The sequence below is a fragment of the Vicia villosa genome, linkage group LG2 (assembly GCF_029867415.1).
Source record: "Vicia villosa cultivar HV-30 ecotype Madison, WI linkage group LG2, Vvil1.0, whole genome shotgun sequence".
In the NCBI taxonomy this organism is placed as follows: Eukaryota; Viridiplantae; Streptophyta; class Magnoliopsida; order Fabales; family Fabaceae; genus Vicia; species Vicia villosa.
In genome coordinates, this window is record NC_081181.1 from 176,822,758 (window position 1) to 176,894,437 (window position 71,680).

The 71,680-nt window shown below is 34.8% G+C and overlaps 8 protein-coding genes across 10 annotated transcripts in view; 5 read left to right on the forward strand and 3 right to left on the reverse strand.

The window, feature by feature from the left end:
• The first annotated feature begins 11,334 nt into the window (after positions 1-11,334).
• On the forward strand, positions 11,335-17,248 carry LOC131653063 (uncharacterized). Its single transcript, XM_058923100.1, has 7 exons — positions 11,335-11,466; positions 11,613-11,689; positions 13,017-13,149; positions 13,276-13,379; positions 15,152-15,323; positions 15,435-15,575; positions 15,685-17,248. The coding sequence occupies exons 2-7, from the start codon at positions 11,640-11,642 to the stop codon at positions 16,849-16,851; spliced, it is 1,767 nt and encodes a 588-aa protein (XP_058779083.1). The 5' UTR covers positions 11,335-11,466; positions 11,613-11,639; the 3' UTR covers positions 16,852-17,248.
• Positions 17,249-19,460: 2,212 nt separating this feature from the next.
• LOC131650724 (uncharacterized) lies at positions 19,461-21,985 on the forward strand. The gene is made up of 2 exons (XM_058920423.1): positions 19,461-19,713; positions 19,764-21,985. Exons 1-2 carry the CDS (start codon positions 19,461-19,463, stop codon positions 21,983-21,985), a joined length of 2,475 nt encoding a protein of 824 aa, XP_058776406.1.
• Positions 21,986-23,691: 1,706 nt separating this feature from the next.
• Positions 23,692-24,447, reverse strand: LOC131650725 (secreted RxLR effector protein 161-like). Its single transcript, XM_058920424.1, has one exon. The coding sequence runs from the start codon at positions 24,445-24,447 to the stop codon at positions 23,692-23,694; it is 756 nt and encodes a 251-aa protein (XP_058776407.1).
• Positions 24,448-28,452: 4,005 nt separating this feature from the next.
• On the reverse strand, positions 28,453-29,220 carry LOC131647508 (uncharacterized). Its single transcript, XM_058917404.1, has 2 exons — positions 28,828-29,220; positions 28,453-28,723 (listed from the first exon to the last, which is right to left on the reverse strand). Exons 1-2 carry the CDS (start codon positions 29,116-29,118, stop codon positions 28,643-28,645), a joined length of 372 nt encoding a protein of 123 aa, XP_058773387.1. The 5' UTR covers positions 29,119-29,220; the 3' UTR covers positions 28,453-28,642.
• An 8,998-nt stretch (positions 29,221-38,218) lies between these two features.
• On the forward strand, positions 38,219-44,841 carry LOC131653064 (mogroside IE synthase-like). Its single transcript, XM_058923101.1, has 2 exons — positions 38,219-39,030; positions 40,447-44,841. The coding sequence occupies exons 1-2, from the start codon at positions 38,377-38,379 to the stop codon at positions 41,173-41,175; spliced, it is 1,383 nt and encodes a 460-aa protein (XP_058779084.1). The 5' UTR covers positions 38,219-38,376; the 3' UTR covers positions 41,176-44,841.
• Positions 44,842-51,164: 6,323 nt separating this feature from the next.
• LOC131653065 (UDP-glycosyltransferase 74G1-like) lies at positions 51,165-54,915 on the forward strand. The gene is made up of 2 exons (XM_058923102.1): positions 51,165-51,858; positions 54,042-54,915. Exons 1-2 carry the CDS (start codon positions 51,208-51,210, stop codon positions 54,759-54,761), a joined length of 1,371 nt encoding a protein of 456 aa, XP_058779085.1. The 5' UTR covers positions 51,165-51,207; the 3' UTR covers positions 54,762-54,915.
• An 8,773-nt stretch (positions 54,916-63,688) lies between these two features.
• LOC131653066 (UDP-glycosyltransferase 74G1-like) lies at positions 63,689-70,058 on the forward strand. Of its 2 annotated transcripts, XM_058923105.1 has the most exons (3): positions 63,689-64,415; positions 64,510-65,250; positions 69,898-70,058. In XM_058923105.1, exons 1-2 carry the CDS (start codon positions 63,762-63,764, stop codon positions 65,230-65,232), a joined length of 1,377 nt encoding a protein of 458 aa, XP_058779088.1. In that variant the 5' UTR covers positions 63,689-63,761; the 3' UTR covers positions 65,233-65,250; positions 69,898-70,058. The 2 variants fall into 2 exon arrangements, with proteins under 2 accessions (XP_058779088.1, XP_058779087.1); XM_058923104.1 differs by lacking the exon at positions 69,898-70,058 and having other exon boundaries at positions 64,510-65,604.
• The window catches only part of LOC131653067 (uncharacterized), an 8,667-nt gene continuing 3,051 nt past the window's right edge, over positions 66,065-71,680 (reverse strand). The window contains exons 2-7 of one of the 2 annotated variants that reach the window (XM_058923107.1): positions 67,191-67,327; positions 66,896-67,087; positions 66,699-66,809; positions 66,518-66,599; positions 66,330-66,425; positions 66,065-66,244 (exon numbers count right to left, since the gene is read on the reverse strand). In XM_058923107.1, the coding sequence (XP_058779090.1) occupies positions 66,140-66,244; positions 66,330-66,425; positions 66,518-66,599; positions 66,699-66,809; positions 66,896-67,087; positions 67,191-67,303 (699 nt within the window). In that variant the 5' untranslated portion in view covers positions 67,304-67,327 and the 3' untranslated portion in view covers positions 66,065-66,139. Of the gene's footprint in view, positions 66,245-66,329; positions 66,426-66,517; positions 66,600-66,698; positions 66,810-66,895; positions 67,088-67,190; positions 67,462-71,680 lie in introns of those variants that run through there. The other variant, XM_058923106.1, reaches the window with a different exon arrangement.

The following is a 71,680-nucleotide window of genomic DNA, read 5'->3' on the forward strand; positions in this document are numbered from 1 at the left end:
CATACTGATGTTCTTCAGAATGAACTTAAACCTATCTTCAGCCAGGGGTTTTGTAAAGATATCAGCTCATTGATGGTCTGTATCCACAAAGTTTAAAGATATAACACCCTTCTGAACATAGTCCCTTATGAAATGATGTTTAATCTCAATATGTTTAGCCTTTGAATGAAGAATAGGATTCTTAGATAAACATATAGCAGAAGTATTATCACAGAATATAGGAATGTTACTCTCATATATCTGATAATCTTCTAACTGACTCTTCATCCAGAGCATCTGTGTACTGCAACCAGCAGCAGCGACATATTCTGCTTCTGTTGTTGATAGAGCAATAGTTGCTTGCTTCTTGCTATACCAGGAGATCAAATGACTTCCAAGAAATTGGCAACTTCCTGAAGTACTCTTTCTTTCAATTCTGTCTCCAGCATAGTCAGCATCGCAGAATCCTACTAAGTTGTATTCTTTAGATTTTCTGTAAACTAAGCCAACATTAGTAGTACCTTTCAGATACCTTAGAATTCTCTTAACAGCAGTTAAATGAGATTCTCTAGGATCTGATTGGAATCTAGCACACAAACAAACACTGAACAGAATGTCAGGTCTAGAAGCAATCAAATATAGAAGAGATCCAATCATGCCTCTGTATAACTTCTGATCTACCTTCTTACTTACCTCATCCTTACCTAGGATGCATGTTGGATGCATAGGAGTTTTGGCTTCTTTGCAGTCTAGAAGATTAAACTTTTTCAGAAGTTCCTTCACATACTTGGTTTGGTGAACATACGTTCCTTCTGATGTTTGATTTATTTGTATTCCAAGGAAATACTTGAGTTCTCCCATCATGCTCATTTCAAACTCAGCCTGCATAGACTTAGCAAACTCCTCTCCAAGTATAGCATTAGATGTTCCAAAAATAATATCATCTACATATATTTGACAAATTAAAATATCTCTTTTAAAGGTTTTACAAAAGAGAGTAGTGTCCACTTTTCCTCTAGTGAAACCATTATCCAGAAGGAAAGAACTTAAGCGTTCATACCAAGCTCTGGGAGCTTGTTTCAATCCATACAACGATTTCTTTAGTTTAAAAACATGATTAGGAGACATAGAGTCTTCAAAACCAGGAGGTTGATGGACATAAACTTCTTCATCTATATAACCATTTAAGAAGGCACTCTTAACATCCATCTGATAGAGAGTGATGTTATGTTGAGTGGCAAATGAAATTAATAGACGAATAGATTCTAACCTGGCCACTGGTGCAAAGGTTTCTGTATAGTCAATCCCTTCTTGCTGACTATAACCCTGAGCCACCAGTCTGGCTTTGTTCCTTACCACTTCACCTTTCTCACTGAGCTTGTTTCTGAAGACCCATTTTGTACCGATTATATTGAATCCATCTGGTTTAGGAACAAGATCCCAAACATCATTCCTTGTAAACTGATTCAGTTCTTCTTGCATAGCAATTATCCAGTCTGGATCTTCTAGAGCATGATCAACAGAAGTTGGCTCGATCAAAGATACAAGACCTAATTGACAGTCTGCATTGTTCTTAAGGAATGCTCTTGTTCTGATTGGATCATCCTTCTTTCCAAGAATGACATCTTCTGAATGACCAGAGATGAGTCTGGATGATCTTCTGACAGATGGTTCTTCAGAAATGCTTAGATTCTCCAGAGAAGCTGATACTTGATCTTCAGATTCTTTGCTTCTGAGAAGCTCTGCTTCTGATGCGTTGCTTCTTGGCTCAACAACTTCTGATATATCAATATCACAATCTGCAAAATTATCAAACTGCTTTGGTTTTTCAGAACCAAGCTTATCATCAAACCTGATATTGATTGATTCTTCCACAATCAAAGTTTCAGTGTTGTATACTCTGTAGCCTTTTGAGCGTTCAGAATATCCAAGAAGGAAACATTTTTGTGCTTTGGAATCAAACTTACCAAGATGATCTTTAGTGTTCAGAATAAAGCATACACATCCAAAAGGATGGAAATATGAAATGTTGGGCTTTTTATTCTTCCACAATTCATAAGGAGTCTTATTTAGAATAGGTCTGATAGAGATTCTATTCTGAATATAGCATGCAGTGTTTATTGCTTCTGCCCAGAAATGCTTAGCCATATTGGTTTCATTGATCATGGTTCTGGCCATTTCTTGCAGAGTCCTATTCTTTCGTTCTACAACTCCATTTTGCTGTGGAGTTCTAGGACAAGAGAAATCATGGGCAATACCATTTTCTTTGAAGAATTCTTCAAAGGATCTGTTCTCAAATTCACCACCATGATCACTTCTGACCTTTATGATTTTACACTCTTTTTCAGATTGAATCTGAATGCAGAAATCAAAGAACACTGAATGAGACTCATCCTTGTGTTTCAAGAATTTTACCCACGTCCAGCGGCTATAATCATCTACGATGACTAATCCATATTTCTTCCCTCTGACAGATGCTGTTTTGACTGGGCCAAACAGATCAATGTGCAAGAGTTCTAATGGCCTTGAGGTAGAAACAACATTCTTGGACTTGAATGCAGGTTTGGAGAACTTGCCCTTCTGACATGCTTCACAAAGAGCATCTGATTTGAATTTCAGATTAGGGAGTCCTCTGACAAGATCCAGTTTGTTAATCTGAGAAATCTTTCTCAAACTAGCATGACCTAATCTTCTGTGCCAGACCCACTGCTCTTCAGAAACAGACATAAGACAAGTCACCTTCTGACTCATAAGATCTTGCAGATCTGTCTTATAAATGTTGTTCTTCCTCTTGCCTGTAAATAGGATTGAGCCATCCTTCTGATTTACAGCCATGCAAGACTTTTGATTAAAGATTATATCATAACCATTGTCACTCAATTGACTGATAGATAAGAGGTTATGTGTTAATCCTTCTACAAGAAGTACATTAGAAATGGAAGGAGAGTTACCAGACTTTATAGTTCCATAGCCAATTATCTTGCCCTTCTGATCTCCTCCAAACTTGACTTCTCCTCCAGAATTAAGCACCATGTCTTGGAACATAGACCTTCTTCCTGTCATGTGTCGTGAGCATCCAGAGTCCAGGTACCACGACATGTTGTGCTTTGTCCTTTTTGCAGCCAAGGATATCTGCAATAGGAATAATCTTATCCTTAGGTACCCACATCTTCTTGGGTCCTTTCTTGTTAGATTTTCTCAAGTTCTGATTGAACTTGGGTTTAACATTGTAAGCAATAGGAGGAACAGCATGATAATTTTTAATGTGAGTTTCATGATATTTCCTAGGTTGTGTCACATGATTTTTGGTGTGTGTTATGTGAAAACTTTGAGCATGTGAAGTGTGCCTAATATCATGGGAGTGGCCATACTTGAACTGATCATACAATGGCTTGTATGTGAATTTCATTTCATCAACAGGTTCAAGTTTGTATGGGGTTTCACCCTCAAAACCAATGCCGACTCTTTTGTTTCCAGACACAGCATATATCATAGAAGCTAGCTGACTTCTGCCAATACTTCTAGATAAGAACTTCCTGAAACTTAAATCATATTCTTTCAGAATATGGTTTAGACTAGGAGTGGATTTTTCTGAATCAGAAGGAGATCCAACATTATTGGATAATTTTAAAAGTTTTTCTTTTAATTCAGAATTCTCCAACTCAAGCTTCTTTGTTTCAAATTCAAATAGCTTTTTCAGCTCTTTGTATTTGAGACTAATCTGAGACTTGAATTCCAGAAGTTCAGTTAGACCGGAAACTAACTCATCTCTAGTAAGTTCAGAAAATACCTCTTCAGAATCTGATTCTGATGTAGATTCTGATCCGTCATCTTCTGTCGCCATCAGCGCACAGTTAGCTTGCTCATCTTCAGAGTCTGAATCATTTTCTGACTCATCCCAGGTTGCCATAAGACCTTTCTTCTTATGAAACTTCTTCTTGGGATTTTCCTTCTGAAGTTTTGGACATTCATTCTTGAAGTGTCCAGGCTCATTGCATTCATAGCACATGACCTTCTTCTTGTCAAATCTTCTGTCATCAGAAGATTCTCCACGTTCAAATTTCTTTGAACTTCTGACGCCTCTGAACTTCCTTTGCTTGTTCTTCCAGAGTTGATTTAGCCTTCTGGAGATCAAGGACAGTTCATCTTCTTCTTCAGATTCTGATTCTTCAGGATCTTCTTCTCTAGCCTGAAAAGCGTTAGTGCATTTCTTGATATTGGATTTTAATGCAATAGACTTACCTTTCTTTTGAGGCTCATTTGCGTCCAGCTCTATTTCATGGCTTCTCAAGGCACTGATAAGCTCTTCCAGAGAAACTTCATTCAGATTCTTTGCAATCTTGAATGCAGTCACCATAGGACCTCATCTTCTGGGTAAGCTTCTGATGATCTTCTTTACGTGATCAGCCTTGGTGTATCCCTTGTCAAGAACTCTTAATCCAGCAGTAAGAGTTTGAAATCTTGAAAACATCTTTTCAATGTCTTCATCATCCTCCATCTTGAAGGCTTCATACTTCTGGATTAAAGCGAGAGCTTTAGTCTCCTTGACTTGAGCATTTCCTTCATGAGTCATTTTCAAGGACTCATATATGTCATAGGCCGTTTCCCTGTTAGATATCTTCTCATACTCAGCATGAGAGATAGCATTCAGCAAAACAGTTCTGCATTTATGATGATTCCTGAAAAGCTTCTTCTGATCATCATTCATTTCTTGCCTTGTCAGCTTTACGCCACTGGCATTTACTGGATGTTTGTAACCATCCATCAGAAGATCCCATAGATCACCATCTAGACCAAGAAAGTAACTTTCCAGTTTATCTTTCCAGTATTCAAAGTTTTCACCATCAAATACCGGCGGTCTAATATAACCATTGTTACCGTTGTGTTGCTCAGCAGAGCCAGATGTAGATGCAGGTGTAGACTTTGCAGTTTCATCAGCCATCTTTTACTGAAGCGTTTTTCTCTTCCTGAATCTTTTCTAAACACGGTTAAGTGCTTGCACCTTAGAACCGGCGCTCTGATGCCAATTGAAGGATAGAAAAACACTTAGAAAGGGGGGGTTTGAATAAGTGTAGCTTTAAAAACTTGACAGATAAAAATAAATTGCACAGTTATTTTTATCCTGGTTCGTTGTTAACTAAACTACTCCAGTCCACCCCCGCAGAGATGATTTACCTCAACTGAGGATTTAATCCACTAATCGCACGGATTACAATGGTTCTCCACTTAGTCAGCAACTAAGTCTTCCAGAGTCTTCTGATCACACACTGATCACTCCAGGAACAACTGCTTAGATACCCTCTAAGACTTTCTAGAGTATACTGATCCACACGATCACTCTAGTTACAACCTGCTTAGATAACCTCTAAGACTTCCTAGAGTATTCTGATCCACACGATCACTCTAGTTCCTTACAACTTAATGTAATCGATTCTAAGAGTATTACAATTGCTTCTTAAAAGCTATAATCACAAACTGTGATATTTCTCTTAACGTTTAAGCTTAATCTCACTAATATATTACAACAGCAATGTAGTGAGCTTTGATGAAGATGAAGATTCTGAGCTTTGAGTAGAACAGAGTTTCAGCAAGTTAATATGAGTTGTTTTGTTCAGGATCGTTAACCTTGCTTCTCATCAGAACTTCATATTTATAGGCGTTAGAGAAGATGACCGTTGAGTGCATTTAATGCTTTGCGTGTTCCGTACAACATCGCATTTAATGTTATATGCTTTTGTCAACTACCTCGAGCCTTGTTCACGCTGTGTCTACTGACGTTGCCTATAATAGCTTTTAACGTTCCTTTTGTCAGTCAGCGTAGCTTGCCACTTGTACTTCCTTCTGATCTGATGTTTGTTAATACAACGTTTGAATATCATCAGAGTCAATCAGCTTGGTGCAAAGCATCTTCTGATCTTCTGACCTTGAAGTGCTTCTGTGCGTGATACTATCAGAACTTCAGTGCTTCTGATCTCATGTTCTTCTGATGCTTCCATAGACCCATGTTCTGATTCTGCTTCGACCATCTTCTGATGTCTTGCCAGACCATGTTCTGATGTTGCATGCTGAACCCTTGAGACAAAGCTTCTGAGCGCTGAATTATGCATACTCTTTATATATTTCCTGAAAAGGAAATTGCATTGGATTAGAGTACCATATTATCTTAAGCAAAATTCATATTATTGTTATCATCAAAACTAAGATAATTGATCCGAACAAATCTTGTTCTAACAGGAATTATCCTAAAAGACACAAACCAATCTCTCTTTTTCTTCTTTCTAAGGGCATCGTTATTTCCGCTCGAATGCATCGTAGGTCGATCCCTTATGCAAGAGCGCGAACGTTAACTCCGCCCAATTAAAAAACACAAAAACAAACAGAAAAACGTGAGCCGAGCTACGGTAACTCTGATTCCTGAAAAGGATACGTAGGCAGCGGGGTAGGGCCCGTGCGAGTACAATTCTTTATTTTCCCTACATTTTGCATTCTTTCGCATATAGACATAGACATAGACATAGTACACACCCTTTAGATAGAAACAAACATAGGTGGATACCATCGAGTACGATGGGCGCGAGGGGTGCTAATACCTTCCCCTCGCGTAACCGACTCCCGTACCTTGATTCTCTGGTCGCAAGACCCTGTTCCTTCCTTTGTTAGGTTATCTGATATTCCTTTCCCTTATGGGATAAATATATTGGTGGCGACTCTGTTCATTTTTCGCGAGCGTGCGACACCATCATATTGAGAAATTGAATTGAGAGTGAGAATTGCATATTGATCTATCAAATTAACAATTGATCTTAGTTGAAAAGTTAGTTTATTTTGCAATTGATGAGATCCATTGTGTTTTTCATTAGGTGTTTGTATATAAACTATCTTTAGTCTTGATTTCGAAGCAATGAGAGAGTTTCGATGTACCAGAATAGTCCCTCCTTAGTCGAGACTAAGGGGCTAAAGGATTCTAATCTCTAGCATATGTATTTGACCCTTTATTCTAGTGTCAATATTCCAACCAACCTCAAGTCCGTACATTGTATAACTTTTGGTGTACAAGAACAATAACCCCTTAGTCAAGGTTAAGAGGGTAAAGGTTTCGAGCCTTAAGCATGTGAATTCAGACCCTCTCTAGCGCCAATGTTCAAACCTATCTCAAGTGAGTGTAGCCTTGTTTTGCAGGTAATATATCTTTACCCAAGGCATTGTCTGTTGATGATGAAAACAATGATGACAACTATGATGACAATTATAAATACAATTATAAAAGCATCTATAAAGGTCAACAATAAAATCAACCATAATGATGACTGATGTTAAAGTAAAGCATATATAAGTCAAGCATAATACCTAAATGGTTAAGGATACAAACTCAAGGAATATGGTTGTGATGAATTTAAGATGGCAAACAAAGTGCTCTATCTAAAGCCTCATGAGATCTCAAGCAGTGTAAACACAAAAGATAGTATCTGGCAAATGACTTGTAGTAGGAGTTAATCTCTTAAGCTAGTAAGTGAGTGATCTTTTGTAAAAGCAAATGACTTTTTCGTAAAAGTATATGGCTATAAGCGCACATACACTCAAACCTTTTTTCATATACATTAACAAGAGAAAATATTTTTAAAAATATCTTTAAGTTATGCCAGATGACTTAGGAGCATTGAAAATAACTAAAGGGGAATATTTGATCAATCTAATCGATTATGCTTTTATGCTAATTGATTAGATCAATTCAAACTTAAGTCTCAAGCTATTTAGACAGTGCCTCAATGATGTGCAACGACTAGCAAGATCTCTTTTCCTTTTTGAATGACCAACAACGACTATTTTTATTATCTAATCGATTAGGCCAAAAAGCTAATCGATTAGACAACGGTCAAAATAATTAATGAGAATTCTGTTTTGCGCATTCCTCTTTCCTATAAATAGAGACCTCATTTCTTATTTCAAATCACTTAGAAACGTGTTTTGATACTCTCCTTTCTCACACTCTCTCTAAAGTTTTATTTAACTTTCTCTCACTAGATGTTATATCCATATCCTTTTGTGAGAAAAGTTCTTTGTAAGTGAGGGTATCAATGTAATTTTGGAAGGGTAGAATTGTAAAATTCTTCAAGGAAATATTGTTATATACCTTGGTTGGATACAATCCATTTAGGGATAAAATATGTGGTTCAAAGCTAAGTCCGATAAAAGTTTTGGTTGAGGATTGTATGATCAATTTCTATATTGGTTGAAGATTATCTAGTTTTTGATAATCTTTCCTTGGTTCTTGATTAGCCGGTAAAACCAATATTGGTTGAAGATTAGCCGATAGTAAAGATATTCCTAGGTTTGAGATCAGCCCGGTTAAAATCTCAAAGGTTATTTGGTTATCCTGTTAAACCAATATTGAGCTCAGATATTTGGAATTTGAAGACTAACTGCTACAAGGTCCGTGCTCGTGGGAATGAGACTGACCGCTTCAATTCTCAGTTGGGAAGGGAGAATGGCCACTTCACTCTCACCGATTTATTGGAGAAAATACGCAAAAGCTCGTATCCATCGTTTTGTAATATTTTGTTGAAGTTCAACCACCATTTCCTTGTATAAGGGGGTTCGTAAGTATTTCCTATCAAAAGCTCTCAATATTTTTGAAAACTCTCACGACCAAGTCTTGGGAAGAGGAGTATCCTTTAGTTTTGAGCGAACCTCTATAAATTCTCTGTATCCTTCTCATTCCCTTATCTTTTACTTTATGCTATTTATCTTCCACTACTTAATGTTTGAAAATGATTTTAAAACTCTGATTTAAGTTAATTTACCAAAAAGGTTTCAAAACCAAGTTTTTCCAAACCACACAATTCACCCTATCTTATGTGTGAAGTCTTAAGTCCAACAAAGTGTGTTGTCAATAAGGCACTGGTCTTGTTTTTTTTTTGGGTGTAAAAATCGTCACCTTTCTCCTTTGAAAAATATATCTCGTTGAATGGACAAGTGCGAGTGCTTGTATACAAACTGCATTTAATTTTGATTCCCAAATAATATCATAATATCAGACTACCCTTAGTCTCAATTTCAAAGCAATGTGATACTTTCAGTGCACCAGAAAAATTCCCCCATTCGAGACTAAGAGGCTAAAAGCTTTGAAGCTCGAGCATATGGGTTTGACCCTTTATTCTAGTGTCAATATTCTAATCAACCTCAAGTCCGCATAATGTGGAACTTTTGGCGTAAAGAATAGTTGTCCCATAATCGAGGCTAAGGTGCTAAAGAGTCTGAACCTCAAATACTTGGATCAAGCATTCTGTAGCGCAAATATTATGGCAAACCTCAAATCTGTTGTCTATAAAGTATTGTTGTGTCTATTTTAGTGTATAAATTATCACAAATTTGTCTTTTAATAATATTTCTTGTTGGACGGAGGAGTGTGAGGGATCGAATATAAATTACACTTAATTTCAATTATTTTGATGCCTGAGAATATATTTTTCATTTGATATTTGTTCGTTGAACAATCTTCTAATCTTCTACTAATGTACCAATTGAAAATGTTCTATTAGTTGGACTATAATTTGCCTGTAGTCACATAGTCATGCATTTTTAACCGTCTAATCAAGATCAGACAGTTGTGATTCAAAGGAGACAATTTTTAAATTCTTACATAAGATTTAAATATGTTTGTTTTACACTGTCTGATTAAGATCTAACAAGGATGAACATCATGACTACGTGATTGGGTGGAAAGTCTGACGGCAGAGAAACCATTTTCCTATTTGCCTACATTTTTCACTTATCAAAAGCTTAGATTATTAACCGTTGTAAAAAATGCTTAAAAAGAGAAGAGAAACTACAAGACACCACTAAATAATTTTATGAAGTGATATGTCGGCATGCCTCAATATATCCATGTCATGTGGATAAGTGTTTAACAAGTCATAATTTTGTAACCTATGCCATTGCCAAACATCATGAAAAGTAATTGTCTCTATTTATAACTTTGTAAAAAGGGAATCCAAATAATAACTTTATAGAAACAAAATGCAAAAACCATGTATTTACATAAAATATGATTTTTATAAACTAATTATCAAAATATTTAAACAGTTAAAAATAAAAGTAAACTAAAAAAATCCCAAAAATTGGGATTTTGACAAATTCGGAGATGCATCTCCGAAACAACAAAAAAAAATCTAAAAAAATCCCAAAAATTAATTTTATGATATTAATTAATTCATATATCATAAATTTGATATAATTTATGAGTAATAAATAATAATAATTATATATTTTGATATAATTTATGAGTTATGAATAATAATAATTATATATTTCTATTCTGATTCATATTTTAAAATTTAAAATAATTTTAATTAAAAAAATTAAAATAATTTCACTTACAAAATGAGTTATAATTTTTTATTTATATATTTATAATAATTATTATATATTTACAAAAAAATTAAAAAAATGAGTGTTTTAATTTATATATTTATATATTTATATAATAATTATAATAATTATTATATATTTATAAAAATTATTATATATTTATATAATAATTATTATATATTAATTATAAATATATTTATATATTTATATAATAATTAAAAAATTAAAAAAATAGTGTTGTTATTTATAATAATTATTATATTATTATATAATAATTATTATATATTTATATATTTCACTTATAAAATTAATAATTATTATTATATATTTATATATTTCTATTCTGATTCATAATTAAAAATGAGTTATAAATTTTTATTTAGTTTAAAAAAATTAAAAAAAGATTTTGTCTTAATTTTATTTAAAGAATAAATTTTATATTTAATTCTAAATAATCAAAATTTAATTATGAAATTAAAATGTTTTTGATTTATATAAGTTAGTAAAATAATTTTTAACTTTAAAATTGTTTAGGAAATTTTGATTCACCTTGATTTTATTGATTCACCTTCATTTTACTGATTCACCTTGATTTTATACCTATTAATTGTATTGATTCACTTTGATTTTAATTTTTTAATAATCATTGAATTCTTTCGGAAGTGTATATCCGAAACATTCCAAGACCAATTTGGTCTTGGAATATTTCGGATATGCATCTCCGAACACACCCCCTTTCCCAAAAGGGGATTTTTTGGAAATGCATCCGAAAACTCAAAAAAGGAGTGTTTTCGGAAATGCATCTCCGAAAACACTTTTTCGTGTTTTCGGAAGTGTACTTCCGAAATCATCCTTTTTTTTCAGAAAAAAATGATTTTGGAGATGCATTTTCGAAATATAGGGACATTCTGACCAAGAAGGTTAGGAGGTCTGTTAAGAAATTTCCTAAAAAAATAATATCTGACGCGGTGTAGAGTAAAGTGTATTAAGAAAACTAATAAATTAAAAATAAATAAAAAAACGAAAAACAGGTTGGAGCTGTGTGTTTCACAGATCCTTCAATACAAAAAAAAAAAAATCAGAATCCTTGCTCGTTAAGGAAGAAGAAGGAAAATAAAGGTTACACTCACCAATCCCTTTACCTTATTCAATTTCTTCTATTTTTTTCTCTCATTGAAATTACTATTACTCTTTCTTCGATACCCTAAACTCGCCGCAATTTTGATTTCTGTGTTTTATTTTATCAATTTCTCTTTGTTGTTTAGGAACTGATTCTGATCGAAACCCTAACCATGTCGATGCTCAATTCCTTGTTCGCTCAGGGTTTTAAGGCTTCCAAGTGGTACTGTTTATATTTGTTTAATCTCTTGTTGGTTTTTTTACTTTTTTGTTGCTGCTGTGGAATTTGTTTGTAATTTTTTCAGATTTTTTGTCAGGATGTTTACATTAAATATATGTTTGTAATTTTTGTGCAAAAAATTAGGAAATAGAGCGGCCCCCGCTATATGCTATATCTCACTTTTGGGGTCGGCCGCTATGCTCAGCTATCCAGGAATGACTACTCTGATTTTACCTCAGAGTATCATGTCCTGTATTAGAGTTGATCATAAAAAGAATCTAGTGTCTTAGATTATGGTAAAATCTATGACACTAGGTTCTTTTCATTTTGGGGCTAATTCAAACACTCAAAACTACCTTGTTAGGCGAGGATTGTCCATAACTCTTGTGTTTTTCCTTATTTATCTCCTTACATTCATAGCTATTAAGCCTGATGTGTGGATATTAAGGTGGCCCAGAAACTGATCCAGGATAGCCTCTATTGCCATCTTTTATCATGGTTTAATCCAAAGCTTTATAAACTCGATTTAGGCCATATCTGCAACCAATGCTGGACTTGAGAAAAAAAAGGACCAATTTTTGGAGGAACCGATGCATCGTTTTAGACAATAGTTTCTGAATAGAGTTGGAGGTGGATCAAATTGCAAATATAATGCTAAGAGAAGTTAGGCAAAGGTTAATGACCTAAGATATACATCTTTCTGTAACTCGTAGTGATTGATTGTAGAAACTAATGAGTCGTTGGTTAAGCAAGTAATCAAGTCCAAACACAGATTTACAATTATTTGGGATTTTAGTGCACGGAACTCACCCTGAATGCTATAAAATTGTTCGCCCAAAGATTTTCTACCAGGCTATAAAAATTTTAGGGATCTTGCTTATTTTGGCAAGAATGGAAGTAGCTGAGGTACAACTTTTTCAGAGCAAGGGACAAAATACTCAAAATGAATGAAAAGCTTGATTACCCACTAAAAGTTGCAAAACAAGTGTTATTCCTCTGAATATTAGGGGGAATCAATTTGTTTTTTTTAAATTAGGGTCTACGCATGTGGGCTATTTACGCAAACTTAAGGGGAAACGAGGACAATTTTCAATATTTTGTTTTCTTAATTGATCAATTGATTTTCTAATTCGGGGTTGATTTATTCTTTATGGGCACATGTTACTTAGAACAATCAAATTTAACTGTATATATGTGAGTTACTAGTATTGTATTTTACTTTAATTTAAGTAATTATTGTCATCTGTACAAGAGTTCTGTTTTATTGTCATTTTCCTTTGGACTTAGTGATTAAAATTTAAGTACTAATTTAGAAGTTTCAAACTTGCAGCAAAACTCTGCTTAAACTGTCAATTCCTCGGATAAAGTTACTCAGAAACAGAAGAGAAATTCAATTGAAGAATATGCGACGCGAGATTGCGAAGTTACTTGAGACTGGTCAAGAAGCCACGGCTCGTATTAGGGTATAACCAATTTGCATGTTGCGTATTTATTTAGTTTCAAAATTTGAAAGCAATGGGGTTTCAGAGAAAATCTTCCGTCATTTTTTCATTTATGGTGCTGTTATTGATATATGATCATCTATGCAGGTAGAACATATTATTAGAGAGGAGAACATGATGGCTGCTCAAGAGATCCTTGAGCTCTTTTGTGAACTTGTTTCTGTCCGCCTTCCAATTATTGAATCTCAAAGGTATTTTAAAGATCAATTGAATATCTGGATGATTAGCTTAGCCTTTTGTTGATAGTAAATGTGATTTATGTTCAAGCTAGCCGTTTGTTAAAAATGATGCCTTACAAAACTGACCAAATAGTAACTAGCGTATGATGTATTTGTTTTATAACAAAACAATACAAAATGCACTTTGTTTATGACGGTGTTTGGTTGGTAACTAGTAGGCTAAGAAGTGGCGATGAATATATTCACAATTCTTAAGGCATTCGAGGGGCCTTTCTCTCTCACACTGAGTTAAAAACCAAACTGTTTTCTCCTACAAGCTAACTCCTATTTAATTTCTCCTATTGTAACTTACTTCTGTTGCTGCCGTATTAAAAGTTGTTCAAATACTAATTCTCCTTAACTAATGAACGGACTAACTGTACTCCCGCCCAATTGAGTCACTTTGTCCTCAAGGGGGAAAGAGGGAAAGGAACACTGAACAGAGTCCATAGTTCCCTCAACATGTAATGATGCCTCTTCATGACTACAAACACGACCTCCTATAGCTCTCTTTCACAGACAGATTTTTTTCTGTGCTCTTTCAGACAACCCTTGCCTGAAAATGCAAGTGGTTTACCTTCCTGTAGTAATACAGCCACAGCCTCTTTACTAGATGCATCTGTTTTCAAGGTGAATCCTATGTAAAAGATTGGTACTGCAAGAGTTGGCCAATTCAGCCACTGCTTGTTGCAATCTATTGAAGACTGCAATCTATTGAAGACAATTGTGACTACTGGTGGGACTTCAACATTGCTTCCCTGTTGTTGTATGATGTTACACTCAATTAGAAAGCCTACTTCCTCATTGTCAATAGCTTTCATAATTGATTTGAAAGATGCAGATGACCTTGCCATGGTTGGTTCTCCTTTTAATACAGTAATCTTCCCTTCTACTTTTAGAGACATAGTTTAGTCCCTGAAATTTTTTCTATATTCTTCCAGTCCTGCAAGCCATTTGACTCCTAGCACCACATCTGTCCCTCCTAGCTCAAACAAGAAGTCTTGTTGAATCCCAAGACTTTGTAACTGCATTTCTAGCATTCTACAGACACCTTGGCAGCTGATTTTATTTCGAACTATGCGCAGCTACCCAAACTGTCCAACTATCACAATCATTAGCTATCTGTACCACTTTTGCAATTGACAAACTTATTTACAACAATATTTGCTCCAAATTTTTAAACTAGTGTTGAACTACCGTTGATGGTTTTCAAACGCTATATGAGTTGCGACCACCATTTCCAATTTTTCATAAGATTTTAGTTGAATTGTATTTCATCTTTCATGAGAAGAAATCAAAGAAAGAGAAAAATCAATTTCCAATATCTATTATTTGTTTTTTCCCCCTGTAGCAACATGGTTGTTACTTGTCTCGCCATACTTTATGTTCTTATATTGTTTTCTTTTTTACTTTTTTCATTTGTCCTTACTTATTTTTAAAAATCTATTATACGTTCTTCATTATGAAAATGATACATTTGATTCCATCTCCCATGTTCACCAAATGAAGTGATATGAGTGTCAAACATGGAAAAAATACATACACTGCAAAGAAACATACATATATTTTACTTTGATTGACTTTTTCAATGTTGTTACCCGACTAATAGAATAATTGGAAAAACTAGAAATCTTCTTTTCCGCAAGTGCATGTTATGATTAAGACCTACTCATTGTTGTAGTTGAAGCTCAAAAAGTGAATCTTTATTCTTTTTATTATGCATCTAAACTTTCAATGTGGTTCAGGGAATGTCCCCTAGACTTGAAGGAAGCTATATCTAGCATATGTTTTGCTGCACCTAGGTGTGCGGATCTGCCCGAGTTGTTGCAAGTTCAGTTGCAATTTGCGGCCAAATATGGGAAGGAATTTATTTCTGCTGCTACTGAACTCAGGCCAGATTGCGGTGTCAATCGACAGGTTCCATGAATTTTCATACTATACAGACACTTAATTTTCTCTGTGGATAAATCAACTTATGCAGGAGTTTATTTTCTTGTATGATATTCTTAATGTGAATTACAATCGCAGTTAATAGAGCTGCTGTCAATTCGTGCTCCTTCACCTGAAAAGAAACTCAATCTTCTAAAAGACATTGCAACTGAACATGAGCTAGAGTGGGATCCAGCTACTTCTGAAACCGAAATGTTTAAAAAACATGAAGATTTACTGGTAAGTATGTTTCTGTAATCAGTAACTAGAAGTGGGAATAATGGTTATGTTATGCTCAATTTGTTCTTTCACACATCATTATCTTACAATACATTCCTCTCCTTATCAGAATGGCCCGGCTGAGTTTTTTAATGGGTCAAAATTGCCCCTTCCTGAAGAAAAACACGATGAGGAGTTGTATTCCACTCATGATACACCCAAAAAAGAGCAATTTGATTCTGATTCGGACTCTGACATGTTGGACTTTCCTGAAGTTCCAAAGGTATCTGTCCAGCCAAATGCAAACTTTGCCACAGCTCCTGACATGGTTATACCTCCAGCAGCTATGCCACACCCTAAAGTTGATATTCATTCATCAAGCCATTCTGGAGAATTTCCAGATATGAAGCAGGAACACGTTGAGTCAACAGTTCACAGAGATGAACCACATACTTCATTTGATAAAGTGGAAAGTAAACAATTTTTGCCATTCATCTCCCCTCCATCAGAATCATATTATGCAAGGCATATTGACTCACCACCCTTCGTGTCAACTGCAAAATCTATTTCCCCTCCATCAGAATCTCCTGCCTCATATGGTGTAAGGCATAGTGACTTGCCTCCCTTGTCAACTGCAAAATCTATCTCGCCTCCACCAGAACCATCTGCGTCATTTACTGCAACAAGGCATAGCGACTCAGCTCTCTCTTTATCAACTGCAAAATATGAAGATAAAGACTTCTCTTTATCAACTGCAAAATCTGAAGCTAATTTGGACTTGCAAGATGTTGTAGCTGCCGCACATGCTGCTGCTGAAACTGCTGAACGTGCAGCAGCGGCAGCTCGTTCAGCAGCCAGCCTTGCTCAACTCCGTATTAGCGAGCTTACAAAGATGAGAAGTAATGAACATATACCTGAAGATAGCTCTGAGAATCCATTTTATGCTGGAGGCAACAATGAATCTACAACAGAAAGGGATCATTTCATTGAGCAAAATGCTGCAGGTAACCCTGATGGCAATGTTTTTAAGGATCATGATATTCACCATAATCATTATGATTCCGAACGCTCTCATTCATCAAGTTTTCCTTCATTTTACACAATCAAGGAAGATTTTGATTCTTCCCTACCCACTGATCACGTTTCGGATGACAAATCCATTAATCACCAGCCTAAGAGATTACCTTCAATGGAAGACGACCCATATGACTCATATCCCAACTTATTTACCTCTCAAAACTCAAATGTTGGATCTCACACTCATTCAGATAATAGCCGCACCACTTACGATATGTGATGGGGAATTATCATTCAATCACACATTTCCTTCAGTCCGAACTCTGAAATCTTGCTTGTGTGTTTTATGCTCTTGAACAATCCTGCCGTATTTTTCTTTTTCTTTTAAAAGAGCATGCAATTCCTGTCTATACTAATATCTTTTTAGTTACATACTATGGCTGGCTTTGCATAATGAACAATACGGAAAATATTTATTTGCTTCTGTTCAAAAGCCTCTGTTTGTGCTTTGTGGGGCTGATTTAATGTGCAAATCCGAGCGTTTCAGAATAAAATCATTCAGCTTCAATTTTCTTTACTTACATTATAGGAGGATACAGGACATGTAATACAACTTCATTTGTAATTATTGTAATATTGTTGCATATTGCAGTGTGAATGTTATCGCTTTTCTTGCATTTGATTTTATCAAATCTTTAGGTTTCTCGTTCAGTAAACACTCAGTAAACACTCGATCTGTGCTTTTTTCCAATAGATATCTTACATTTACTGGTTTTTCGGGCAGCTATTAAAAGAACAACACTTGTTTTCTGTATAAACAAACCCTTTACAAATGAAGACTGCCTCTACCATGATCTCCTCGGCCACAACCATGTCCACCATGACCTTCAAAACTTGAAACAAAATTCAAATAAGCATCATCATTGAATTTCTACTTCCTTAAAAATAACCAACTCTGTTGTTGTTCTGAGATACATTTGAACTTGTACTCATCCTTGACAGTACTTCAAAGATAGCAAGAACCAAGACCAGATGGGAACAATACATATATTGTGCAAACAACAAAACAAAAAAGATAAGGTAGAATGTGAAATACTATTTAGTAGAAAATATTGTCAAATAGAAGTTATACGATGCTATAGAAATATTGCCTTGTGGAACTTGTATAACTACTATTTGATATTATTTTTGGTTGGCAACACTTACTGTTAATTGTTATTTTTTCTGTTTGTTTGATTGTTTGTTTTAGTATCTGAACATTCTATTGTTATTGTTTCTGTTTGTTTGATTGTTTTGTTTTAGTATCTGAACATTCGTGCTTTTCAACAAAGAGATACATCTTGTCGGGCAATGAATCTATTAGAAAAAAAAATAAAAGCCTTTTTTCTGTAATGATGAATAAATTGACTATTATTTGTCATGCATATGATGTCTTGTGATGATTTGTATACTTTATCAACCAAACTTTTGACTGCATAACAACAGATTGCATGTGCCGGAAATATTTACATCATAGTTAAGGTGCTATATATGATGTCGGTACAATTTGGAAAATGGAAAAAAAAAACAGTTAAAGGTAGAATCAATGTATCATCAGATATGTTTGTATCACAGTTATCAATCCTGGGGGAGAGCGGCGTGGAGTGATGGCCAGCCGCAATGATGTTACTCGTGTTTCGGAGTGGGACTGTCATAGTAGAGGTGCGGGCAGCATGCCCATCTCGCAAAAGCCTGCAAGAAAATTGGACGGGACTGTCATAATAGAGGTTGCGGGTCTAAAACTTTGGTCTGTTCCGCAAAAAAGTGAGGACGGAGCGGACTGTCTGCGTGCACTGCATTTTTTAAACTTAAAAATATAAAATTTATGTTAATTTCGGTGTCTGCAAAAGGCCGCATAAAAAACGAGGTGGTCACATGAGAGTGAGAATTTAAAATCTTAGTCTTCTCTATACAAAAATACGGACAAAACAGACTTGTGCAATAGACCTGATTCATTTTATCAACCCGTAACTTTTTGGTTTGAAGTGGATTGCCGAGGCAAAAACATTGCTCTTCCGTAACGGGTTTAGACTCTATCATATTTATTCTTTAAAAAATAAAATGCAAAAAATCATATTTATTATAAAAAAACGAATTTTTTTTTTTTAAATAACCATGTATTAAAAAAAATTTACGCAAATAACCACGTTTCGGGAAAAATTACGCAAATAACCAGGTTTCAGAATACGTTAACACCAAGGCGCCATATGAGATGGCGCCACCATTGTACCAGATGAAGGGAGGCGCCATATGAAATGGCTCCTACTAAGGGAGGCGCCATATGAGTTGGCTCCTCTGTGCAGCTTTTCTGCAACAAGCCATCTCATATGGCGCCTTGGTGCTTTATGTTTTTTTTTTGTTTTCTTAAGTATTTGAAAATAGACACTTGAATAAAGACGACAAAGATTTCCATTAAGATAAAACGATTACATAATATAATAGGAATAGAATTACATAAAATTTAATTATCGTTCAGATTTTGAAAACGACTATTGCGAGATCGCCTAGTTCGTTGTTGCACTCTAGGACCTTCATGTTGTGGTTGGGTTGAGGGCCCCGTGAAATCAATGCGTTCAGGGTCCATGTAATCCGTCAGATCAAAATCTTCCGAAGTCCCGCTTGCAAATAATCGTTGACCCATATTGTCAAAATTTTGTCGCATCGGTGGGGGGGTGGGATCAACGCGAACACGATAACATTGCTCATCCGAAAAAGTTGGGTAACTTGGAATTGGATTTTGTGGAGTTTGGTACATATAAGTTTGTTGGCTAGTATGGTGTGATGGTTGGCTGTAGGTGGGGTCGGTTGGGGAATATTGTTCATGCATGCCCATGTCTGGGCTAGGGTATGATGAAGGGCCCGCACCGTCGCTTTGAAAGTATTGTCTTTGTTCTTGGTATTGTGGTTGTGTGTGGGGCATGTCGGTGTATTGGGGTTGGGTGCTTGTGGATCTACGTCGCCGTTGTGTTTGATGGGAGGTTTGGTGTTGGTATTGTTGTTGGGTGGTGTGTGTTGGTTGGTATTGTTGTTGTTGATTTGATGTCGATGCCCAACGTGTGCGTGGGTCGACCAAATACCTCGGCTCAGCCACAAACATCTCAGGGTTAGTAACCATTCTGTACCATGACATATATTGACGTGTGTGTTGCATAGGATGCTCATCGGGGAAAATAGGAAACAACAACACATGTCGGGCACGTCTCCTCCACATCCTACAAAATTTCGGTGCAAAATTTTATCAGGTGGAGGTTAAGGATGATGAAGATTTACAAAACATGTTTTGTAATCATGAATTTTCTGGATACGACTCGATTGAGTTGTATGTTCTGCTCCAACAACCAAACGAGAGCCAGGTCGTTGATCCCATCGAAGTAGAACAAGCTGAGGTCGATGCAATTGATGAAGACGAAGAAGATCCAGAGTTAGCATTTGATGACATGGTGAACGATGATTCTGAAGACGATGTTGAAGGTGTAATACCTCCAATTTCAATATACACACCGCCGTCTCACATGTCGAACGTTGACATGGCCGATGATGAACCCTCATCAGACATATTCCACAATGTCTGCATGCAGTCAGATGCAACCTTAAAAGAGAAAGATAGTTTTCGTTCCAAGGATGAGTGCATGCGAGCAATAAAAAAGTTCCACATGTTACACTCTGTGGATTTTAAAGTGGACCGAACAAATGCAGAACGGTACAAAATCAAATGTACCAATACCGAGTGTTTGTTCAAGCTCACTGCTTCATACAGGTTGAGAAGTGATTCATGGGTGATAGGCAAAATTTCCCAACCTCACACTTGCATCAACTCTTCTCGCTCGCAAGATCATCGTAAGTTAAGTTACGATCTGATATGTCAAGAAATCTTGCCTCTCATCAACAATGATCCATCGTTGAAGGTGAGAACAATAATTTCTCACATCACTAAAGTATACAACTATACGCCCTCGTACAGGAAAGCATGGTTAGCAAAAACCAAGGCGATTGAACAAGTATATGGTAATTGGGAGGAATCATACAAAGAGTTACCCCGCTACTTAAATGCACTCTGCACTTATGCTCCTGGTACTATTTATGAGATGGAAACATTGCCCGCGTATGCCCCAAATGGTACTCTTGTCAGCGGAAATGGAATATTTCATCGTCTATTCTGGGCCTTCCAACCTTGCATCAGAGGGTTTTCATTCTGCAAACCTATTATTCAAATAGATGGAACGTGGTTGTACGGAAAATACAAAGGCACCCTACTGATGGCAGTCGCACAAGACGGAAACAGCAACGTCTTCCCAATTGCATTCACTCTAGTCGAGGGAGAGACCGGTGGAGGTTGGAGTTTTTTTCTCAAACATCTTAGAACACACGTGGCTCCGCAAGAAGGTCTCTGTTTGATCTCTGATAGACATGCTTCTATTGTTAGTGCATACAATAACCCGGCTAATGGTTGGCATGACCCCCCTTCTACGCATGTCTTCTGCATTAGACATATCGTACAAAATTTCACGCGAGAAATTAAAGACAGGGCCCTTCGAAAATTGGTTATGAACGCAGGGTATGCATTAACTCAACCATCTTTCAAACATTATCGTAGAGAGATCAGACTGTCAAATCCAGATGCAGGTACTTGGATTGATAATATTCCAGTGGAGAAGTGGACAAGGTCATACGACAATGGACATCGATGGGGACACATGACAACAAATCTTGTTGAATCAATGAACGGTGTCTTCAAAGGCATACGACACCTCCCTGTGACCGCTTTGGTAAAATCAACATATTTTAGGATGACTTCATTGTTTGCACAAAGGGGTGAAAGGTGGGACGCTGTGTTACGAGCTGGACAATTGTGGAGTGAATGTTGCACAAGATTTATCAAGGCAGAAGGTGCGAAGGCCAACACACATACGGTTACAAGGTTTGACCGACATAACCATAATTTCATGGTCAGAGAGACAATCGACCACGGCGAAGGGCTACCAAGACAAGAGTATAGGGTTCTACTAGAAGAACGTTGGTGCGATTGCGGCAAGTTTCAGGCATTTCGTATGCCTTGCTCCCATGTCATTGCAGCATGTGCTCATTCTCACTTAGATGCATTAGCACTCCTGTCTCCCATTTACAAGTCTGAGACCTTGCTCCACGTATACAACAATGGCTTTGCAGTGGTAGCAAAAGAGGATTATTGGCCTGCGTACGAGGGGGAAATTGTTTGGCACAACGACCAAATGCGGAGAAATAAAAAGGGTCGTCCCAAAAGCAAGCGTATCACGACTGAAATGGACGAGCTCGATAAGCTAGAAAGAAAGTGTGGTTTATGTCGCCAAGTCGGACACAATAAAAAAAATTGTCCTAATCGTGCAAGTGGTTCTTAGAATTGAATTTTGTATGCACATTTCTTTTAAGATCTAAACATGTCTTCTTTTGATTAAGAAACATTTGTTACAACATGATCATTGTTAGAAATTAAATGACATAATGACTTAAAAACAACACATACAACGGATACAAAAAAACGCCAACAACACGACAAGTTATCTAAGATATAACAAGCACCAAAACAATGTCATCAGAACCGTGCATCATCATCATTACGTCTCTGTCTCTTTCAACTTCCTCTAACCAAGTACGAGACGTTCCAGTCGCAAGTGATATGGCAGTTCTTCTTCTCTAGATTCTTCTAATTTCTTCGCCTGTTGGGATGTCGTCATCTAGCCAGCGTTTCAACTCTCTCTTTAGACGCTCCATGGAATGGATGTTCCAAAATTTCATTTTAATCGGCGGTTTAACGACCGAGAAAAATACATACCCATCTCTTGTGAAAATCTCAGAAGCCATAACGATAAAATTTGGGAGAAATGAGAAGATTTAGTGAGAAAGTGTGAAGAATGGTGGAGAAATGAGGTATTATTTATAGATGAGACAGATACAAGGAGGAGCCATATGAGATGGCTCCTCCTCCTAAAAAATGAATGGAGGCGCCATATGACATGGCTTGTTGTACTTAGTGTGCCATCTCATATGGCGCCTAGGTGTAAAAAAAAGGGGTCACGCCATTTGAGATGGCGCCTTCATGTATGCATTTTCTGAAACCTGGTTATTTGCGTAATTTTTCCCGAAACGTGGTTATTTGCGTAAATTTTTTTTAATACATGGTTATTTAAAAAAAAAATTCTAAAAAAACATTGGAGTTTTTCTAGAATTTCACCCAATTTGTCCTGCTAAAAAAAATTCAGTATCCTCACTTCAATTCTCATTGTTTCCACGCTAATTTGGAAAACTCTTTCGTTTTCTTACTCGGCTAATTCACCCCCCTCTTAACACTTGCATTTGTTTAGCGTTGCCGCGGTCTGCATTCCTATGTTCTCATGTTGGTTTTAAGTTTTTTTTAAGGGATAATAGCTATTTTGTTTCTGGCATATAGATGAGTTTTGTTTTTTTGTCATATAGATGGGTTTTAAAAAATTCTGTAAAACAATTTGAATTTACTCCCTAACACAAGAAGAATAGATTCTTCTGTTTTACTTCAAAAAATTCAATCATCAAAATTATTGACGTGATAACTTTTTTAAAAAAAATATTTTTAATGACTGGTTGATTTAGTTGACATTTTTATTAATTTTAATTTTATGTAATATTCTTTATTATTATTTTATTATTTGATTGTTAAAATGTTAAATATGAAAGCTAATTTTATGTAATATTTTGAAAAACGATTTTGAAAAATTTATTTTAAAAAATATAAAAAAAATCAATTTTTTTAAAGCTGAAACAAACGGGTCCCTCTGATATTGATTGATGGAACAACAATGAAGATTTAAGGAATTCTAAGAAAAACAGAGTTGATTATTCAGAAAGGGGATTTAGGGTTTTAACTATTTTGAGAGAAAGAGATAACAATACAAAAGCAAAGTGATGAGAATTCGTTGGTCAATTTTATTGAATGAAGTGAGTGTAATATATACCACTCAGTACAAAAAACATAGAGCTACAATTTTATCTTTTATATACTTCTAAAACTGTAAAGTAAACTAATTCTAACTAAAATGAATTACCAAACCAATACACATCCTTAATTCATTTAGTTAGATGCCTCAACCATTCCCAGCTTCATCTTCAAATACTCAAAGCTACTTGACTTCAAAGGTTTTGTAAGTAGATCTGCTATCTGCTCTTCTGTCCTGCAATGCTCCACTTCTAACTTGCCATTGTTCACCTGATCTCTTAAGAAATGGAACTTGGTTTCAATGTGTTTACTTCTACCATGTGCTACTGGATGCTTTGCCAAGTCTATAGCTGATTTGCTGTCAATTATGAGCTCCATCCTTTCATTCTTTATTAGTTTCAATTCCATCAGTAGCATATTAATCCATTGAGCTTGACATGCTGCCATGGAAGCTGCAATGTATTCAGCCTCGCAGGAAGATAATGCAACCACTGACTCCTTCTTGGAACTCCATGAAAAATCTGCATTTCCAATCATAAACACATATGCTGCAGTGCTTTTCCTGTCATCTTTGTCACCACTCCAATCTGAATCTGAGTAGCCAACTAAGTCACCATCTTGACCTTTACAGTATTGAATGCCATAGCTTCTTGTGCCCTTGACATATCTTAAAATTCTTTTAGCTGCAACCAGATGTGAGGTGGTAGGTTTCACCATGTACCTGCTGATCAGACCTACACCATAAGCAATATCAGGTCTTGTATGGCACAAGTACCTCAAAGAGCCCACAATTTGTTTGAATAAGGTTGATTTTACTTCTTTTTCTTCATTTGCTAAAGACAGTTTTACTCCTGTGTCAACAGGTGTTGAAACAGGTTTGCTATTCAACATGTTAAATCTCTTCAAAATATCTTGTGCATATTTCCTTTGATGTATCACAACTCCTTGTTAATTCATTTCAAACTCAATTCCTAGGAAATATGTAAGATTTCCTAAGTCAGACATCTTAAACATCTTCATCATACTCCTTTTGAAATCCTTCATTTCATCTTCATTACTTCCAGTCACCAGCATATCATCCACATATAAGCACACAATGAGCTTATTAGTGGTATTTCTGCAGTATATTCCATGTTCATTTACACATTTCACAAAACCTTGCTGAACAAGGAAACTATCTATCTTTTTATTCCAGGCCCTTGGGGCTTGCTTTAGGCCATACAAAGCTTTGTCAAGCTTGTATACATACTCTTCCTTTCCTTTTATCTCAAATCCTGGTGGCTGGTTCACATATACTTCTTCTTCTAACTCACCATTGAGAAAGGCAGATTTTACATCTAACTGGTACATAGACCAATTATTCTTGACTGCTATAGCAACAATCATTCTGATTGTTTCCATTCTTGCTACTGGAGCATACACTTCATAGTAATCATATCCATACTTCTGCAAAAAACCTCTTGCAACCAATCTGGCCTTATACTTTACCACCTGACCATTTGGCTTCAGTTTTGTTTTAAATACCCACTTGACATCAATGCACTTCTTGTCAGAGGGTAACTGAACTAACCTCCATGTTCCATTCTTCTCTATGGAATCCAGCTCTTCAATCATTGCTTCCTTCCAATGTTTTTGTTTAAGAGCCTCTTCAAAAGACACTGGTTCAGTTTCAGCCAACATTACTAGTTGCACTATGCCACCTTCATTTGTGACTGCTTGATCAGGGAACCTCTCATACTCTCTCAACCTGGCTGGTGGTTGAGTATTTCTTCTTGGCCTGTTAGTAACTTCTGTATCTTCAACAATTTCTACTTGTTCCTCTGCCTCAAATTCCTCTGCCTCAACTTCCTCTGCCTCTGAACTAGATAGGTAGAAGTGACTGTCAAGCTTATTTGATGCCTTGTCTTTCCAATTCCAGCATTTTGATTCATCAAACTTCACATCTTTGCTGAACATTATTTTCCTACTATTTGGATCATATAATTTGTAGGCACCAGCTGAATGATAATCAACCATAATCATCACCTGAGATTTATCATCCAATTTTCTTCTTAGTTGATCAGGTATATGTTTGAACACAATGAGCTTAAAATCTTCAAATGTTGAACACTTGGTTTTACTCCACACCATGCTTCTTCTGGTGTCTTGTCCTGCAGCTTCTTTGTAGGACTTCTATTTATGACATATGCTGCAGTAGCAGCTGCTTCACCCCACAAGTAATGAGGCATTTGTTTTTGCTTCAGCATACTCCTTATCATATTTACCAAGGTTCTGTTCTTCCTCTATGAGATCCCATTGTGTTGAGGTGTGTAAGGTGTTGTAACTTCATGATTTATACCATTTGATGAGCAAAAATCATTAAACTCAGTGGAAGTATACTTACCTCCTCCATCTGTTCTTAATCTGCTAATTACTTCACCACTCTCATTCTGAACTAGTAGTCTAAATTTCTTAAACACACCAAACACTTCACTTTTCTTAGCTAGTAAGTAAATCCATAATTTCCTGGTAAATTCATCTATGAATGTTACAAAATATCTATTTCCTCCTATTGATTTCACTTCAAAAGGCCCACAGACATCAAAATGAATTACCTCAAGTTTCCTGGTTTCATTGAATGGTACTTCTGCATTGTAAGAACTTCTGGCTTGCTTTCCTGTACAACACATATCACATACTTCATTAGGAAACTTTATCTTTGGTAACCCTTGCACCATTTTCTTCTCATGAAGCATTTTCAGATTCCTGAAATTGATATGCCCATATCTTTGATGCCACAACCAGTTTTCACTCTTTGTTTCTGATAGCAAGCACTGATCTGCAATCACCCTGATGTTGATTTTGAAAGTTCTTTGGTTTGACAATGGAGCTTTCAAAATCAATATGCCTTTGCTATCAAACACCTTCATAGCTTGTGCTTCCATCTTCATAGTATACCCCTTTTGTAGTAGTTGCCCAATACTGATGAGGTTACTCTTCATACTTGGTACATACAATACATCTGTGATGCATGATTTCTTACCATCTTTCCTATGAATTAACACTTTCCCAATGCCAGCTGCACAAACTATGCTATTGTCTGCAAATCTAATCTTTCTATTGAATGAATCATCTAATTCAAATAGCCAAGATTTCTTGCCTGTCATATGATTTGAACACCCCGTGTCCAAATACCATTCATCACTGCTTTCTTATTCCTCCTTGACTGTTGCCATCAAGAGTATTTCTTCAGAATTTGAATCTTCATTCTGAGCAAACTTAGCTTCATCTCTGCTTCTTGGAACCTTCTTTGATATGCAATCAGCTGTATAATGTCCCCACTTCTGACAATTATAGCACTGAATATCTTTCAAATTCTTCTTCTTCTTCTGATCATACTTTGCATCTTCTTTCTTAGTACTTTCTTGACTCTTACTAGAACCTTCACCACTCTTGTGGGAGTAATCAATCCAGGGGTTCCTCCCCTTCTTGAATCTTCCTTTCTTCTCATACTGGGCCTGCAAAGCTTGATCAGAGGATACACTTTTACCTCTTTCTTTAACCCTATCTGTCAATCTCAATTCATGTGCTTCAAGACTCGCTTGCAGTTCTTCTATCTTCATAGAATCCAGATCCTTGGATTCCTCCAAAGCAACCACGATGTGATCAAACTTTGGTGTCAAAGTTCTGAGAACTATCTCAACCTTCATCACATCAGTAAGAACTTCGCCATTCCTTGTCATCTGATTTGTGAGATTGATCACCTTATCAAAGTATTGACTGATGGTTTCTTCTTCTTCTTCCATCGTCAGCACTTCATACTGTCTTCTTAATGCTTGAAGCCTCACCTTCTTCAATTTACAATCCCCAGAATACAATTTCTCCATTGCATCCCATGTCTCCTTCGCACTTTCATAATGCATAATCTTCTCAAAGATATCATTACTTACACTCTGATGAATCAAGAACATTGCTTTCCCATCTTTCTTCTTCAAATCTTTGTGTGTTGTTCGTTGTGCATCAGTTGCATCGGCCGCTAGTGCTGGTACTCTTTCATTTACGACTTCAAGGACATCTTGAAACCTGAAGATCACCTTCATCTTCATGATCCATTGATCAAAATTCTTGCCTTCGAACACCGGTAGATGCGCAGGAATGTTGTTGTGAGTTGCCATTCTTCAAGAATTCTCAAACAACAGTAATCGAACCGGGCTCTGCTATACCAATTTGATGGAACAACAATGGAAATTTAAGGAATTCTAAGAAAAACAGAGTTGATTATTCAGAAAGGGGATTTAGGGTTTTAACTATTTTGAGAGAAAGAGATAACAATACATAAGCAAAGTGATGAGAATTCGCTGGTCAATTTTATTGAATGAAGTGAGTGTAATATATATCACTCAGTACAAAAAACATAGAGCTACAATTTTATCTTTTATATACTTCTAAAACTGTAAAGTAAACTAATTCTAACTAAAATGAATTACTAAACCAATATTGATAACTCTGATTTGTATCCTCCATCTCATAGAGTAGATTGTTCATATCATGCTCATAGTCTAAAGAGTAATTGCATAGAGCTTAGCATAACAATATTATTAACTATATAATTATCCTTTGATAAACTAAATAAACCGATTCCATTAAACCCATTTTTAATGACTCAAGTGTTTGGATGTGAGTTTGAAACCAGGTAGACAAGGATATGATAGAAGCTTGGATTTTTAGCTTCTCAAATCAAAGTCAAAAACATTGAAATGGGGATTTAGAGTTGATTTGATTTTCTAATATTTTCATATAAGCACTCCTAATTGAATCAAACAACATATTTAAATATTTAGATAATGACTTTTTGATTCAAAATCGATCCAACACTCTACTTAGTAGGGTTATGCATAAAAAGTTAATTTGCACACATATACAAACACTTAAGTTGTTACATACATAGAACACCCTACATAGAGAAGGATAGTGTGATTGAAAGAAAACTGTTGAAATATTACATCATTTAAATCTATGGATCAACATTTCTGCTTATACTAATAAACTACATGTTCATGATAATTACTAGCTAGCTTTGAAATATATGTGAGCAAGTATTAATTGATTAATTAATCCCAGGACCTGAACCTTTACTAAGATCTGATCTTCTTGGTCCACCACGCCTAACTATCAAAGTTCTCATAAACTGCAGTAACAAAAAGATAATACATAGTTATAACTTATAATTGATTATGTAGAAAGAAATAAAAAAAATATAGAAAATTTGTTTTAAAAGAGAGAAAAACTTACAAAACTTTGAGTGGTACTTGTTGAACATTCATTTTGGGAACTTTCATGTTCATTTCTTGTTTTGTTTTCCTCAGTTTCAAGATCCTCTTCTGTATGATCTGAATGAGATTTTAGCTCATGTTCTTTTTTGTTGGTTTCAATTTCAAAGCCTAAACATTTGAAGAAAGTTCCAAGGAATTTTTGGAGTAGAGAACATGGATGATAATGATAAAAAGTGGTAGCCCTCTCACTTGTAACCTCTGCCTCTTCATTCTTTTCCATTGTTCTTCTTGACTCTTGTTTGTGTCTCATTCTAGTGCTTTAATTGCTACTATTCAATGTTTCTGTATATTTCAGGAGGGTTGGTACCATTATTAATAACTTGCCACATCAAATTTCTCATCAATAGTGCCTTCTGTTTATTCTACTATTAGAAATATTATTTTCTTATTTTATATATTTTTTTGATATTCTTGATATAAATTGGGGTAGTATTCTGTACTAATTTACAATGTAACCAAGTTTGGTGTTGCAATTTTCATTATGTTTGTTCCCAATGGGCTCCCACTGTGTTTTTTTTTTCTTATAAAGGTTTGAGTTGGTTTTGCAAAACATTAGATATTCATGGCAAGAAATAGTTGTCAATGACTAATATTCAAAGAAACATTTAATTTTAGATATACTTTGACTCAAATTAATTCTGGTATGTGGAAAGAATTCAAGAGTTATAAAAGCAATGCTACCTACCCCTAAGGCCCAATCTAAAAGAGTTAGATGCATTAACTCACACATTGATTTTTTTTCTTTTTCTTTTTTATTAGACCAAACATAAGAGCAGTAAAATTGTGTGGGATTGAAAATTCATTTTTAAAATAAAATTTTGTGTACTCAATGTGCCCGAATCTAAGAAGAGTATTTTTGAGGAAGATCATAGAAGTGGTATGAGTATTTATCTCAGCGTTACTAAGATGTATTAAGAATTGAAGAATATATTTTGGTGGCCAGGAATAAAGAAGAAAGTATCGAAGTTTGTTTTGCTTGACTTGTCAGAAGTAGAAGATTGGACATCAGAAGTCGTTGGGTCCGATGCAACCGTTGAGGCATCTCCTTTGTGAGTAGAGGATCGCGGAGTGAGGCACTTGAGGGCCAACTAAGAGAGTCGTGTCCGACTCTGTTTGCTAAGAAAATTTTTGAGGGCGGAAATTATTTAAGTGAGAGAGAGTTGTAACACCCTAGTTTTTATTAAATTATTTTAATTTAATCATATGTGAATTCTTTGTGATTTATATGTATTTATTTAATTATTGTGTGTGAATAATTAGATAAATAAGAGGGTAGGGTGTATGCCCTATAGATAGAGGTGTAGAGAATAAGTTGTGACTTGTTGGAGTTGATCCAAATTATTTAGAATAGAGAGTATTTCAATAGAATTATTTAAATAAGTGTGATGAGGTGTGTGACCTTGAGAGGAGAATGTGGAGAGTAATTAGGAGTTGATTTTATTTAGAATTATTTTGTTAAATAAAATAATGCTCTAGTTTTATTATTTAAATAAAAATAATAAGATAAAGGGAAAATATGAGTTTGTAGAGATATTGAGGACAATGTGAAAATTAGAGAAAAATGTGAGGGTAGGGTAGGAATATCCTAATGAGGGAATTATGTTTTTAGTTTAAAAAGAGAGTTAGGAAGAAAGAGTTTTATCGGACGTAGAAAAAAAATGAAAAGAGACAAGAAGAGAGAAAGAACTAGGATAAAGAAAAGAACAAGAGGATGACTAGAGCTTTGGGAGAGGAGACCATAGAGATTGCTTGCATTTGCTGGAATCACAAGGTAAGGGGGGAGAATAACCTTAATAAAAGATATATGCATGAAGGGTAGGGTACATGAGTCCTTAACCTCCAATAGGGTTTGTTTATTCATTGATTCTTCATGATTATTTATGAATTTATGATGATAAATATGCTTTTATATGCATTGATTTGATTTGCAATGGTGTGGTGTTGTTGTGATTATGTTCTTGAGTTTTGATGTTAATTTGGATGCTTTAGGGTATGAACATATTTGAATAATTGATGATGTTTGGTTGGTTAGTTTAGGTGTTTGTTGATGAAATTAGGATGAACTTACAGTTAATAATTTGTCTATAACGTTAGAATTCGAAATAAGCTGTTTTGTATTGTCAAGGGATGTTTGGGTGAAGTTAAAAGAAATAAGTGATTTTACTGTACGTGAAATTGGGATTTTTGGAAAAACACCTAAGACTAATCGATTGTTCTGGGGGACAATCGATTTAGAAGGAAATGCAAAATAATGGCTTAGATCAATCGATTGATCCTAGAGACAATCGATTGGATTTTTGGAAAAATTGGCAAATTTTGTTATAGAAGCTCAGACATGTCGATTAACACAAGGAGACCAATCAATTGATTCTCTTTCCTTTTTGAAAAATTACGTAATAATAGTTTGAAACAATAGATTGGTCCGCAGGAACAATAAATTGGTTCGCCGGTTGTTTTGGTCATAACTTTTAACCCGTAAATCCAAATGAGTTGTCGTTCAAAGTGTTAGAAAGCTACTGCGCAGAGCTACCTCGTGGTAGTACTTGGTAAAATACTTGAGTAGTAATTATGTGCTTACTGTAGGAATGTTTGTGATGATGTGTATGATCGATTAAAGAATTAATATGTTTATCTGATGATGTGTTGATGTTATAATGAATAAAATGATTGAATGCTTGTGAATATGTACTTGTTGAGTGGATAATGTTGGTGTTGTTTATAGATTGTCGTAGCATTGATTAATGTTTGGACATTATGGTATGATGTCGATGATGATTATGATGTTACTGTGTTATGATGGTGAGAATAATATTTACATTGTTATTGTGATTGGTAGTTTGAGTAGGGAGGACTATTGTTGTTGGGTCAATGGATGTTTTGTTTATTATCGGGAGGGGACTTTCAACATTATGTTGTCGCATTGACTTATTTGACACACATTCATGACGTCGTTGTTGTTGATGAAAGAGGCAAGTTACAATCCAAGCAGGGTGGATCCCTGACTTGTCCCAAATTCGAGCAGGGTGAATTCAGGGTTTGAGTAAGGTACACCCAGTTTGCTAAGGAAACTTTTGATGAGTTGGTACCACATGCATAGGCATCGAGTTGCATAGTCGAGTTTCATTACATAAATGAATTGTATGCATAATGTTAATTTGTGTGTGATTGTTGATATTTGGCGTGCAAATGTGTTCGTGAGATGTTGTGATTCACTTGTTGTAGAATATGCATATGTGTTGATACTCTATCTTGCAGTATGTACCACTTACTTTATTAATGTGATTTCTCACCCCTTTGTTGTTGTGGTCTGGGCTCCTCTTCAAAGTGCAGACAAGTAGGTAACAAAATAAGTGCTTACAGCGGGAGGATGGCCCGAAGCTATTCTTCTTTTCCTTTTATTTTGCGTTTTAGAATACATGCTCTGATCAGTAACATTGGACGAACGAACATTATTATTGAGTTGTTTATGTTTTATTAATGAGAGAGAGATGATATACTCTTGACAATTTGATGTTGTTAAATGTGAAGGTCTTGCCTAATTGTTTTTCGTTTCAATAAAGTTTTTCATGAAATTTATTTTTTATTATGAAGCATGCTTAGTTATTGAAATTCCGCTGCGATGATACCCTAAGTGAAGGTGAGCATGCGTTGACAGATGTTGAATGTTTTGTTTTAAATTTCCATGTGTTGCATAGTAGATGGGTTTGATGTCGAGTAACATCCTAAGTGTATACATGTGTTCTTTGCATGCTTTATTTTACTATAACAAGCACGAAGAATTAGGGTGTTGCACACAAACTTAAATTCGACCCTGCTATCTTCTTAAAATCTATCTAAAAATCTTTTAACTTATGTCAAATTTCAAAAACTTTTTCATATTACAATTCACTCTCTCTTGTGTTTCAAGTCATTACGTGAACACAAATTTGTGTGAAGATACACGATGATTGTAACACTTGAGGCCAAATAGGGGCAAGAGTGTTCTCCACATTAGAATGAGAGGGATCTCGAGGCTATGCAGGGAATGGATTGCATAGTTGAAGGAATGAATATAAGGATTAATATGTAGTACCTATACCAACAAGATGCATCTTTTTTTTTCCCGATAGTACGTTCCATAAGAACTCCACAGTTAAGCGTGCTTGACTTGGAGCAATTTTGGGATGAGTGACCTTCTGGGAAGTTTCATGGAAAATGTGTGATTGAGGATAAATCATGCTGAAAAAACCTGTGTTGGTTTGTGGGGTCATTCGATAATCGTGAAAGTAGTCTAGGGCGTTACAAATGGTATCAGAGACAGACCTCTCCCAGTAGGATATGGTTCGATGACGAACTATGCAGAAGCTGGTGGGCATGTAACACCCGAGGCCGAAGAAGGGCGAGGAGTGGTTGCACCACATGTAACACATGAGGACGAAGGGGGCAAGGGTGGTCGCCACATCAAAATGAGAGGGATCCCGAGGCTATGCAGGGAAGAGTCTGCATAGATGAAGGAATGCATATAAGGATTGATAGGTACTACCTATACCAACAAGATGCATCTTATTTTCGGTAGTCCGTTCCATAAGAACTCCACAGTTAAGCGTGCTTGACTTGGAGTAATTTTGGGATGAGTGACCTTCTGGGAAGTTTCCTGGAAAGCGTGTGAGTGAGGACAAATCATGCTGAAAAGACTGATAGTGGAAATGGATTGAACATTTACTTGAACCCCAGGGTACAGGGTTCGATTCCCACGAAAGTAAAAAACTCTACTTGAAAGGGGGATAGAGAAGATTGTGAAGTGGCCGTGCCAGAATTGTATTGCGAGGGGCCGGGCTGTTACAATGATCATAACTAAAGAGAAATTCATTTGACTAATCATCCATTGTATCATGAGAGGACAATATGCATCGACATGTGTTTGCACTTATTTAGAGACATGATTGAGTCTGAGATGATTTTGGTGGAAAAGGTTACTTCGGAAGACAATTTAATTGATGTGTTAACCAAGTCATTATCTAAATAAGATTTTTATCATTGCTTAAACTTGACTAATTGTGTAGAAAACTCATTTAAATTTGGAGAGAGAAGAAAGATGGTTGATGAATAAATTGACGTAAGAATTATACTTTTAAGTAATGTAGGTATTTACGGATTATGCTTCAAAAATTACGAGGTGTTTTAAGAAAATATTTCTAAAGAATTTTAGAGAGTTGATCATTTTGGATCAAAATAAATAAAAGTGTGTTGTTTATTTATCTTATTTTTGATATTATGGTTTGGTTTGCTTTACGAGATAGATTAATTTTTCTATAGCCTATTTACTGCAATTGTTTATTTTCTTTGTCCTACACATCATACTTTTAAGTGCGTTTGATCTTCAATTATTGCTATGCATAATTTTTTCAATGTTTTTAATTTAAATAGTTTTTAACATTTCGTTTTTCTCACTTCTTATTTCGTCATTTCAATGTGCCAATATTATTATGTTGACAACAATAGTACAACGACTTTCAAGCAAAAACTATAGTAAGTATCTTTTTATCGTCTCCATAAGGATTGGTGTTATCGATGTCATTCAATCGCTACTACGTTTCTAAGCTTGTTTGTAAAAATATATTATAAAAGCGGAAAGGAAAATAAAGGAAATAAACTACGGAAAAATAAAGATCTTGGAGAGGGGAGAGAACATGTTAGGATTGGTTTTCATAACTCGAAAGTATGCCATCTATCAGTCATTTATATACAAATCTAAATGTTCCTCAAAACCATCACGTATCACTCACATCGACGTTCGTGTCCAAACATTCGACAAGGTTTCAACCATATCGTTCATGTCCAAAGCAATATGCAAGCATTAATAATCGATATAAAAGTGAATGTTAAGCCTAAATCTATGTCTAGAGTTTAGGACCTAACAGATGCTAAAACATCGATACCGATTCCTAAACAGATTACGTCTAACATCATGACCAATAAACACAAATATACAACAAACATATTAAACTAATCTATCGCGTTTGAACTTCTCAATCATTGGCTATTATCGACCGTGTCCAACCAAATGACGAGACATTTACGGTAACTAACTCAGTCATGTCCAACCAAGCATTACGATAACATTAACGATCAGATACAACTGAATATTGAATTCGACATCCGTTTCTAGACTGTGGTATTCGATAGTAAAAAATATTTGGTCATAAGTTTTGAGAGGGGTTTGTCAAAAGATTCCCAAAACCTAGGTTTTACATAAACACAAACATAATCAACAATATCATATATTTAATCGGTTCACATACAATAGAATTAGAGTAAACACATATGAGTACGAGTTATTACAACCAAAACCAACAAAGAATATATTCTAACCACTCATAGTGTCTAACCACGACGAGGGGAAATGAAGAGGAAGAAAAATCAACCAAGGTGCCCTAAAGATTAACTCAAATCCGACTCAAATCTGCAAGAATAAACTTCTACGTTATTTGTAGCACTTCCTTTAGTCTCCAAAATATTTCTCTACTTGCCCTAGCTTGCCATCATGAAGAATGATAATGAATGACCCAAAAAGTGTGAAAAATCACTTAAATAATGGGGCTGATGCACCAAATCGCGCTAAGCGCGGTACAAGCCCTTAGCCCGGTCAAATTTGCCAAAATTCATGATTCTGGAGCTCTTAGCGCGCTATAAAGCCCGCTTAGAGCGACTTGTAGTACCGAAAAAACAAATTTTGTTTTCATCATAATTTCAGAACGTAACTCCGATTGACGTACGGTCGAAAGCGTTGAATACCTACAAAAATGAGCAAAAATTTAAGAAATCAAACTATTTACTAACAAAAAGCAAAAACACTCTATTTAAACGATATGTACACAAAAATGGGGGTTTGGGCCTATTAACCATAAGAAACGAGTCAAATGGTGCCCAAAATGAAAAAAAATATGTATACAGTTTTCCACTAATCAAACTCTCCCCAACTCACTTGTTTGTCCTTAAACAAGAACTAACCAACTCAGAGAAATAAAAGCGAAAATCCGAGAAATCATGAATCCACAAGTTTATACAAACGAAAACAAATGCAATGGTTCCAACGAAAACGGGTACAACACAAAGAAACACACTTACCACTAAACTACGACGACAACATGATCACAAAACAAACGCTAACTACAAAAATCATGGCAAACATTCCAAAATGATACATGTTCAATCACGAATCACACCTAGCAAAAATTCATTGTTTGATGAAAAACACACAAACATGAGGGAGTTGACACTCACACAATAATCTAGCTAACAACATAATAAATTATGCATTCATCTAAAAAAACTTGTATTTAGAACACTAAAGCAAGAATCACAAGGACTTTCAAGGGTTGTAATGTGGCTTGAATATCAAAAGAGGGTCAAAACAAAAGGTTCGAAACAAAGTCACCTAAGCCTATGAGATAAATCTCTTCCCACACTTTCGTGCAACCAAAACCTTTTCATCTTTTTATCTTTTTTCTTTTGCTTACAACCTTGACTTATTACCTCCTTTTGTCTTTTCTTATTCTTTTTTCACATTTTTCTTTCTTTCTCATTTATTTCTTTCTTTTTCTTAACCACAGGGATTGGTGCCATCGATGACATTCAATCGCTACTACGTTTCTAAGCTTGTTTATAAAAGTATATTATAAAAGCGGAAAGGAAAATAAAGGAAATAAGCTACGGAAAAATAAAGATCTTGGAGAGGGGCGAGAACATGCTAGGATTGGTTTTCATAACTCGAAAGTATGCCTTCTATAGTTCATTTATATACAATCTAAATGTTCCTCAAAACCATCACGTATCGCCCACATCGGTGTTCGTGTCCAAACATCCGACGAGGTTTCAACCTATCATTCGTATCCAAAGAAATATGCCAACATTAAGAATCGATACAAAAGTGAATGTTAAGCCTAAATCTATGTCTCGAGTTTAGGACCTAAAAGATGCTAAGACATTGATACCGATTCCTAAACAGATTGCGTCTAACATCATGACCAATAAAAAAAAATATACAACATACATATTAAACTAATCTATCACGTGTGAATTCCTCAATCATTTTCTATTATCATAAATCCCTCTTCGACATCGATCATGCCCAACCAAATGACGAGACATTTACCGTAACTAACTCAATCGTGTCCAACCAAGTGTTACGGTAACATTAACGATCAGATACAAATGAATATCAAATTCCACATCCGTGTCCACAGTATGGTATTCGATTGTCGAAAACATTGGGTCATAAGTTTTGAAAGGGGTTTGTCAAAAGATTTGTCAAAAGATTCTCAAAACCTAGGTTTTACATAAACACAAACATAATCAACAATATCAAGTATTTAATCAGTTCACATATAATAGAGTCAGAGTAAATACATATGAGTACGAGTTATTACAACTAAAACCAACAAAGAATAGATTCTAACCACTCATGGTCTCTAACCACGACGAGGGGAAATGAAGAGGAATAAGAATCAACCAAGGTGTCAGGAAGATTGACTCATATCCGACTCTAATCCGCAAGAATCATCTTCTATGTTTTTCGTAGCACTTTTCTCACTTTCCAAAATGTTTCTCTACTTGCCCTAGCTTGTCACAATGAAGAATGGTGATGAATGACCTAAAAAAGTGTGAAAAATCACGTAAATAGTGGGGCTGACGCACCAGATCGTGCTAAGCGCGGTAAGGGTGTTTAGCCCGGTTAAAACAGCCTAAATTCATGATTCAGGAGCTCTTAGCGAGCTAGAAAGGCCGCTTAGCGCAGTCTACAGTACAGAAAAAAGATTTTGTTTTCATCATAACTTCAGAACCGTTACTCCGATTGACGCACGGTCTGAAGCGTTGACAAACTTATTCAATGCTCTATAAAAAATGAATAAAGATCATTGCTTGAATATCTACAAAAATGAGCACAAGGGTAAGAAATCAAACTATTTACTGACAAAAACACTCTATTTAAATGCATAAAAATTAGGGTTTTGGCCTATTAACCAAAAGAAGCGAGTCAAATCACACCCAAAATGAAAGTGAATATATATACAATTTGACACTCATCCTATTGTCTTAGTGTGATTGTTCAATTTCTTATTTATTGCGGTGTTCATTTAATTTAAATTGAAAGATAATTTCAATTCAATACAAATTCAATTATTGAGATTAGCATAAATACTACATATCCAAAACCTTGAATATTCCCTTCACACTTTTTTGTAGTAACATTTGTAGACATTTTACTATTTCTATATTCAATTTTATTGGTTTTAACTCTTTTGATTTTGTGTAGTTTCTTTAGATATGTTCTACCAATTTGAATGAAAGAGTATACCTTTTTTAATATAAAAAAAATCTAAAAGTGAGAGAAAGATTCTGAGTTGTTCAAGATGTTCAAAAGATGCTCTTACTAAATAAAGTAAGAGAAAGGTGAAATACAAATTTTGCATTAGAATTCTATAAAGAGTGAACTAAGAAATCACCACACAATACAGAAAACTAAGAAATGGAGAAAGAAACCAAAACCAAAACCCCTCACTGTTTAGTAATTCCATATCCAACACAAGGCCACATAAACCCAATGCTTCAATTCTCAAAACGTTTACTCCAAAAAGGAACAAAAATCACACTAGTAAACACCATATCCAATTCCAAAACCATCTCAACCATAAACCTCAACAAGTCCTTCCAATTCGAAACCATCTCAGATGGTTTCGATCACGGAGGACTTACCTCCGCGAAAAACATCGAGACTTACATCGATACCTTTCGTCGAACTGGATCACAGACTCTTGATCAACTTCTTCACAAGTTAGCATCAACAGACAATCCTGTTGATTGTGTTATTCATGATGCTTTCTTGCCTTGGATTGTTGATGTTGCTAAGAAGTTTCAACTACCTGTTGCTGTTTTTCTAACTCAGGCTTGTTGTGTTAATAGTATAAACTTTCATGCTTTTAAGAGATGGTTGGATTTACCTTTGTTGGAGACAGAAATTGTGTTGCCTGGATTGCCTAAGCTTGATGCTTCTGATTTGCCTTCTTTTTTGTATCAATATGGAACTCATCCAGGATATTTTGATCTTCTTACAAACCAGTTTTCAATGATTGACCAAGCTGATTGGGTTCTTGCCAACACTTTCTATGAATTGGAGCAAGAGGTGTGTCTTTTATACACTCTTTCAACTTTTTTTGTCATGATTCATAGGTTTTAGAGGAAAGAGGTTCTCTTAGTTTGGGGGTTAGGCTATATTAGAAACAAGGAATTAGTTAATTTGTTAGATCATTTCATTAGAATTTTGGTTGAGTCTGACTGATTCTACTAGGCCGGTTTGTAAAACTTATATTCATGCTTTATCTCGTCCAGTGCAGGACTCTTAACACACCCTGGACAGGAGACCCGATTGCGATAATCGGATAACATGTCGTCCAGAAGGTCTTATATAGACTATGATTTTGAGAATTTGGATTGAATCTAACTCAACTTTACATTTTTTGATGGGTTTAATGTGATCATTTGTGGTTGTGGTCAAGTGTTGTGAGGATCTTGAGGGTGCGTTTAATCATATCCCTTCTGCTTCATCATTTTCATCCTTTGACCGATCGCTATTCGGTATCAGGAAGGAACAGGTTCATTTCCAAAAGCGCGTTACAAATCATTTTCAGGACCTTTCGGTGGTTAGTGATGATAAATTTCTATCAATTGATTGGATGCAGAAGCTCCTCACTGCATTTATCTGCTGCCATGAGGACTTCAGTGGGAGTCAAGGAAGGCATTGAGAGGTCAGTCAAGGAACGCAATTGAAATTTGAAATGCGAGTCGAGATGGGATTGAGAATATCCATATGTGGCAAAAGCACCTTGAAATTGCGAGCTATGCTTGGGTTCAAATAAGAGACCATTGACTGAAAGACAGTTTTGGAGGGTTGCAAAGGAGCTGATGGATTTAGCAATGGCAATGCTTGATGAGAAAGAATCGGGATGTCTCTATTTTGGCCGGCATAACTCGAGCAAGGATCATCATTCAGCAGGGCATTAATGATCAGATTCATGGAGTGTCTCTTGGTCCTGATCTGCGGATAAGCAGCTACAGTCCATTGCAAGTAACCTGGTTTAACCTCGTGCGAATGAAACTTCTGTGAACAGAAGGCTTTCAGTTTCCGTTTATACATGAGTTGTTTTCTCTTGTTTGTTTTGTGGATCCAAGTTGAAGCTATTGCGTGTCAGGGTAGGGGTTTAAATTAAACCTTCATTTTTCAGTCCCGAGGCAATTTACCTGGAGCGCTCGAGTTACTTTGCTTCACGAACGGATCTTGGAGGAGTCAAAGAAGCAAAACCACCGGAACGCAAGTGCTTTTCTGATGGCGATATATCAAATTGAGATAACCACCAGCCACTTGACTGACCTGCTAGATTCTGCTCAGTTTCCGTTGACCGACAAACGAGGCCTCAACTGCTTTCGTCGTTGAGTCATAAAAGATCTCGATGTCAAACTCTAATTGTTATATGAAATATTTTATCTGCATATTTAATTTTGAATATTTGACTATTGAAATCTGAAATGGTATTTTATATAGGTAGTGGAATGGTTGATGAAGATTTGGCCATTAAAGACTATAGGACCATGTGTTCCATCTATGTTTTTAGATAAAAGGCTCAAAGATGATAATGAATATGGAGGTAGCATCTTCACTACAAATTCTGAATCTTGCATCAAATGGTTAGATACAAAACCAAAAGGTTCAGTTGTGTATGTATCTTTTGGAAGCAGGGCTAGTCTCAGTGAGGACCAAATTCATGAGCTAGCTTGTGGTTTGAAAAATTGCGGAAGATATTTCATATGGATTGTTAGAGAAACTGAGAAGGGTAAGCTTCCAAAAGGTTTCTTGGAGTTATCAGAGAAAGGTTTAATAGTGACATGGTGTCAACAACTAGAAGTGTTGGAACATGAAGCTGTTGGATGTTTTGTGACACATTGTGGTTGGAATTCAACATTGGAAGCATTGAGTTTAGGAGTTCCTGTTATTGCTATGCCAATATGGACAGATCAAATTACAAACGCGAAGTTTTTTGTTGATGTATGGAAAATTGGAGTCAAAGGTGTTGCGGATGAGAAAGGGATAGTTAGAAGAGAAACACTTGAGGATTGTATAAAGGAAATGATGGAGACTGAAAAGGGAAATGAAATGAAGAAGAATGCTATGAAATGGAAGAGTGCGGCTAGGAATTGTGTTGACGAAGGTGGAAGTTCGGATGAAAATATTGCAGATTTTGTGAAAGAATTGACTCTAAGAGGGAGGGTTTAATTGCTTGTAAAATCAGTGTGTTGCTTCAAAATATGATCTGCTATGTCATACTGTATAACGCCTATACTTCAAATGGAAGGTGTCTATCATGTCAAACACGACACGACACAGATACTTTTTTTTTCTGGTTTACGGCGTGCATTCGGTTTTATGCGATTATGCTCTTCTGCGCTTTAGTGTTTCAGCTACTGCATAATTCTGCGCTGCTGTTGCATTTTCTTGTTTTGACAAATTTTTACTGACCCTCTGGCCTTTGTCACAATTAAGTATTGATTTATACGGCAATGTGTTATTTCTTTTGTGCTTGTTCTCGTGCAATGCCTTGCTTATTTTCTACACGAAACAGTTGTGAATTTTTACTGAATGAATTTATCATCCTAGTACTTCATACCTGTTTCTTACCGGCACATATCCCCGACTCTTCGAGGTCCTTTCGAGGATCTGTTTTCGGCAGATTTATTAAAAGTCTTTGAGGAACGTGCCCGGCCAAAGGGGAACAGACCTTTCAAATATCCTTTTCATTCCTCTGAGTAAAACTCTGTTGGCAGATTTTGCTTAGTCGTTGGTATGAGGCTGCTCCACTAATATGAAGTGGTGTTTGACCCCAAGATCTTGAAAATATCATTCAGATTTTATCTGTGAATTGTGTATTCTTGTTCCTAATGACGGATTGTGGAATCTCATATGTTGCTAGGAAATTCTTCAATAAGAATTTCTGAATATTGGTTGTGGTTACTTTAGCTAAGGTTTCAGCTTCAATCTACTTGGTGATGTAATCCAGAACCACAGTCTTTTCAATCTTCTAATAGCAGGCTTCAGAACTTGCTAGTGCCTTGCAAATGAATTATATTGGGTTCTAATTGGTGTCTACCTTCGTAACTAGGACAATACTCAATGTTCAGTGAAAACAACTGAGATATTGTCCTATCTAGACATGCGTTGAAATCTGCGTTGTTGGCATCTAGAAGGTCCTATCTAGAAGAATTGAATTTTTTTAGCTTCTCCCTCAGATGGAGGGCAGTCGCATCCAGGTTTTCTCTAGAGGTTTTTATGGTAGTGAGACGGTCCTTCCAAGTCTGCATAGATAATCACTCACTCTTCATGATTGTGGTGATATTCTATCTTCAGGTCAACTGGAAAAGCAAAGGTGTCAAGGGTTTCTACATAATATCTCACCTTAATGGGTTGTTCTGGCTTCTGGGTTATCTCTAGATTACAATTCTCTCTTCTTATATACCCATCAAATCTGTAATCCTTCTCTTCATGGTTCCTTTGAATGGTATCCTCGGATGTAGTAACCCACTAACCCTCCAGTGATAGAAGTAATGAAATGATATCCCTAGGTAACAGATGCTACAAATATTCTTGTCTTACTCATTTTCTTCACTACCATCTTTGCCTTTGTTTAGGCCCTCAATGGTTTAAATTGTTATTCTCTGACTGATGATCAAATTTGGTGTCCACGTGCTCAATGTGCTTGTCAAGGTCTCTAGACCCATCACAAATCTTCAAATTAGGTCCCATCTCACGAGATTTAGGAATCCCGTATTCAGTCATGTGTTTGGTGAATGAATTGTTTCGATGGGGTGAAAGTGTGATGGTTGCCACCGTGCTCATGTTCCCTTTAGAGGATTGATAGAAAGATTTCGTGGGACATCACTCCTTAGGTGGTGTGTGATTATCTCCGCCTCTATAATCACAAGGAGAATTATGTCCATGGGGATTACGAAGATGCTTTTCTAGAAACTATCACACTCTTTGGTTGCGACGCAACATCGACAAGAGCGCCCCTCTAGAATGGTCATATATGTCAACACCTCTAGTTGAGTTGCGATATGAGAAGTGGTATTCTCAATATATTGAGGATTCTCGTATTAAGGAGGTTAATGTTTTGTTGTTATACCAATTTATTGATGTTCGTCATGAGTTCGTTAGCACCATGGATCCTTGCGGATTGGAGTTTTTGAATGTTGTGTGATAGTTCTAGTCTAGAGGATTGGAAAGATAGTGGAGGAGGAAGTTGAGACAAAGGATGAAATAAAAATTGTCTTTGGCACAACAAAAAGAATGATCCTTTGAAAATTGTGGAGGTTTGAATAATTTTAATTTAAAACAAAATTATTTGTAAAATTAGAGTTTGAAAATAATTTTAGTAAATATGCATGAAAAATCAAAGGAAAGAATGATATTGGAAAATAAAAGGGTTAAGAAGAATTTTTTCACAAACCTCCTTATACAAGAAAAATTTTCAGTCTAATTTCTAACCAAACAACTATTAAGGCTTATAGAGGTTAGTCTCCAAACCCAACAGAGTCTTTGCATTGGCTAATTTCGAACAATGACGAATTTTTCAGTAGGTTATCCTTCAAACCGAATCAGGGTTTTACAAGACTAACCACAAATCAAATCGAGATTTATACCAAGATGATCTCGAACCTAATGATCTATTACACCAGGCTGAACTCAAAAACCAAGAGAGATTTTAATCGAAATGATCTCGAGATAGAGCTTTTTAATGGGATGCGCTTAAGAACCGTTGTGGAGTTTTTCACTAGCTGATCTTCATGAACAAAAAAAATAGTTTTTTCTTCAATGGAGAAATTCACTAACCAAGCAGAGACTTTCTAAGACAAGCCCCTAATACAAGCAAAGGCTTTTAATTGGTTTAACTCATAACCGAAATATTAACTTCCTATGGAAGAATTATTTACACGAGGAAATTACACTCTTCGTAAATTTACAATTTTTCCATCACCTAAAATAAATATCTTTATTTAGACACAAGAACACTCTTGAAGTAATATTGCTAAAATATGTGAGAAAATATGAAATATTTAGAGAGGTGATGGGATATATGAACTACAAGGGTTTTTCTAATTTTCTGGATGTTTAAAAGTGATATAGAAGCACTTTATTTATGAACAACCCTACACCCTTTGCTCCCAAGGCATACGTGATGGTTCTTAACGGGGAATATAGTGCAAGTTACATAGAGTCAAGGGGCACCACACTAAAAATTTCTACCACCTCAAAAAGGAAATCAAGAGACTAATACATGAGGTACACCTCATTAAATGCGTGAAGGGTGACTCCTTCTATTTGTCACATAAGTCTAACTCACGAGGGTGACATGACGCTGGAAGCCCCAGGCTCAACAAAGAAAAGGAGGCGTCTCAAAGAGAAGGGAATAAAGCTACACAATATACTCTCAACACCATAGAAGAAGGATTCTCCAGATGCGGGGAAACTAGCTCGGCTCGAAGAAGGTCCCCTCGCCTTATTCCAAGTGTAGAAAACCTCCATAAAGTTGAGATTAAAGAAAATATCTAAACACCAAAAACCACAATCGCCTTCTTGAGGAAAGATGCAGTAGGAATCCACCCTTATAATGATGACCCCATGGTCATTAGCATCAAGCGCGAAGACTAAGAAATTAAAAGAGTTCCCATTGACCAAGGAAGTTCCACAAACATATTATACTGTAAAACATTTGAAAGACTTCGCCTCAGCCCAAAAGATTTGAAGCCTCTTAGAGGACCGTTGTCGGATTCTCTAGAGAACTGGTACTAGTAAAGGAATATATCATCTTGAGGATCACTTTTTGAAAAGAAGACTAGACCGAGATAAACGTTAGATATTTGGTTATTTACGCCCTTCTTTGTATAATATATCACCTTGGCGACGTTGATTCCATTTTAATGATGCATGGACCAGATGACATTGTTTTAACTGTTGTAATTTCTTATATCTCTTAGTTTTCTTAATTTTCTGTTGGAAATTTCGATTTATCTTTTAATCAATGCCGATTTTAATCAATGAATGAATTTTTTATCATTACAAATGTTGTCGTTCTAGTTTTTTGAGTCTGAGTTTGTTCCGTGGAAGCATTTACAAAAGTATTCCGTTTGTGCATCTACGGAACAAAACAACGTTAAACAAAAAAAAATGCTTCCGAAAATGCATCTATGAAAAGCACAAAGACATTTTTACAACTTCGATGGTGCGTAAGAGACTCATAAAATGAGATACGATAATGTTTAATCTAGCTGGACTCTCTTTGTGAAATAATGTTTTTTTTTTGTCGTTGGTACAAATTTAATTTTTTAATTTATTCTGACAAATTAAAAATTAGTCGGTTTTATTACTCTATTTACGGTGAACTTGTGGAAAGATATTGTCATCGGATTGATGACGTAATTCCTTACGATACTTGTCACTATTTTATTGTTAATTAAAATAAGTTAATTTATAATATATTAAAAAGGAATTAAAAAATTATTTTATTAAATTAACTTAAAGTTTTTCATATATGTCCCGTTTTAATATATTATAAATTAATTTTTTTAAAAATATTTTAATCAGCTTTTTTATTTATAATATATGAAGAAAGTATTTGATGATGTAATTCCTTACTATACTAGCCATTATTTTTTTGTTAATTAAATATTTAATATACAACCTATTGGTAGTGCACTGTCAATATAAAAAAGTTAATACAAAGATCTAATCAAAATATTTTAAAATATTAAATCATAAAATATTTTAAAATTTACAGTATATCTTAACCGGTGTATGATTGTCATTGGTTAATTTACACCATCAGTATATTATCCATTTTTTTTTAATATATTGTATTAAATTTTTTCATATAAAATAGAAATATTAAATGCTATATAAGTATAAACATACGCTATATATATATATATATATATATATATATATATATATATATATATATATATATATAAATTTCAACCGTTAGAAAAAATACCAAACAGTCGTATTAAATAAAATTAGAAAATAAATAAAAAATATGGTCTTTTTTTTATCCTAAAGAGATATGCTAATTATAAAATCGTTTAATGAATTGTTATTAATGGTTGAGATTAAGAGTAAGTCTTTTAGACTTACATCAATGATCAATAGATCCTGCCCATATATATATATATATATATATATATATATATATATATATATATATATATATATATATATATATATATATATATATATATATATATATATATATATATATATATATATATATATATATATATATATATATATATATATATATATATATGAATTTTAAGGAAGTGGGTAGATGAGAGACAGAGTTATATAAAACTTTGTTATTTTATTGAAAATTGCGTGCTTACAAACGAAACGAAATTCCCTTTATATAGGGATACAAAGGCTTACTATTCAAGCCGGTAAAAGCTACCTACGATAGCCGGTTACAAAAACAAAGAAGAATTATTAATGCCGGGTACACATTGGGCCCCATCGACACAATAATAATTCACAAAAAACAAACTATCTTACAAAAGCAGGAAATTTTCTGTTACTATTCCAAAAGATGCTTGCATGGGCCTTCTACCGAGATAAGATTCCTTCCTATCTTTGCTTTTGTCATTAGCATTGTTTTTTCCCATAAGATAAGATTCTCATCTTGACTTGGTTTTTGAAATAGCCGACAAGAAAAGATGCTTTCTTGTCCATTTCTATATGTCTGGAGATTCTACTATCTTTTAGCTTTATCCTTTGCCTTTTGGGCCATGGATTGAATCATGGCATCCCAAAAATCTTCAGCAGTAGGGTCCTCTGCTTGGGTTTCTCCTGCCAAACAATCAAAATTATTGGAATCCATGGATCCCATAGAAGAGCTAGTCTTCATAGATGAATTTTCATCTCTTGATGTTTTTGTTGGAAAAGTGGAGAAGAATTGATTCTTCATATAATCCAGCGTTCTAACCATAATTTCTTCTTCTGTTTCATTTGGATATTTTCTTTGGAAGAAATTCTTCAAATTTCCCATGGACATTTGTTGGGAATTTTGCTCTTTGGCTTTTTTATTTTGATCTTCAGCTATGGCTGCTTGAATCATAATAATTTTATTTTGGATCTCTTCGGAACTCATCTTGTTCCACCATTTATAAAAGAAATTTCTTTCTAAAATGGGAATATTGAATTTATCTTGTGACATGGTGATAGACCATCTCCATATCCAAGGAATCTGAAATTTTGCAAAGAATAAAAGTGGACATTGACCTGTGATTAAATTTTCAGATAAAATATTTATGATAAGTGGACTATTATCACACCAGGGGTTGTACAAGTCAAGTATTTCTTTGGGTAAAATTTCCAAAGACGGACCAAATTTTGTCCACCATTCATAAAACCAATTTGGTACTGGTCTATTAATCAATTCTGGATTAATAGAGAAGAACCATGAATGCTTATTCTTAGGATTTTGGTAATAAAAAGCTTGAGTAAAAGCTTGGACATAGTCCCAATAATTAAAGTAAATATACTTTCCTTCAGCAATTCTTATTGCTTTTTCACCATTTGGGTTGAGACCCCATTCTCTTGGTAACAAGATTTTATTAATATGGCATTTACTGAAGTTTATAAAACTTTCGGGGTTATTGTTTTGGTAGTGATGAGTTATTGTTACCGATTCGGTAACAGTCAAAAGAATTTCTAGGTGAGGCCTAGATTTTCCATGAAGACCTGGATATCCTCGTGATTCGAGGTATCTTGTCTTGATAGACCATCCATCATTTGGATTTATCTTAATATCTTCCTCATCAACATACATGATTTTTTCAGTTACTGGATTTTCAAAATAATCCAGTTGTTCTTGAGGTGGGTTATTAACCGCAATTTCCTTGTAGGAAGTATTTTTATTAGATGAGGAAGCAATATCTTCCTTTTTTGATGAAGATGCAGGTAATTGCTGCATTTTTCTTCCTTTGTAAACTGTAGTCCAATCCCCTATTAGAGGAATGTTTGATTCAGGTTGGGGTAACATATTGTTACTCCCTCTTCCACCACGGCCATAGCCGCGGCCTCTTCCCCTATATGGGGTCATCATTTTTTCCCTTATTTTTGATTCTTTGGACTGCCTGAGAATGTTCATTAGTCCACGGGCCAGGATTTTTTCTAAGCCTAGCATGTAATATGGCAGTATCTTTAGCAAGATTTTCATAATAATTTGCTATATAATTAAGACTACCAAGAAATCTTTGTAATTGTTTCTTATCTGTAATAATATTGGGGAATTTTGAAGCAAATTCAATACTTCTTTGTATAGGAACTATTGTTCCTTGGTCAATTTCATGACCCAAAAATCTAACTTTAGTTTGAAAAATTTTCATTTTAGGAGCAGATATAACTAATCCATTATGTTTAATTAATCCTTTAAATATTTTCAAATGTTTAATATGTTGATCTATAGTTTTAGAAAAAACTAAAACATCATCAATATAAACAATTATAAATTCTGTATAAGGATTAAAAATATCATTCATAATATTTTGAAATTCAGAAGGGGCATTTTTAAGGCCAAAAGGAAGGACATTCCATTCATAATGTCCAAAGGGTACGGTAAAGGCAGTTTTATACTTATCAAATTCATTAATCTGAATTTGCCAATAACCAGATTTCATATCAAACTTAGAGAAGATTAAAGCATTGTTTAATCTATCTAAAAGGTCTTTTTTATTAGGAATAGGATACCTAATCCATCTTAACACCTTATTAAGAGGCTTGTAATTAATAACAAGTCTAGGGACCCCACGTTCTTTTTCAGCAGCATTGTTAACATAAAAAGCTGTACAACTCCAAGGAGATTTGGATTTTCTTATTAATTTTTTCTCTAAAAGAGATTCTATCTCCTTTTTGCATAGCTCCAAATACTCATGGTTCATTTGAGCTGGCCTAGCTTTGGTGGGAATCTGACTTTCGTTAAAGTCATCAAGATAAGGTAAATAAATAACATGTTTCTTTCTATCCCAAAAAGCATTTGATAAATCATTACACACTTCATTTTTAAACTGTTACTCAATCAATTTGATTTGTTCTTTAATCTCATTTTTACTAAGTTGTTCATTAATATTTAATAAACTAATTTCTTCTCTAAGAAAACTTAATTGTTTTTCTTTATTTAAAAGAATACTTTTAACTTCATTAAGCATTTTAATATGAGGGTCAGTAATAAATTCAAAAGTGACCGTCTTACCATTAATCATGGTAGTGATGCCTTTAGTGTCCACATGAATTAAAGGCATTATACTATTTAAAAACGGAGTTCCCAGAATAACTCTATGAGTCATATTTTTTACTAAGATAAAATGGGTAGGTAAGCAAATATCTTGATTACAAACATATGTATTCGGTAATTTATAATTAACCGTTAATTTGTCACCACTAGCCTGGGCAAGGGTTTGAGTGGTTTTGGTATAATATTTAGTAGGAACAATTCCTTCCTGAAGACAATTAAGGTCAGCGCCACTATCAATAAGGGCAACTTCATTCTCTAAAATAAATGTTCTATTAATAACTAAAGTTATTTTAACAAACCATTTTTGAGAAATTACTCTATCAATAAGAGTAAGAAACCTATCATTAGTAGTAGGACTGCTAGAAGATATTTCTTCAACTTTAAGGTTACCTGTTTCAAGTAAGGAAACCCTTTGAGATAATCTTTGATTATCATTCTTTATCTGAGTAATTTCATATTTCAAAAGATTAATTTCTCTATGTAAATCAGAGAGGGAAACAGGAGTTTCACGGACATTGGATTGGTGAAATCTGGATAAAACCTCACTTAATTGGTAAGGGGCTTCAATAATGATAGGAGATTCTTTTTTAGAATTTTCTTGAATCAAAACTTCAAGCATTTTTCTTTTAATCTTATTGTCAGAGATAGATTCAATAGCTTTTATGGCTTCATCTTGTTCTGTAGTAAGAACATTAAGACCATTCACGTCAACAATAGACTTCCAGTAATCAATTTGATTACATTGACAGTTATTATTGTCAGAATCATCAGAGGAATAATCTGATGATGATTCATAAATCATGTTAATATCTTCATTAGAAGAATTAGTCTCTGATTCAGACTTAATTAAGCAAACTTTCTCAAGTTGAAAACGTAATTGCTCATCCTCAATTTCATTGAGAGCCTTTTTTGTCCAACATTGGTTTGCATAATGACCAGCTTTACCACATTTGTGGCAAGATACATCAAGCATCTTAGCTTTTCTTTTGCCTTTATGATTAAGAGGCTTATCTTTTGGTCTACTTTTATTAAAGTGTCTCCTTCTCTTATTCTTTTTATAAGAATTTTTGTAACTATCCTTATTTTGATGAGATTTATTTCTGAATGTTTTTCCTTTCCTTTTCTTACTTTCTGAAGATTTTCCAAGATCAAAGGCAAATTGATCACAAAATTCACCCATTTGGTGTTTTTCAGAAAGTTTTTGTTTCTTAAGCTGATTTCTAAGCTTAATATCATTACATAAGGTTAATCCTTCATTAACACAAGTGCTAATAATTTGACCATAAATAAGATCATGGTAATTAATATTTATCCCATCATTTTTACTTCTTAAAGAATTTCTCACCTTTTCAGAGAAGAAATGGGGTAATCCATCAATAAATTTGGCTTTCCAGTGAATGGAATTAGGAGTTTTTAATTGGTAAACCCTAGACAAAAAGGTATCTTTATACCATCTAAAATGTGTAAGAGAAGGACATCTTAGATTTTGAAGTAAAGTTTGAAGTTTCTCTCCAATAGGGACATTGTTTCCAACAAAATGTTGAAGGATAGTTATTTAAAATTATTTTTAATTTATCAAGAAGATAAAAATTTCTTTTGTTTATTTTATCTCTTTACTCAAAGTTTTCCATCTAGTCAATGAAAACTAGCATAAATAATAAAAAGTAAAAATAAAAATATTATCAAAGCCATAGTTTTCATAGTTACTACATGTAATCCTTAAATTATATAAAAAAAAATCTGTCCAACTGCAATTTATGGCGGTGAATATTCCATGCTAGAGTTTTCTTAAATTCTCTACCATGATATCATTTAACATATATAATCATTAAAAAAGTTTTAAGTTTTAAAATAATTTTATCTAGAAGATATCAACATTTAAAAAAAATTAAATATTGTTGTATGTGTATATAAATATTTGTAATTAACCAAAGTAGCTAGAAGCAACAAGAAAACCAATCATAAAGATGGATAAGGAAAGAAAAAACCATGTGCCTCACTGTTTGATCTTACCCTATCCAGCACAAGGTCACATGAATCCTATGATTCAATTCTCAAAACGCTTAATACAAAAACAAGTTAAGATAACCCTTATAACCGTCACTTCTCTTTGGAAAACTATTAGCAACAAAAACCTATCTTCAATTGAAGTTGAAAGCATCTCAGATGGATATGATGAAGGAGGCTTATCAGCAGCAGAGACCTTAGAGGTTTACAAAGAAACCTTTTGGAGAGTTGGATCAGAATCACTTTCTGAGCTTCTTCATAAACTTTCCACCTCAGAAAATCCACCAAATTGTGTTATCTTTGATGCTTTCTTGCCTTGGGCTCTTGATGTTGCTAAGAGTTTTGGGCTACTTGGTGTGGCTTTTTTCACTCAATCTTGTTCTGTTAATAGTATATATTTTCAGAGTCATGAGAAGGTTATTGAGTTGCCACTTTCAAAATCTGAGTATTTGTTGCCTGGATTGCCTAAACTTGCTCCAAGGGATTTGCCTTCTTTTTTGTATAAGTATGGATCTTATCCCGGTTATTTTGACATAGTGGTGAATCAGTTTTACAATATTGGTAAAGCTGATTGGGTTCTTGCAAACTCAATCTATGAACTCGAAAATGAGGTAAGTTACTTACGTAACTGACAAATTTCATTCCATCCATTGATTTGCTGTATTTGCTGAATTGTTCTTATCTTTATCTTTCCTAAGGTAATAGTAGCAAGGTTTTAAATTGTGATTGCGGTCCTATACGTGTCTTTAAAATTGTTGAAAGTCATGATAAAATGCGACCTAGGAAACACATACTTTGCAAATTCTCTTTAGTTATTGATGCATGCATTCACGCATTCATTCAGTGCATTGCATCAGTGACTATTTAATAAAAATTAAACTATTTAAATTAAATTTTATGTTTTAAAAATTATAAATCATATTATATTTGAATTATTCGATCTCAATCGAATGGTCTCTATTCATAAGTATTGTTGTGTCTAAAATGTCTTGAAACAAACAAAAGTAATAAGTTTTTGAGAAAAAAAGTTTAAACCATCCGACATATGTCATATAAGACCAGACCTAGTTTTAAAGATGTCCTACATCGAAGATTGTGATTGAAGTTACTTCCATTGCTATCATATATGGTGTGTTTGTTATGCAAGAGTTTAAAGCGAGAGAGAGACAAGCGAGAGAGAAAGAAGAGAAATAGCCTATTTCTCTTGCTTGGTGCAGCAGGGAAATGCTGAAGAGCAAGGTTGTTAAAATCTCGATTTAAAACCTAAACTCTATAGATTTCACGTTTTTAGGTTAACATTTCGTGTTAAATCGCAGGTAAAAACTTTTTTATGTAAAATCGTATTCCGGAACGATTTTAAGTGATTTAAATCTTTCTGAAATCGGTGAAATCGTGTAAAATCATGTAAAATCGTTGGATTTTACTCTTTGACCTGATTTTACTTTCTTTCTTTTTTTGTCAAAATTTATAAATCACATTTTTTATTTTGACCCATAAAATTTTCTCTATGGATTTTTAATTTTATTCACATTCATATCTTGGTTATAATATTAAAGAATCTTTATCATTTGGAGATTAATTTGATCAAGTCGAATATGAATGTTCTAATGAAGATGACGTTGTAGAAGGATTAAACTTTTGATTAAGTTGAAGATGAAGATGAAAAGATTTGTTTTTTTGAACTTGAAAAATTTATAAAACTATTGTTTTATTTATAATCTTTTGGATGTTACATTTTATGTTGGTGAACAATTTATGTAATTTGATACAAGTTTGTGAATATTATACTTTATTATGATGATATAGTATATTTTTACTTTATAATTAAGTTAACATTTTAAATAATTAATGCATTTAAAATATTATATAAGTATATATATGTCGTATATATAGATTTAATATAATTTTAATATGAGGTAAACTCTATGATTTTACGTTTCGATTTTACCTGGCTAAAACGAGTCAAGGTAAAAACTCGATTCTGACAACCTTGCTGAAGAGAGAGTAAAAACTGTGGGGTCCGCCTACTTTTTTATTCTCCTCATAAATGCGAAGAAAGTAGTAAATCCATTGCTATTCCATTAATAACCCTCACTTATCTTAATTTCATATAGAAATATTATGTTTTATTTTTATTAAGAATATTTGTATTAGTAATTATTAAAATAGTTGGTGTATTAAGAGATTTAATTATTAATTAATTAAATCAAAATAAATAATTGATAATTTATTTACTTTAAATAATAATTTGAGTTAAGATTAACTAACAAATAAATTATTTTATTTTTTGATAAATAGTTTTCAAATCAAGGATAGTTTGGTACTTTCATACTTAATTAACACTTCTTTCTCTTCTATTTCTCTTATCTTTCTTTTATAACAAACAATACTCCAAATCTATTTAACTTCTTACATATTTCTTTCTTCTCCCACTCTCTCTCACATACTTCTTTCTTCTTAACTTCTACTTTAAACCAAACATACCCATAATGCAGATTTCCTTGCTATCTTATCTTTGAATGTGACAGATTCAATTATTTTTACACATTTCTTTTAGAATTAAGAGCAAATCTCCTTGTTAAGTTAGAATTGTCTTTCTTTAAATTGTTTTCCACCCGAGAGCGTTTTGGTCTAGTCCCTCTCGCAATTTTTGTATACAATTTTTTCTTTTATATAAATAATCTTATTTAAAAATATATAGTGGTGTAAATAAGTGTAATGCCTTTTACAAGACCTTGTTAGTAGTTTCTTTTTTTTGTTGATGATGTAAATTTGAAATAAAATTTTGATTTAGGTGGTGGATTGGTTAGTGAAGATATGGCCATTGAAGACAATAGGACCATCAATACCATCTATGATATTAGATAAAAGACTCAAAGAAGACAAAGAATATGGCATTAACCTCTCAGATCCAAACACAGAATATTGCATCAAATGGCTTAATGACAAACCAAAAGGTTCAGTTGTTTATGTCTCATTTGGAAGCATGGCTGGTCTAAGTGAAGACCAAACACATGAACTAGCTTATGGATTAAAAGACAGTGACACTTTTTACTTATGGGTTGTTAGAGATTGTGATCAAAGTAACCTTCCAAAAGGTTTTGAAAAAACATCACAAAAAGGTTTAATAGTAACATGGTCTCCACAACTACTAGTATTAACACATGAAGCTGTTGGATGTTTCGTGACACATTGTGGTTGGAATTCGACTTTGGAAGCTTTAAGCATTGGTGTTCCATTGATTGCTATGCCACTTTGGACTGATCAAGTCACCAATGCGAAACTTATTGCCGATGTTTGGAAAATTGGAGTTAGAGCTGTTGCTGATGAGAAAGAGATTGTTAGAAGTGGAACTATTAGGGATTGTATAAAAGAAATTATTGAGACTGAAAAAGGAAGTGAAATAAAGAAAAGTGCTTTGAAATGGAAGGATCTGGCTAAGAGTTCTTTTGATGAAGGTGGAAGATCTGATAAAAATATTGAAGAATTTGTGAATGCTTTGGCTCAATTTTGAGTATAATATTTGTGTTGGCTTCAAAATTATTGGTGTTTCTTTTAGTAAGTTGTTTGTTTTCAATTTGTGTTTAGTTTTTCTTTTTTTATGTGTTGTGTACTTAAGTTGTGTTTGGTCTATCACAAATTAATAAAAATAATATATGACTTAAATATATTTGTAGTGTTTTATATATTTTAAAATTTAATTTTGATTGTTAAAAAATGTGGTTGATCTAATTCAATATTATAAAACTGGTTTGTTGAGTGAAGATTGTCTTCAATTATAAAGATATATTCATGTCATATAATATCTGATTTGAGACTCTTAACATATCTTTCACGTCCAAAACTAGATGTTTGAAGCGTAAAAATAAATGGTGGGTGGTCAGATAGAAGAAATTTAATAGCTGATGACTTATCGAATTTTAAACCAGACATTTGATGTCATATTGAGAAATATGGTTGACTTAATTCAATTTTACAAAATCGACTTATTGAGCAAAGGTTATCCCAAGACATGTATATAATATAGGTGACTCTTAACGTAATCATTAAAAAAAATTATTAGTCAAAATAAAGTTATTAGAAAATTAAAATAGAAATTTGAGAAATCAGAAAAATATTTAATATAAAATTATAATTTGACATGATTCTCCAAACTTTGAAGATTTTTAAAATTTTATTGTATTAGGTGAGTTTTGGAGTTTGACAATGATGTCCACTAGAAACCAAACATATGAGGTGCACTGTGCGGTTCTCTGTAATGAATTCCTTGTCAAACAAGTTCAATAATTTTATTGTAATTAAACACAAATAATTGTTATCCAACCAAATATTGTAAAAGCGACAAATATCCAATCATGTCAACTAAACGACATCTTAGATTTGTTAATTGAGCTATTATATTGTGAACTTTTGTATAAACAAGTACCTATACAGGAACACTAAAAAAAAAGAATTTATCCGCCACATTTTTGTAAGGTTTAATTGTTTGATTTTGATTGGTTTAATATTGATTGTTTGATTTTAATCCCTAAAGTTTGTCCTATTTTATATTTCTTTTGTAATTAAAAATGTATTAGGTGAGAGCACAAATGGTGCTCCAATTGTTAGAATACAGACATAGGTCATATAAGCCCAAGCAACAACCACAGAACAACTACAGCACAATAGAACAAATTTACAGGCTGCTCAAAAACAGATACAAGAAATCAGAAGAAAAACAATTGAATGCCACCAATAGAATTAAGCTAAATAGAATGTCGGATTTTCCTTTGATCAGCCTATTAAAGTCCCTTTGATGGACCGCCACCGAGTCATGTTCGACCACAAACTAATTTCTCTCCACCCATTAGAAACGACAACACACGACAAAAACAAATGAGCAGAATTTTCTTCATTGACAAAACACATAAGGACACACCAAGTTATGACTGCCTTGAATTATGCCTCTTCTTGTCAATTCTGATACTGTAGGGAGCTAAGGAAGAGCCTCCAGCCAAACATTTTGATCTAACTTGGAATTTTAGTTTTTCACAGTGATGCCAATCCTTCCAACTATGTAAATTCTAAGCTATCACTATTACGGAAAACACATAAAGGTTCTCAAAGAGATACCATCACGGTTGATCTTCTGTTGCGAGGTAATATTTGATCGTAAGTGTGTTGTTTATCACTGTCCATTTTCCGTTGTAGTAAATTGGAAAGCGCGTTCGCTACCGATAACCACGATTTTATTTAACAACCGTTGTGAAATATTTAAAGGTTTTGGGTTCGATATACTGCAATGCATTTTTTTTACCGTTTATTAATCTGGATAACCCTATGCTTATAACAACGGTTGTGGAATTGTTTGTTTTTATAAATATATATTTTTTTATTTCACAAACTTTCCAATTTTTTAACCTGAATTTTTATGAATCGTATCAGACCAAAAATATTATATCAGAACAAAAACAACAACAAAGCCATTTGTGAATTGTATCAGAGCAAAAATTGTATTACATCAAAGCCAAAATTGCATTAAGAGCCAAAAATTGTATATTCATAAAAAATGTCATATTTGAGCAATGCGCGGTTCTTAAGGAAATAATTAGATGTGTTGGTTTTAATGATAAAAACTAATATCATTGACCAAGATACCCCTATTAATTGTAGTTAATAGAGTAGTTGAATGAAATCAAGGTTAATAAATAGGGGTATAGTAGTGGAAAAATAATAATATATGATGCATTGGTATTGTAAATGGACAATTATTTTGAAACAGAGAAAAAGTACAAATGAGACACATTTTATGAGAGGGAGAGAGTAATTCAAAACCAAAATGACACAAAACAACCTACAATTTACACATCATTACGTCAAATAATAGCATCTTGGTGTCTTGCCTCTTGGTATCTTGACTTGAAACATCTATAATTTCAAATGATAATACCTGTTAATAAATAATCTTAGAATAAATTATGAGTAAAGAATAAAAAGTACTTGTTAATTTTCTCACATGCCTTCTTGATGCATTCTCGATGATCGTTACAAATAACATGCACATCATATCTATCAACTTCTTCATATGAAATAGGCACTAGTGTTATGTAAGGAGTGGAAGGAATATCAAATTTTTCATCACTATGAAGAATGTAATTTCCTTAGAGAATAATTGACCATCTCCTCGATTAGTCTGAAGGGTCTATCACATTAAAAACTTGTTTTTCTTAAGTAGCCATGAAATATGGTTCGTTCATATAAGTTATCTTGGCAAGGTCAACGCGTGTGAATTCTAGCTCGTTGGTTTGTACACCATTGTTTTTAAGAACCCGTAACACCCTATTTTTCCCGCGCGTAATACAAAGAAATAAATCAAGAATATATCACATTTTCACATTAGGATGTCACACATCTCAAATCATAACCTATTCTGTAATACTTATAAATTAGAATAAAACATTTAACACCTGTCACCATATGCTCACCTTCTCTTACGGTATCATCGCAGCGGAATTTATCAAATAAGCATGCTTCATAATTCATATAAATTTCATAAAAATACTTTATTATACTAAAACAATACGGTAAAAGTCTCCGTAAATCAACATAAGCATCAAAACATCGAGAGTATAACATCCAACTCTCTAATTAAAGTAAACGGAAATAAAAAGCATCATTTGCCCCGCCCAGTGTTACAGATATGAGAAACGTACCTCTAAGAATGCAAAATGAAAAAAGAGAGAACATTCTCAACGCCATCCTCTAACTCTAAGCAGTTATTCAATTACCTGCTTGTCTGTACTCTGAAGAGGAGCACATGCCACAACAATAGAGGGGTGAAAATTCACATCAATAAATTAAACGTTATAAACTGCAAGGTAGAACATATACAACTACACATATTTCACAACAATCACAAAATCACATTCTCACACCCAACTCAACATCATACACAATCATTATTAAGCATACAATTCATTTTACAATGTGACTTAACTATGCAACTCGATGCATATGCATGTGGTACTAACTCAACAAATGATTCCTCTTTTGAACCGGGTCCATTATCAAACCTCGAGCCTCACACCGAGCTCCAAGCCCCAACAGCGAGCTTGGGACAAGTCACAAAATCCCACACCGAACCTGTGAACTCACCTCTTTCACAACAACAATGACATATGATGCATGTCATACAAGTCAATGCAACTTAACAACAACTACAACGTTTAAGTTCCACACCGACCGTAAACAACATGTGTTGACAACAACATAATAATCCCGCACCGAATTATTATTCAACAACCACCAAGCAATAAAAAAGAACAACATAATTATGCTCATACAGTAGCAAGTATTCAATAGTACACATAATAACTCATCATAATGTCATCGACACATTCACACATATTCATCATTCGACGCGTAGTTTATAAAATCGATTAAAATTATTTTTAATCATTGATTCAAATCAAAACAACATCTAAATCTACTTAATAGTACCAATTCCTTTGGACCGAAGCTCTCGATTAAGCTCCAAGAAAACAACTATCTTCTTTGGAATCAATAAGTGGAGGGAATGGTCTTGTCTTAGAAGATGGACAAGCTAGTTGTGAATCCGCAGATTCCACATAAGTTCAAATCTGCTCAAGATCGAGTTACAGGTAGGATTTCTAATGAATATGTTAGATTGTGCAAGATCAAGCTGTTTTCATATGGTTTCTATCAATAATATCCGAATCAGTGTTACCTACGGTTCTTGCGTGTGAACATACTTTTGAAGTTTGGGATAAAATCCATCAGTATTTCAATGCTCAGATGAAGGCTAGTGTTCGACAATTGTAAGTTTAACTCAAATCCACCAAGAAGGGCAACAATTCGTAACATAATATGTCTTGAGAATCAAAGCCTTTGTGAATTCTCTTTTAGCAGTTGGTGATTCTATAATAAAACAAGACCAAGTCGAGTCAATCTTACAATGGCTTCTTGAGGAATACAATCCTTTTTTTATGCAAATGTATGGTTGTCCCACACCTCCTACTCTGTTAGATATGGATGCCTTACTATATGTGCAAGAAGTAAAATTGGAAAAGTTTCGTGAGGAACTGGCAGCATCCAACATAGCAGCAAACGTGGCTCACACTAGTCAAGAAGAACATAGCTCCAGAGGAGCTTACTCTGGTAATCAAGGTAGAGGAAGATTTCACCATGGTCATAGTCGAGGAAGAGGAAGGTATACTACTGGAAATTGACCAACCTATCAACTTTATGGTAAATATGGACATGAAGTCACAACCCGCTGGCATCAGTTTGATGAAAACTTTACGTCTTCAAACGCGAATAATAATTCCACTGGATCAACAAACAACGCCACTGCCAAGCAAGAAGCTACCTCTACAACATCCTAGAGCTCTCAAACTATGACAATGATGGCTTCCAAAATTTGACCCTTTACTTATACTCAAGACTACACCTTACCCTCAAAATTAGAGTCACATGCTTGGTTCGCCGACTCAAGTGCCTCCCATCACTTAACTCCTTATGCTTATCTTTTGTAGAACAAAAAGCCTTATGTAGGTACTAATAAAGTCTATGTAGGAAATGGTCAAACCCTCACTATAGATTTTGTAGGTTCCACACAGTTGCCCTATAAACTCAAACCTACATATAAGTTAATTCTTGCTAATATCCTTCATGTACCTTCAATAACTAGGAACTCGCTATTTTTTTTCAAAATTTTATATTGATAAAAATGTTACTCTTGAGTTCTTACCTGGAAAATGCTATATTCAATCTCATTCTTTTAAGCAAGTCATTGTTGAAGGAGTCTTAGATGATAGTGGCAGTTACTGCATTCCCTTGCTGCCCTTGGAGCACAAAAGCTCTCCAAGCCCAAATAACAACTTGAGTACTTACACTGGTATTCAAAGTTATGTTGCTGCTCATTCTAATTCCCATACTGTAGATACTTGTAATACTAGTACACTTTGGCATCATAGGCTAGGCCATGCCAATTTTAATTATGTTTCTTTCATACTCAAATGGTGTAATATTCCTTTTTCTAATAAAAATAGTCATACCTTTTATACTTCTTGAAATCTTGGTAAAACACATAGGCTTCATGCTCCTCTAACAAACACAGTCTATCATAAACCTTTTGACATGATATACACTGACCTATGGGGTCTATTACCATGTCCTTCTAGCTCTATAGCCTTTGTAAATGGTCATACTAGGTACACATGGTTGTACCTGCTTAAGCAGAAATCTGAAGCCTTGCACGCCTTTAAACTATTTCATGTATTTGTCCAAACTCAGTTTAATGTCACCATTAAATCTGTTCAGTCTGATTTTGGAGGAGAGTTTCAACCCTTTACCAAGTTTTTGACAGAATTAGGAATCACACATAGACTTACTTGCCCTCACACTTCACATCAAAATGTATAAGTGGAGAGAAATCATATACATACAGTTGAAATGGGACTTACATTGTTGGCTTATGCTTCCTTACCTGTCACATGTTGGGATTATACTTTCTCCACCTCTGTTCATATCATTAACAAGCCACTTTCTTCCACACTAACCAAGGCTAACTCTCTTTTCCATGCCCTATATGGTATAAATCTAATTTTGTAACATTAAAGGTCTTTGGATGCTCATGTTTTCCCCTTCTTAGACCTTATAACAAACACAAACTCCAACTAAGGAGTCAGGAATGTGTCTACCTTGACCTATCTCCTTAACACAAAGGGTTTAGATGTTTAAACAAAGATGGGAAAATCTACATCTTTAAGGATGTTACATTCAATGAACAAATGTTTACTTTTCCTAAACAATTTTCAAGTGATAATGCTTTCAATACTGTAACTCCACAGGATATGTACTCTGTCTTACTAGCACCTCTCTCAGCCCTATAGCTGTTTCAACTGTTCCCTTAACAAATTTCCCATCTTTATCCCAAATAGCTAACATGGAACCACAGTCTGCTGACCATCATGTCCCTAACTCTAAAGGTAAAAATCCTCCTATGGATAAAGATAATGCTCAAGTGTTCAATAACCAGGATCATAATTCATAGAATTCACCTAAATCCCTTGGTTCCAATCATGCGTCTACTTCACCTATCTCTGTCCTTAGGTCTTCTACCTCTGCTACTGAACAGACTGCTGCTAGACAAAGTCTAAACAATCAAGTTGAAAATAATATTTAAATAGAGCTCCTAGTTCAGTGCAAGACTTAAGTACTGCCTTTTTCTCTTATGAACTTACTCTGTCATCTTGCATTCCTATATTTCAATCATCTCAGTCTCACTCCATTGGCACAAGTATACCAGTTCCTTCCCTTCTTGAAAATAATCACCCTATGTTAACTACAGCAAAAATTGGAAATTCAAAACCCAAAGTGTTTTTAGTCCACATTGAGTCTCAACCCACTAGCATTAAGCAAACTATGTAAACGCCTGAATGGGTAAAGGTTAGATGAGTTCAATGCTCTACATGTCAACAAAGCCTAGATCTTGACCACCCTACCTCCTAACACAGAGGCAGTAGGATGCAAATGGGTTTTTAAGATCAAAGAAAATGTAGATGGAAGTATTCACAAACACAAAGCCAGGCTTGTGGCTAAAGGCTTCCATCAAGAACAAGGCTTTTATTACACTGAAACTTTCTCTCCAATGGTAAAACCTACCATTAATAGAGTTATTTTAACTTTTGCCATCACACACAAATGGGACATACAACAAATTGATGTCAACATGCTTTCTTGAATGATACTCTTCATGATAAAGTATATATGATCCAACCACCTGGTTTTGTGAGCCTGATAAAACCCTTGTTTGTAAGCTTCACAAAACTATATATGGCCTTAAACAATCCCCAAGGGCTTGATATGAACAATTGACCCAAGCATTGCTACAATTTAGTTTCACCACTTCTAAGTGTGATAATTCTCTATTTGTATACTCTAAACAATGTATCTCCTTATATGCTATAGTGTATGTTGATGATACACTTATCATTGGCTGAAGTGTAGCACTTATTCAAACTTTGATCACTTAATTACATCATGATTTTACTCAAAAGAGACTGGTATGACCTAGCTATTTTCTAGGTATTGAAGTAAAATTCTGCAACAATGGATCCATGTTCTTCATTCAAAATACATCAAAGATCTACTGACAAGAGCCAAGATGGAGAATGCTAATGGGGTTCTTAGCCCCATGCTAAGCAACTGTAGATTGAGAAAACATGACACTAATCATTTTTCTAATCCTCATATGTATAGTGGGAGCTCTACAAAATGTGACATTAACTAGGTCAGACATTGCCTTCAGTGTGAACAAAGCTTGTCAGTTCATGGCATGTCCATTGGACACTCATTGGGAGCAGTCATGAGACTCTTAAGATATATCAGTGGTATAATTAAACATGGTCTCAGTCTATCCCCTTATGTATCAGCTTCCAAGTTCTTTCTTTGAGCCTTTAGTGACTCGGATTGGGCGAGTGATTATGATTATCGAAGATCCACATCTGGCTCATGCATATTCTTTGGCCCAAACTTAGTTTCATAGACCTCCAAGAAACAATCTCTAGTGGCAAGGCAGAATATCGTACCCTAGCACATATCATTTCTGAACTACTTTGGTTAGAATCCTTACTCTCTGAACTCTGCATTCCTATTCACAACCCAATACTGCTCTGTGACAATTTGAGTGTTGTTCTACTGTTCCACAATCTGGTACTGCACGCTCATACAAAACACATTGAATTAGACATTCATTTTGTGAGGGAACATGTTGTGGCTGGCAAGATGCTGATTCGAATGTTCCAGCAACAACTGAAATTACAGATACGTTAACAAAACCGCTTGGTACCTCTGCTTTTCTAGTTCTTCGTGGCACTCCACACGCTTGTGTTAGAGATATATTGAATATAGTAGTTGTATTATGGTTGCACCGTTATAAATGTGTTTCAATTAGAGTAGTTTTAGTTGTTGACTAATAAACGGTAACGACACTGCTTTCTATATATACCGTGTCACTGTACTGTCGTAGCATGATGAATGAATCACTATTTTCACTTCCTTCTCATCTTTTCACATGCTCTGTATCTCACCTTCACTGAGTGAAGGATGATGAATAGTTTTCAGATCTAACATATAAGAATATGAAACAACTTTACAAAGTATACACACCCTTAAAAAATTGATGTAATTAATTGTGATTAATAGTAAATGAAGATTGCATAGATATCATCTCACGTGTACGATTTTGAAAGATAAATAACATTTGGAAATGTATAAGTTAAGTTAATGAAGTTTGTTTTGTTATGTAATGCTGACAAAAATTGACAAAGATCAATAATGTAACACATCTAGGTCATAAAACTATTATTTTCACCGATATTATTTCTATCACCATCGATACTGAAACCACTACAATCCAAAAACATCAACCGAAACAATTATTCATATATCAAAACCAAATCAAATCAATTTCTACCCAAAACAAGTATTCTTTCGTTGCATCTTACAAACAATGGAGAAGCAAAGACAAAACCAAGCGCCACACATTTTAGTGTTACCATATCCACAACAAGGACACATAAATCCTATGCTTCAATTCGCCAAACGTTTGATCCAAAATGGAGCTAAAGTAACACTAGTCAACACCATTTCCATTTGGAACCAAATCAGCAACAACATAGATCTAAACTCCATTGAAATTGAAAGCATCTCCGATGGTTATGACAATGGAGGAGCTTCATCAGCAGAGAGTATGGATGCTTACAAAGACAGATTCTGGAAAGTTGGTCCAAAAACTCTCTCTCAACTTCTTGATAAACTTCAAAGTTCAAACAAGCCTGTAGATTGTGTTGTCTATGATGCTTTCTTACATTGGACTTTTGATGTTTCCAAGAGTATTGGAATACCTGTAGCTGTTTTCTTAACTCAAGCTTGTTCGGTTAATACTATCAATTTTCATGCTTTTAAGGGATGGTTGGATTTACCTTTGTTGGAGACAGAAATTGTGTTACCTGGATTGCCTAAGCTTGATGCTTCTGATTTGCCACCTTTTTTGAATCAATATGGAACATATCCTCGTTCCTTTGATATTCTTACAAACCAATTTTTAAAGATTGATCAAGCTGATTGGGTTTTTGTCAACTCATTCTATGAACTTGAGCCAAAGGTATGTGAATTTTATGTTTTTTCTCGATACTGTATTTCATGATCTTGCTAGTTATAAACAAGGTTTTATGTGACAATAAGTTTTCTTAATTTAGGTAGTAGATTGGTTAGCGAAGAAATGGGGACTAAAGACAATAGGACCTTGTGTTCCATCTATGTTCTTAGACAAAAGACTTCAAAATGACAAAGGTTATGGGATAAGCATTTTTGGTCCGAATTCTGAAGATTGTATCAAATGGTTAGATAATAAACCAAAAGATTCGGTTGTGTATGTCTCTTTTGGAAGCTTATCGGATCTTAGTGAAGACCAAACAAAAGAAATAGCTTATGGATTAAGAGATTCTGGAGTGTATTTCATATGGGTTATTAGAGATTCCGAAAAGCATAAACTTTCAAAGGAATTTATGGAAACATCATTCAAAAAAGGTTTAATAGTAAATTGGTGTCCACAACTACAAGTGTTAACACATGAAGCTGTTGGTTGTTTTGTGTCACATTGTGGTTGGAATTCAACATTGGAAGCTTTGAGTGTTGGTGTTCCTGTCATTGCAATGCCACTTTGGACGGATCAAGTTACAAATGCTAAGTTTATTGTTGATGTATGGAAAATTGGAGTCAAAGCTGTTAAAGATGAGAAAGAGGTAGTTAGAAGAGAAACAATTAAGGATTGTATAAAGATAATAATGGAAACGGAAAAAGGAAATGAAATAAAGAAGAATGCTATCAAATGGAAGAGTTTGGCTAAGAATTCGGTCGACAAGGGTGGAAGTTCTGATAAGAATATTGTTGAGTTTGTGAAAGAATTAACTCTCTACTAAACTACATAGTTTATTCAGGTATTTTTTCCGCATTCACAAAATCAGTACATTGAAAATCAAGACATCTTTATAAACATGTTGGTTATTAAAAAAAAACTGTCAATGAAATGTAATAACACATTGGTTTCGAGAGCTTTGAGATCACTACAACACGGAAGGGCTTTCACAGCGCTTTTTTTGGCCTTTAACAGCGCTTTAAAGCGCTGCCAAAGCCAGCGCTGGCGTAGGCTACGAAAGCGCTTTTAAAAGCGCTCTGGTAGACCCCCCCTTTAAGAGCGCTTTCCTGGAAAAAGCGCTCTGGTAGGACCCCCTATAAGAGCGCTTTCCTGGAAAAAGCGCTCTGGTAGACCCCCCTTTAAGAGCGCTTCTTAGTAAAAGCGCTGGCAAAGACCAGTAAAAAAGCAAAAAAAATTAAAAAATTACGCAGCATACAAAAGCGCTTTTGGAAAAGCGCTCTGGTAGGCCCCCCTATGAGAGCGCTTTTTCCAGACAAAGCGCTCTCATAGGGGGGCCTACCAGAGCGCTTTTCCCAAAGCGCTTTTGTATGCTGCGTAATTTTTTAGTTTTTTTTGCTTTTTTACTGGTCTTTGCCAGCGCTTTTACTAAGAAGCGCTCTAGTATGTGGACCTTTAAGAGCGCTTTTTAGAAGCGCTGTAGTTGCTAAATGAGGTATTTTTATGTGCAGCCTATAATTTAATCCTCCCAGTCGACCTGTAATGTTTTCGACCTGTAATATTTTCGACCTGTAATATATTTTCGACCTGTAATATATTTTCGACTATATTATTTCAGCCATCAGTAAGACAATATATATACTAATATATACCATTATAATATCCAAAATTATATATATACATCATTACAAAATTATATATATACATCATTACAAAATCAACAATATTATAGTTCAAATCTGCATGAAAAATTGCTTAATATAAAATTGACACAATTCCTCTTTGATTTCTTCTAACTTTAGCTTCGAGTACCCAGCAGCACGGAATTCGTCAAGGTACTATAAAACAAAAACATAATATGAATAATATATTTAGGTAAATGTAATAAATTATATGAAATTATCTTAAGTTATAACTTTATACCGTGGGAGGAATCTCTAATTGATTCGCCTGAATGATTTCTTTCATAAACCTCAATACAAAGTATCCGCAGTCTGAACTGTTACGCTGTATCGGACACTACATAGAAAAACAAATAAGATTCTATATAAGTTGTCTTGTTTTACCAAGTAGCATAAATATTATAAGCAAATTTGTGAAAAGTAATGTACCTGCACTTCGATCCAGGTGATGTTGTTTGATTTAGTCCGGGATACCTGTGCGTCCCGTTGACTACGGAATACTTGTATTGATCTAATTAACAAATATATAAAAGCATATGTTTAGATCAATCCCACAAATAAGTAAATATATAAATATACACGAATATATATTTAGAACGATCCCACTTACAAATCAACGATTTCCTTCATGGCCGGATAATTGGTCCATTCACCCTTTACCGAATTCAGATAATACACGACTTCCCTTATCGGGTTGATAGCAAGCAGCAACCAGTGTGCTCTATAAATTAAAACAATAGGTTATATGAAAATATTGCTATACACTAAAGAAACAGAGATTAGATGAATAAAGAATGAGAAACTAACCCTACTGGTCGGGTATTATACGCCCAAAGATGCAGACATTCTGTATTGCCGGTGGACATGAATCTATCGACTAAGCGCTGTCTAACAGATTCCGGATCCGAAACAATTTCCATTCCGCTGCAATGGGCGGAAGACACGAACCGGAATCTGTTAGACAATGCAGTCCCGCGCAACACTCTGTCATACAACAACCTTAAATAAAAACATAATAAACATTAGATTCTTTTTATTGAAAAGTGTAAATAAATTATATTGTGGGACTAATTAAATAATATATCGGATGAGTGAATATTACCGGATGTATGATTGCATATTACTGACGCCTAGTTGATCCTGGTCAAAAATCTCTTGCAAGTCGTCAATTGTAATATGTGACTTGAACTCAATACCGAAGACACTTTCATCCATATCGATTTCCCGTAAAGCACCATCCTTCATATCGGACATATCAACCATTGTTGCGAGTGTCGCCCGGTATCGAGGCACAAAAGCACCGCCTTTTCTTGCCGCTTGCTTCGGAGGACCACTGGGTGGTACGCTACGAACCTGCTGCGTCACTTGTTGTGACTCCCGAGCGGATGCCTAAAAATCATATAAGTTAGGTAAAATATAAAATCATGCATATTTTGATTCAGATTATATATTAACACTTTAAATGTACCTCTTTTAGCGATGCAACAGACTCCTCCTCCTGTAAAATCCCTTTACCCTTAATTGCGGGTTTTATAGGAGCAGTCTAAAAATAAAATGTAAAACATAATTAATAAACGGTTTAGAATTGACATTCGAAAACTAAATGATTCATAATCGTTTTCAATTTACCTCATCACTAATGGTAATGAGCTCCGAGGGCCATGCAACAAACGATCCTATTGCATCTCGCAGCAATGTCGTCTCTGAGACCATGTCAGGTACCGGTAGAATCGCATCACGATCTAATACAACATCCACCGATACTTTCAGGTGTCCATCCGGGAGCGGTCTGTGGTGAAGTAAATCTCCCGAAGTGTTGTGCACTTTTCCCTTGCCAACTAGTCGATAATTCGGTTCCGATAAGTATAGTTGGCAAGATGAAATGCCCTAAACCAAAAGTAAATATAAAGTCATTATCATTAATAAAATAGAACAGTTTGTAAGGAAAAAAACTTATAATTACCTCGGGAAATTTCTTTTGATAGTTGATACTAGCCTTATCACTAGTTTCTCTCACCGATGAAGTGTTGCACTTTTCTCTCATATACATATCTTTATCTCTTTGCAATTCAGAGACCTGTGCTTGCAATTCCTGCAACTTTTGCAACACTTCTTCATTGGTAAGATTTGATCTTCTCCTAGAACTCTTATAAAAAGAGGTTGGAGTCACACCATGACCCTTACCCCTCACCCGACCGGGATACTCGGGAGCATCTAGTACTCTACTAAGTACGCTCTCCTCACCGGTGGATGCCGATTGCGACAAGGTCTCCTGTAATTCATTTACATTTAAATAATTATTAGTGGAGATAAAAAGTCATTTATATATTAAAAAACATTTGATTTAATTAAAGACACAGTATTATACTTACACATTCAGTATAAACTCTCTGAACATCGGGATCGACAGCGTGATTCTTGCCCACACGAGCTTCCTTCCACAACACATGTACAGGAAGTGAAGCTTCCTCACTTTTAGTCTCCTCCAACTATGCATTGACACAAACGATAAAATCGTCAATTAAAACATGCACATGTAGACAATTAATTAAATCGAATTTCTATTTACTTACAATTTTATCCTCTAAGCGTGCATATCCCAAACGCCCTTTTTTGTATGGATACGCGGGTTTGGATGCTCTCTCCCTATTCGTGGCACTCTTTTTCTGAAAAGCTTCATCTCTTTGCTTTACAAACTCAGCCCAATCTGCTTCATCAATGAAGGTCGCATACTTTGTTGGCCGTCCCGGTGCAACTTCAAGAAATTTTCCATCTTTATCCTTAAGATAGGTGTTTGTCAAAAAACTTTTCCACCCTCTATATCTCTTGCCGGCCAAACTAAGTATGTAGCTTTTACGTTCATCTGGTATCTCAAAAGTCCTCTGCAAAAAGAGTACGCATAGTGTGTTAGTATAAATAATTTAAACAATTTATCGTCAAGATAATAACAACAATTAACCATATATGATATATACCTGAAGCTCTTCCCAAATCGCTTGTTTTTTCTCCTCCAATTCTAAATTTTTCGTCTTCGATTTCCAGGTAGCTATGGAGACTGGAATATGCATACGGACAAGTGTACCAATATAACTTGTCAACTTTGCAGAATTAGGACCAATTGGTTGTTTATCAGAATTCCATTCCAATCGGTATACTAATCCTTGGTCTCTATGTCGTATGATATCCCTCATAATAGTGATGCCTCGTGCAACCTCTTTTGCTTCAGTATCAGGTGGAGCATTTGTATCCGAAGCAACTCTTTCTTGTGAGTTTTCTTGTAAGTTTTCAGGTGGGTTTTCAGGTGGAGCATCTCTATCTGAAGCCATTGAACCTGTATCAAACAAACTAAAGCACATTAGTACACTATTAATAAGCTAACAATCTATACAAGTCAAATGGAAGTCAAACCATGCATGTACAAGTAAATCGGAAACGAAATCGGTACAAATCAAAATAAGCGTAAAAAAAGAAAGTTATCGGAATTGAACGAAATTTACATGGCTATGGTAAAACGTCGCCACGGACTCAAAAACAAAGTCGGTTTTCCGAAATTCAGACCCTAAGCCCGACTTTTGATTACGGGCAGAAGCAAAACCGATAAAAAAATAGTCCCGAAATGTAAAGATAAGTGCATGAGCAGCTCCGGAATCGTCAAAATAGTATAGTTACATGTAAAGAAGTCAACAAGCGGATACATGGTTCAAAAGTTATGTACAAAACGAGAATATGCACCAAATTGAATAAAACAAATTAGTCGGACTATGTATACTATTACCTTTATCACTAACGTCTCTTTCTTTTCTTGGTAGGTTTGTGTACTACGCGTCTCTTAACAATGCGGACGGTTGGATTGATCCAAATACCCTCATTATGATCATTTCTAATACAAGATTCATTCTCATTTTGATCGTTTCTTGTACAAGATTCAATGCCAACACCAATATCACCTTGATCTTCAATTTTTTCATCAACTATTTTGTTAGATAAAAGCACTATAGACCATTTCGTACTTGTCGGATCATTGACATAGAACACTTGTTTAGCTTGAGAGGCTAGAATGAAAGGCTCATCTTTGTACCCTACCCTATTGAGATCCACTTGCAAAAATCCTGACTTATCCATTCGTACGCCACTATTATTTTCAACCCACTTGCAACCAAATACAGGAATCTGAAACTTCGCGTAATCAAACACCAAAATGCGCTCGATAACCCCAAAATATGACAAATTTGCAAATTTCGGATTTAAGTCATTCGCACTTGATATGTGCATAGCTTCAGCTACCAAGGTAACACCACTATTTTGCATAGTACTTTTATCATCCTGTTCTTTGGTATAAAATGTGTATCCATTAATTGCGTATGCGCTATAAGAAAGTACAATTACAGATGGACCATAGGCTAAACATCTCAACCTTTCTGTTACTGAAGCAGGATCTGAACGATACTTTGAATAAATATGATCTCTAAACCACGATATGAAACTTCGATTGTGCTCTCGTACTATCCAGTTCTCATTTCTATTTGGATTTAAATCTCGGAGAACAACTTTGTGCATTTCAACAAACGGCTCAACCTCAATCTCATTGTGCAGAACATACAAGTGCACTTGATCCCGTTCGACCATTGATACTGTCACAACTTTATTTCCAATTAGCCTTTTTCCTTCTTTTTTTTCGACAATATGAGATTTGGGGAGTCCAATTGATTGAACATTTGACAGATATTCAGTACAAAACTCAACCGCTTCTTCAGCAACGTATCGCTCGGCAATACAACCCTCCGGTCGACTTCTGTTTTTCACGTACCCTTTTAATATTTTCATATAACGTTCAGCAGGGTACATCCATCTCATATAAGCTGGTCCGCACAGTTGTGTCTCTTTCACAAGATGAACGACTAGATGAACCATTATGTCAAAAAACGAGGGAGGAAAATACATTTCAAGATCACATAAAGTAACAACTATCTCATTTTGCAATGTTGGTAAGATCGCGGGATCGACCACCTTACTGCAAATAGACCTGAAGAAGAAACACAGCTTAGTTATTGCGCTTCTTACTTTTTCTGGCAGAATAGAACGTATACCTATTGGTAAAAAATGTTCCATTATAACATGGCAATCATGCGTCTTCAAACTCTTTAACTTGAGGTCTTTCATGGACACAAGTCTTCTAATATCTGAAGAGTAGCCTTCTGGAACTTTTACTTCACTGAGGAACTTACACAATGTTTTCTTCTCCTTTCTAGATAGAGTGTAAACAGCAGGTGGCAGATATGTTCGTCTTCCTTTCGTCACGGGCCCCAATTCAGTTCTCATCCCCATGTTTACCATGTCATTCCTTATGTTAACGCCATCCTTAGACTTTCCTTGTATATTGAGTAGCGTACCTATAACGCTGTCAAATACATTTTTTTCAATATGCATAACATCCAGGAAATGTCTTACGTACAACGACTTCCAATATGGAAGTTCAAAGAAAATTGACTTCTTCTTCCACCCACCCTTGACAATTGAATGTGCAAAAGGCTTGCCAAACTGAGTGCTCACATCTTTCACCTTTTCAAAAATTTGATCACCTGACAAAAAAGG

What these genes read in the sequence shown, in the direction of transcription:
- LOC131653063 (XM_058923100.1), top strand. Translation starts at nt 11,640, where the DNA reads ATGTCGATGCTCAATTCCTTGTTCGCTCAGGGTTTTAAGGCTTCCAAG. An exon ending in CCAATTATTGAATCTCAAAG is followed by an intron (nt 13,380 to 15,151) that starts GTATTTTAAAGA and finishes AATGTGGTTCAG; the next exon opens with GGAATGTCCCCTAGACTTGA. An exon ending in AAAAACATGAAGATTTACTG is followed by an intron (nt 15,576 to 15,684) that starts GTAAGTATGTTT and finishes TCTCCTTATCAG; the next exon opens with AATGGCCCGGCTGAGTTTTT.
- LOC131650724 (XM_058920423.1), top strand. Translation starts at nt 19,461, where the DNA reads ATGAAGGGCCCGCACCGTCGCTTTGAAAGTATTGTCTTTGTTCTTGGT. An exon ending in TCAGCCACAAACATCTCAGG is followed by an intron (nt 19,714 to 19,763) that starts GTTAGTAACCAT and finishes TGTGTTGCATAG; the next exon opens with GATGCTCATCGGGGAAAATA.
- LOC131650725 (XM_058920424.1), bottom strand. Translation starts at nt 24,447, where the DNA reads ATGTTGAATAGCAAACCTGTTTCAACACCTGTTGACACAGGAGTAAAA.
- LOC131647508 (XM_058917404.1), bottom strand. Translation starts at nt 29,118, where the DNA reads ATGAGACACAAACAAGAGTCAAGAAGAACAATGGAAAAGAATGAAGAG. An exon ending in CAAGTACCACTCAAAGTTTT is followed by an intron (nt 28,724 to 28,827) that starts GTAAGTTTTTCT and finishes TTGTTACTGCAG; the next exon opens with TTTATGAGAACTTTGATAGT.
- LOC131653064 (XM_058923101.1), top strand. Translation starts at nt 38,377, where the DNA reads ATGGAGAAAGAAACCAAAACCAAAACCCCTCACTGTTTAGTAATTCCA. An exon ending in TCTATGAATTGGAGCAAGAG is followed by an intron (nt 39,031 to 40,446) that starts GTGTGTCTTTTA and finishes TATTTTATATAG; the next exon opens with GTAGTGGAATGGTTGATGAA.
- LOC131653065 (XM_058923102.1), top strand. Translation starts at nt 51,208, where the DNA reads ATGGATAAGGAAAGAAAAAACCATGTGCCTCACTGTTTGATCTTACCC. An exon ending in TCTATGAACTCGAAAATGAG is followed by an intron (nt 51,859 to 54,041) that starts GTAAGTTACTTA and finishes ATTTTGATTTAG; the next exon opens with GTGGTGGATTGGTTAGTGAA.
- LOC131653066 (XM_058923105.1), top strand. Translation starts at nt 63,762, where the DNA reads ATGGAGAAGCAAAGACAAAACCAAGCGCCACACATTTTAGTGTTACCA. An exon ending in TCTATGAACTTGAGCCAAAG is followed by an intron (nt 64,416 to 64,509) that starts GTATGTGAATTT and finishes TTCTTAATTTAG; the next exon opens with GTAGTAGATTGGTTAGCGAA.